The sequence below is a fragment of the Sorex araneus genome, chromosome 1, assembly GCF_027595985.1.
Source record: "Sorex araneus isolate mSorAra2 chromosome 1, mSorAra2.pri, whole genome shotgun sequence".
Classification (NCBI taxonomy): domain Eukaryota; kingdom Metazoa; phylum Chordata; class Mammalia; order Eulipotyphla; family Soricidae; genus Sorex; species Sorex araneus.
The window spans coordinates 247,691,776-247,763,864 of NC_073302.1; the positions used below are offsets into that span (position 1 = coordinate 247,691,776).

General features: G+C 37.8%; 2 protein-coding genes across 5 annotated transcripts; one reads left to right on the forward strand and one right to left on the reverse strand.

The window, feature by feature from the left end:
• Positions 1-4,463: 4,463 nt before the first annotated feature.
• Positions 4,464-18,123, reverse strand: LACC1 (laccase domain containing 1). Of its 4 annotated transcripts, XM_055123665.1 has the most exons (7): positions 17,982-18,123; positions 16,369-16,967; positions 15,565-15,743; positions 13,983-14,148; positions 11,192-11,417; positions 9,062-9,222; positions 4,464-7,900 (listed from the first exon to the last, which is right to left on the reverse strand). In XM_055123665.1, exons 2-6 carry the CDS (start codon positions 16,931-16,933, stop codon positions 9,063-9,065), a joined length of 1,296 nt encoding a protein of 431 aa, XP_054979640.1. In that variant the 5' UTR covers positions 16,934-16,967; positions 17,982-18,123; the 3' UTR covers positions 4,464-7,900; position 9,062. The 4 variants fall into 4 exon arrangements, with proteins under 4 accessions (XP_054979640.1, XP_054979641.1, XP_054979642.1 ...); XM_055123666.1 differs by lacking the exon at positions 17,982-18,123 and adding an exon at positions 17,655-17,719 and having other exon boundaries at positions 4,464-9,222; XM_055123667.1 differs by lacking the exon at positions 17,982-18,123 and having other exon boundaries at positions 4,464-9,222; positions 16,619-16,723.
• Positions 17,982-57,554, forward strand: CCDC122 (coiled-coil domain containing 122). The gene is made up of 6 exons (XM_004604668.2): positions 17,982-18,048; positions 35,386-35,473; positions 35,966-36,081; positions 38,229-38,627; positions 39,399-39,515; positions 57,146-57,554. The coding sequence occupies exons 2-6, from the start codon at positions 35,428-35,430 to the stop codon at positions 57,287-57,289; spliced, it is 822 nt and encodes a 273-aa protein (XP_004604725.1). The 5' UTR covers positions 17,982-18,048; positions 35,386-35,427; the 3' UTR covers positions 57,290-57,554.
• Positions 57,555-72,089: the final 14,535 nt, after the last annotated feature.

Sequence of the window (72,089 nt, forward strand, 5' to 3'; positions counted from 1 at the left end):
CCATCACATTAGATACCATAGCCTCATTAATGAGAATTAAACATATGTTCATTAATACAAAAAAAAAGCCACAGACAATTTAAAACAGATTAAGGGTTGTCAGGGTGGAGATTGGAGATTTGTATCTTGACTTTACAGTGTGCAAAGAACTTTGACATAAAACCAGAATGAATTACATTTTGGTGGCATAATAATTTTGAATTCCCTTTCATCTTAAAGGAAACACAGATTTATTAGATTTGTTAGACAATGGATCAAAGTTGGGGCATTTAAATATGTGTTTAAATATGTGTTTAAAACTAGTTTAGAATTATTTACTTCCAAGTTTTTGCAGTATCCTCATAAAAGGGCACCCCACTAACTAATGTACTTAAACTTTACTGGGTTGGGACTTTTCTAACCCTACTTATAAAGCAGCCTATCACTGTTTTATGGCTGTTGGAAGAAGACATCAGAGACTGGAAACTTTACTATTCAGGTTAGCAAGCAGGAAAAAATATCATGGTTTGGTTCATTTCACTTGCCTCAACCCAACTGCCTAGTTCCATGCAGGCACACTAGTTTAATATGAATCAAACTGATCATACCTGAAGTGTCATTAAAATATAATAAAACAACTTCTTGGTATTATTTGACATCCAATCAATAGTTGAATTCCCCCAATAGTCTCAAAAACATGTTGTTTAGAAGTTGGAGAGATAGTAGAGTGATGATAATCATCATCATCATTATCATCCCATTGATCATTGAATTTCTCGAGTGATCTCAGTAAAGTCTCCATTCATCCTAGCCCTGAGATTTTAGAAGCCTCTCTTTACTCGTCCTTTCCAATGGTGCCACATTAGAGGCTCTTTCAGGGTCAGGGGAATGAGACCCATCATTGTTACTGGTTTTGGCATATGAATACGCCATGGGGAGTTTGGCGGGCTCTCCCATGTGGGCAGGAAACTCTCTGTAGGCTATAAGATGTCACTTCCGGGAGCTTGGCTTTATAGTCTCTGGATGTTGGCCGTTGGTTGGATTACATGGCGCAGGGGGGCAGTTTCTGGGTATGACTGCCTAGCTACTGGAACATGGGGGATCTTGCGGAAGAGGCCCAGTCCTGATCTGAGCAGGCTTGGAGATCTCGGCCCTGGGTCCCACACACCTGGGTTCCTCTGCCGGTTCCCTCATGCTTGGGGCTCCTCTGAACGTGTGGAGAGTAGCCTTGAGCATGGCTGTAGCTAGGTTCTGGAAGTCTTCGGCATGTGTCTGATATTTCTGGTACCCTGTATGGTCCCCTGAATTGTGCCAGGAGTGTTCCCTGAGTGCAGAGCCAGGAGTATAAGTCTTAAGCAAGTTGGGTGTGCCCTGCCAAAACAAACAAAACACACCTTGCTTACAGTAACTTCTCATTAGAATCCAAACTATCCACAGAGTATATAATTTTGCTGTGTCTCAAATCTATTTTAATCTAAAGTTCTACTATCTTTTAAAAGTTTTTTACCAGTTGCAAAAAAATAGCTTTTTAAAAACCATTCTAAGTATATGTTTGACCTTAATTCTCTACCTCCTATGTTTCCCATAAGTTGGTAGTCCAAGGGCTGATTAGATTCACACTCTACACTTCTGAAAGCAGTATTTCATGGTGATTCTGTGCATTTCCCATGTAAGGACACAAGGAAGCAACATTGTCCACAGCTGTTTAAACCAGGCTGGCTTTATCTTTAATAAGGAATTGACTCATATTGAGGTTTAGTTTCTCTCTCCTTCCTTCCTTCCTTCCTTCCTTCCTTCCTTCCTTCCTTCCTTCCTTCCTTCCTTCCTTCCTTCCTTCCTTCCTTCCTTCCTTCCTTCCTTCCTTCCTTCCTTCCTTCCTTCCTTCCTTCCTTCCTTCCATCTTCCTCTTCACCCTCCTTTCCTTTTTATTGTCTTTTGGTGCCAAGTGATACTCAGGGCTTACTCATGGCTCTGCTCAGGGATCACGCCAGGCAGTACTTGGAGGACTATATGCAGTACTGGGTTTAAACTATCATAGACAGTGTACAAGGCAAGTGCCTTAACCCCTGTGCTATCTCTCCAGCCTTCCCCCTTTGTCAAGAATAAGGTTGGATGCCTTTCAGACATCTATAAAAACAATCACAAGATTTTTTTCTTATAATAACACAACTAATTTATGACTTATACCAGTAGAGTTTTCTTTATGAACTGAACGTCTGTGTCTATTCCTGACACAGGAATAGATGGTTAATATGCCCATTGGTATTGTGATCAGGACAGTATTGGAGGAAAGGAAGACCTTCAGAGATCATTTTAGGTGTTTGAATGGGCAAATGAGTGGATATTAATTTCATTCTCTAAAATAGAACACAAGAAGGGAGCAAGTTTTGGAGAGAAAATAGTAAGCTAAGTTGGGAGGAAATTGTATTTGAGGGGCCCCAAGTGCACAATAAGCAATTCATGTAACCAAGAATGAATAGGTATCTGAAAATAGAAGAACATGAAAATTGAAGTAACATGTGATGAAACTAAGAAAATGGAGGACAGTGAAAACTCTAAACTGAGTTGTTATCAAAAAACACGTCTGTGTTCCACAGAAGTTTCTCATGAAATGCGAGTACTTGATTGTTTTGTTGCTGTTGTTGTTGTTGTTAAAAAGAAATGTTATTTTTAGCTTTAGTGACTCCTGGAAATTTTGATAGTTTAATAAAATACAGTAACTGGACTCCCCAATCTTCTGAAAAAGAAAAAAAAGTCTGTTCTAGACACAGAAAAATGAGTTTGCCTCAGGCATCTAGAATCAGGAACAGAGGGCATGTGATGTAGGTATTTTTCTCAACCAAGAAAAGGCATCTGAGAATGAAAAGTTTGTCTCTACCAAATGACATGTGGTTATCATGAGTCCAAACCAAAAATGTTAATCTGGAAAGAACAGTATTGACAGATTTCATTTACCCTCATTAAGCAATGTCTGAGTACCAAACAATGCATTAGTTACAGCAGCTGCCTCATCTTTGAAACCACAAATTTCAAAATCATCCATGGTGGAAATGTATGTGCTAGTCCCTCTCAACATATACAGTAAGAGATTTAACTATGCTTCCCATTCTTTATTGCACAACTTAAAAAGTAATTAAAAATTTGGGAGAAAAAGCCACAATTTCCCTGCATCTAATTGTGGTTTCTTTTTTATTATAGTTCAGAAAATTACAATAGTGTTCAAGTTTATGGTATCATTAAACAAAATGACACGACCCTGCCACCACCAACATGCCTACAACCCTTGTCTGGTCTCTTCTACCCCCACCCACCCTCCAAGCCAGACTCCCCCTCACCTCCAAACTGTTTAATCATTTTATTTATTTATTTATTTATTTATTTATGTTTAATCATTTTAACCATGTGAGTGTACCTAAGTAGGAGAGAAAAGCTAGATATGATATATAATACTTAACATTAGCAATTTGGACACACAAATAAATATACAAACACAAAGATATATTCCTTTACTTACTTTCAACACTCAGTTCCTGTCCAAAGTGATCATTTCTAATTATTATCCAACTATTATTATGATAACCTTTCAGTATTGCAAACCATAATGCCCGAGAGAGAGAGACAGATACAGAAACAGATACAGAGAGACAGAGACAGAGAGAGACAGAGAGAGAGAGAGAGAAAGTGCATGCCATAGAGTTGAAGAATGGGTAGCGAAGAGAAACTTGGGAAATGTACACTGGTAAAGGGATGGGTGTTAGAACATTGTATGACTAAAACCTAATCATGAACTTTGAATTGTGCATCTTACTGTGATTCAATTAAAAATTAAACATAAATAAAATAAACACAAAGATAGTGGAATAGTGCTTTCTCTAAACTACTGGATTTCTTTAGTCTAGTGAAATTCTGAGTTCACATAAAAAGTAAAATGTGTCCATTGCAGATGTAACTTTTGCACAAATAAAAAAGAAATGAATTCTACTTTGAGCTACAAAGTGATGTGATTCATATGTCACTCTCCCTCTCTCTCTCAGCTTCTGAATCCATAGCTACTGATTCTATAATATAACACTGAATTTCCTTTACTCTCTCCCTCCAAAAAACATCTACTTACAGAAAAGTAGTTACTAGAGATTCCCTAGAAATGTGATCCATGTGGATGGGGGTACCTAAATGCATCTTTTCTACCAGAAGTAGATTGTGTGTAAAGAACAGCAAATTCATTAACTTAATTATCCCCCCCCATTTCTTACACAATACAGAAATCAAGACTGGGTTAACTTTCTACCAAGAAACACAGAATTAAAAAATACTGCTTCCTAGTGGAAAGATCATTTTAAATTTTATTTTATACAACAATAAAGGATCACATAGTTAATCATTATTTTAGAGTATAATTTGATCAATTTTAGTTTTAGTATCTTAAAAATCTTACTAATTCCCAAATGAACTCTTAGTTGAGTTAAAAAAAAAATTAATTCCTTTCTTTTATGAGGAGGGCACACCTGGCCCAAGGCTTACTCCTGGCTCTGGCTCAGGAATCATTCTGTGATTAGGGGACCTTATAGCATGCTGGGATCAACTCAGGTTGACTACATGCAGGGCAAGTGCTCTACCTGTCATACTGTATGTCCAGCCTCCTTAATTCCTTTCTTAATAAATTTCAAATATTTCATCATTGTGGTTACACCCCCAATTTTAAAAAGACCTATATAAAACAACGCTCGAGAAACCGACATTGTGGAGATAATAATACATGATTATTAAACAATGCACTCATTCTGTTTCAAAGTCATTACCTCAATTCTTTTCTCAGTAAAACAGCAAGAAACAACATTTTGTTACATATTCTGGAACAAATAGTCTAAAATCAGATAATCAAATGTAGTTTTTATTTGATTTTGAGGTATTATGATACATAAAGTGAAAAGTGGCTTCTTAGTACACTGGAAATTTATAAACATGAACAGACTACACAGTAAAAAGATGGGAATTTATCAACTTTCCACTGAGTAAAATCATTCCATGATTTTTGTAGAAATCATTAAATAAGAGTGTATGTATTTGAAATTGCTATAAGCTATACATTAAAGCTTTTCCTAAACTGAAAGAAATGAGGTATTTTATTAAAAATTTACATTGTTACATGCTGAATGGAAACTGGATAAGGTATCAAGATATTACAACATTGCAAAACCTATCACAATATTGATACTGCTAGTTTACAGATTAATGCCTCTCATTGGACATTAAGCTTGAGTCCGCTGAAAAATAAAAATCATTTGCCCACACCTGCAAGTGTTTGGAGGATCATACATAGTGCTGCAGACAGAATCATGGTCAGTTACTTGCAAGGTGGGTGCCCTACCTGTTCTATATCTCTGGTCCCATCTATTTTCTCTAATCTTAACACATAATTAACAAAATGTATAAATAACTGCTACTAAGAAAAAGTTTAAAAACAAGTCTATTTATGTTTGGCTAACTGCAAAATCTGAAATGAGAGTTGGATCCACAAGATATAAGTTCAAAACCTACTTGACCATTGTAGGTCAAGTAGTCACAAAGCGATGTGAATTTTAACCTCCACCTGGGTTTCACAAATTTTTCATCTGAATGAAAGGACTTAACACCTAATCTATACATTTCAGAGTAGCAGTAAAGTAAAGTGAGTTAACTGACACGAAGGTCCTTTGTAAATAACAAATATAATTTTGTATTTTTGTACTTACAATCATGTAGGACAAACGTATCTGAATAAATCTTTTAAAGATTCCATAGAAATAAGAAAAATAGCTCAACTCCTCAATTCAGCCTACAAGTAAATTTAAGACTAGTCATTCAAAACAAAACTCTATTCTTTTAAAGATATGGTCCCTGTACTTTAAAGTCTATGCCTTTGATTCATCTTTCTCGATGCACTAAAATCTGATTTCCACCCACAAGGTTTCACTATACTAGATCCTTCAGTTTCTTCTTCTTTGTTTTTTTTTTTTCTTTTTGGGATCATACCTAGCGATGCTCAGGGGTTACTCCTGGCTTTTCACTCAGAAATTGCTCCTGGTGAGCTTGGGTGACCGTATGGGATACTGAAGATCAAACCCGAGTTGGCCACGTGCAAGGCAAATGCCCTGCCCGCTGTACTATGGCTCCAGTCCCTAAAGTTTCTTCTTAACCTTCTTTCTATTCTCAAAGCTCTCCTTTGGTACCTCTCACATGTATACTGGCTTCTTTCTTCAAAATAATTATACTTTATTTTAACCTCTATGATTAGTCATTTTATTGATTCAACTTCTTATTCAAGTGCAGGCACTATATAAGGTTGTGTCATTGGAGATCCACTTTTCTAACCTCGGGTTTCTGCCTAGATGATGCAGTCTACTCCGGGAGATGTGGCATTCCTTTTACATAGCCAACTTCTAACTCTTCTGTGTTTCTTGGAGCCAGAAAGATAGTACAGTGAGTAGGGCCCTTGTCTTACATGAGGCTGAACTGGGTTTGTTTCCTGGCATGCCATATTGTCCCAAAAGCACTGCCAGTAGTAATTCCTGGCAGATAGTCAGGAGTAACTCCTTAGCCCTGAGCATCACCGGCTGTAAACCCAAAACATAAGAAAAAAATGAAATTTAGTATCTTTTTACTGGCTTTCTCCAAGGTCCATGTTTTGAATTCTTGATCAAAGCTTGTTATCAACAAGGTCTGTAGTTAAATCATAGAGCTTTCTCCCTTGTCCCCAACCCTTCTTCCCTTTGTTGCAACTCAGTGGTCAGCCAAGCAGGATTCTTGCCATCACTGATGATTTCTCCATTTTTGTCACTTCTCATCTCTAATGTGAATGAAATCTATTGATTCCATCTCTATAAATGTCTATCTGCTCTCCAGTTGAACTTCTTTTTTTTTCCCTTTACCCAGGTAATTTACTTTAAAAAACTTAATTTGATGATTTCTTAACTCACATTTCTACTTTGGTCTCACACAATTTCAACTCATCCTGTTAAATATTATGCCACGAAAATAAAAACACTCCCCTGCTTTCATGCCTACTTTGCCTGGCAAATAAATCCAAAGTACCGGACATGGCATTTGAGATCCTTACTTACTCTGTTTCAAGTCTGTATTTGCATTAACTCCAGCTCACACCCTTCTCTTTTTAGAGGAGTATTTCCCAAAATGGGAGATTACCCCACCCTCAGGGAGAATTCTAGAATAATGGGATGGGGCAGTGGCTGGTAACAGTAGTTGCTGCTGGTGCGATCAGGGCGCACTTTGCTTCTTTTAAAGAAGGTAGATTTCCAGAAGTGTGCTGACTGATCTTTCTAATCTGCAAAGTTTTAAAAAGGGAACCTCTAGCACATGCCATACACTTTCAGTTTCCCACTTTATACTTACTGGTTTTCTTGCTTCCTCTTCATCGTCAAAGTCTTAGTAGCCTTTGACATTATAAAATTATTTTTTCTGTAAGTGATAAATATTAACTTATCTATCTTGACTTCCAGACTGATTTAATCTTTTCTTCTTTTTCACTTTTATTGCTATTAAAGTGTTAAAAGTGTTGGCACTGCATCAGGCTCAAGACAAAATGCCTTATTTATTTTGATATCACCTAGCTTCACACAATGTCTGTAGTAACTGAACAGATCTATTCCCCATGTATGTCACAAACAGAAAAATATCTTTAAGAACCATCTGCACCTCTATAACAAATAAGCTATATAATACTGAAGTTCATGTTATTTTTTGTTTTGTTTTTGAGAATAAAATGACAATCATTTGGTCTTGGATGATAATTAAAATATTCCCTAGCCACAGATTATTCCACTGTAATCTCTATGATATTCAAAGCAAATCAGACAGCTACATTGCTCTCTTTTGGCCAGTTTGGAAGGAGATAATAAAGTTACGCAAAAGCTCAGTGGAGTATCTGTAAAAAAAATGCACATAAATCAAATATGAAAACTTTGCTGGCAGAAAATTAAAGTAAGGATCATAAGATTTCAGAGTAAAAAACTTTGTGAAGGTTTAAAATAGTATTAATTCAGCTAAAAGCAACCTGAAGGAAAAATATATGTATGATAACAGGTCAATGCTAAATAATTGGCATAAAATATATTTGTAAAGTAAAATAAAATATAATAAAAAGTAATCTAATAAAATTATATTCAACCTTGCTGTATAACTATAGAACATATGTTGGCAAACTATATGTACTTGTGGGCTAACTCTGTCTACCTCCCTATATTTTTCTAAATAAAGTTTTTATTGAAAGTCATATTTTCATTCATTTCTATAGTATTCCTATTTGCTTATTCTCTAAAATAGAAGTGGTAAATCTATTGAGTCTGTATGCCCCTCAAAGACTAAGTATTTATTATCTGGCACCTTAAGGAAACTGACCAACTCCTATGTCAATCTAGTTAAAAACAAATCAATTTATATGAGGAGTTATTATGCAAAAAAGAATTCTCAAAAATCACAAGATTTAAATGAGGATGTTAAATATGAAAAGTATGGCTGTTAAATATATAGGTGGTTAAATTGCGTATAGAGGGTGGTTTAAAAGAAAAGATTATTATTTTTTATTTTGTTTCTAAGTATTTGCTTGGCGCTCGGATCCCCCCGCGGCCACGGCCTGGGTCCCCGGAGACCCCAGACCCCGTCTGTCTCGCGCCTCTCAGTCTCCCTGCGGTGGGCCTGACCCCTCCCATCTCTACCAGGTTGTAAGGGGCGTGTCCACATGTAAGGGGGAGTGGCCTCAAAGGGGGGCGTGGCCTCCTTCTGGAGCAGCGGCCGAAGAGGCCGAAGATATTTTTCTAAGTATTTGCTTGTTTCTAAGTATTTTTGTCTGTAACTTGTTTGTAATTTGTTTCTAAGTATTTGCTGATAACTAAGAAAAAGGATAGATACTCCACTCTTTATACTAGAATCTCACTATTAACTTGACTCTCACTATAGTTTCACTATAAAGCATAATTTTTATAGGTTTCAAGGAGACTACTTAATATAATTATATTTTGAATGTCAGAAGGAGGATGAAAAGAGGAAAAAGGGATGAAGGAAATAGGGCAGTGTAGAGAGAACCCACCTCATTCTCTAATTGATATGAAACCAACTTGTGTACCAAAATTAAGGCCATCTCGAACATGGGAGAAAAACTTGTCAGGATGGCAGGATGTACAGAGGCTGAGATCTTGGTACCGGTCTTGAATATTCTGTGGAAGAATTCCTCCCTGTTCTAGAAGAATCCTTGGGATAAAGAGTTAAAAAAAAAAAACAAAGACATGGATTTATTTTATCAATTGCCAAAGATATATGAAATAAAGAAGTTACTTATGCAAAAGATGCAAGAAAAGACCTTTTTGGAACAATACAAAATGCTATTCTGTTATAAAACAAGGAATTATCATTATTTGTCACCTAAGTTCATAAATGGGATATACATAACCACGTATACAGACTTTTATAACCAAAATAATCAAGTACTTGTGAAGAAACTTCTAAGCTTACCAGAACATTTACAGATAAACTTCATGCAATTCAGACTGGGTTTGCTTTTAAGCATCTGGCCGTCCTCTATCTTTTCTTTTTACTAATAAGGTTTTTCACAGACAGTGTGCTTTGCATAAACCTTTATAATCTGAACTATAACTATAAATAATTTTTATTCCAAAAGTCACATCTAGGAGTCAATTTCAATACTTGAGTAATAAATAAGGCAAAAGGTCTCACAAATGTAATGATCATAGGGGCTGGAGCATTCATTTTTCCTTTGTATAAGTTACAAATAATTTTAATAGATAATAGCACTACTTCACAAATTAAAAAATGCAAGGTAGCACAGAAACTTAAAAGGAACTTAGATTATCTGATTTTGTAGGGTTGTTTTAAATGGTACTCAGGGGGTTCAGAGACCACTCTTGCTAACTAGCCAACTGGGCAGATGATACAGTGCTGGGTGAGTGCTGGGGGCCAAAGATGTGGTGCTGCTCAGGCCCTGCAGTGCTTATAGTCACCGGGGTCACCCACTGGTGCTCAGGGGCCTTTAGGGCAACCGTAATCCCTGTATTTCCTCTCTCACCTGCATTATTTAATATTGTCACTGTCACTGTCATCCCTTTGCTCATCGATTTGTTCGAGCAGGCACCAGTAATGTCTCTCATTGTGAGACTTATTGTTACTCTTTTGGGCATATCAATATGCCATGGGTAGCTTGCCAGGCTCTGCCGTGTGGGCGGGATCACTGTCACTGTCATCTCATTGCTCATCGATTTTCTCAAGCTGGCACCAGTAGCGTCTCTCATTGTGAGACTTATTGTTACTGTTTTTGGCATATCCAATATGCATGGGTAGCTTGCCAGGCTCTGCCTCTCGGGCTCGATACTCTCCATAGCTTGCCGGGCTCTCCGAGAGGGGCTGAGGAATCGACCTCGGGTCGGCCCGCGTGAAAGGCGAACTCTCAACCGCTGTGCTATTGCTCCAGCCCCATGGGTGGGATACTCTCGGTAACTTGCCAGGCTCTCCGAGAGGGGCAGAGGAATCGAACACAGGTCAGCCGAGTGAAAGGCAAACACCCTACCGCTGTGCTATCGCTCCAGCCTGTTTAATATTAATTTTTCTAAAAATATATATGGGGGCTAGATCGATAGCACAGCGGGTAGGGCATTTGCCTTGCATGTGGCCAACCTGGGTTCGATTCCCAGCATCCCATATAGTCCCCCAAGTACTGCCAGGAGTAATTCCTGAGTGCATGAGCCAGGAGTAATCCCTGTTCAATGCTGGGTGTGACCCAAAAAGAAAAAAAAATAAAATAGATAAGTAAGTAAAAATATATATGCCTCTAGTAAACTACTGAAAAAAAAATTTCAAAATACCACTTTCCTGATAGTTTACTACATACAGGAGAAATTAGCTGAGGAATGGTTCTGAAGTGAAATATGTGCCAACTCTTCTAAGTGAAGCTCTTAAACTGAATGTTAATTCCTTCTTCTTTCACCTTTCAATCAGTAGGTACCTGACTGGAAATTTTCTGTTATTCAAGCTTAATGATTATATATTTCAAATTTTAAATGAGCTCCTGTCTACATGCCTCTAAGCTATTTCAATATCTGCCACCTAAATTTTCCCTGAAGTTACTAATTGTTTGCCTAAATAACTTTCATTTTAGAATAAGTAAGCAATAACTGAAGGTGCACTTTGAGAAGGAAATCAAACATACCTGGTTGCTTTACGAATATCTACATATGGATTTGGTGAGTCAAGTAAGCGTACACATTCAGGATGAAGATTATGAAATTCCTCTGCTGATTCCCTTGGGAGAGTAAAACAGCATGGTCCTATTGAAGGTCCCAGGACTACAATAATGTCTTCTAAACTACAGTCATATTCTGTTATCAGAGCATTCACTGTGGCCATAGCAACACCTAACAAAGTACCTTTCCAACCTGGTAAGTAGGAAAAAAAGAAGAGATAAATTAAACTTACCATTTCTTTTGTCTTTAGTTTGTATCTACAGTAAAAATGAGCATAGTAGTGTATTTTATTCAGAAATAGCAAATTAATCAATGAAATTAAGTTCAATAACTAAATTGAAATACCGAGTTTTGAATGAGGTCTGTAATAACAACACCTATGCCAGAATATTTAATGAGAGGTCTCTTTTACTATCTTTGTGAAATGTTCTATACTTTGTTTCCATTACAACTACTCCTTGATCTTCTTTCTCTCAATTTCCTTTTATAGTTAACAGAATTTGCTGAATCATTGTCCCTCTGTAGGTATGAGCAGAACATGCTTGACTTTGGGCCATCTTTCCTCCCTCTCACAGAGATTATGTTAATTGCATTGCCTATCACCCTGCAACCACTGTTACCGCCCAATACATTGCTCCAGAGGCACCTCCCTATTCCCCAGGGGCACTCCCAATTCCCCATGGTGCTTAAATTTAACTTCTCCTTTGTGCCTTTCCCTGTCTGTTAATTATTTATTGCATTGTTTCCCATTTGGTCCCTGCTCGCCCCCCTGCACATAGCAACGTAGCAGTTTCTCTTTCCCTATTTTTCACTGTTTGACTTCAATAAAATCAATAAAATCAATAAAATCAGCTCAATTACCTGTTCTTCCATCCTTCAGCTGGGAGGGAACAACTTTTAGTCCCAAATGCACCAGGGGACACAGCCACCATGTGACATTGACAATATTCTATTTATATATTTTCACTTGTGCTTTCGGTGTCAAATTAAGGAAAATAATGCCTAATCCAAGATCATAATGCATGACAATTGAGTTTTCTTGAATGAATCTTACAGCTTTTAAACATTAAGTCCTTTATCCATTTTAGTTAATTTTTATATATGATGTAAACCAAGGATTCAGAATCTTTTTCATGTGAATATCTAGTTTTCCTAATACACAGTGAAATAGTTCTTTCACTATGCTAATTACCTTGTCATAAATTATTACACCATAAAATGCAAGAACAAATTTCTGCGATCTCTATTTTCTCCTATTGGGTTAAAATATGTCTTTATGACAGTAGTACTGCTTTGATTATTTAGTTTTATAAGAAGCTTTTTTTTAAATCAGTATAAAACCTACTTTCTTATTTTTCAAGACAACTTTATTTTCACATTACCTTTTATATTTTATCTTTGATACTTTAAAGCTAATTTCAAAAGCTAAAAGTGACAAATGTTACATTTTGATATTCAGTAGTAAGATTCAAATTTTAAATACTGTAAAAAACATCAACCAGTATACACAACTTCTAGTCAACCATATCTAGTTTATCTAGGCTCAAGAGCAAAAGTCCCTTTCTTATTTACTGATGAACTAAAAAACAAAGTCAGATATTCAGATACAGAAAGAAACCCAAAAAATCCTCCCTTATTTCACAGGCAAAATAATGACTGGATAAAATAAATACAGTTTTAAAACAATTTCAGAGAACAAAGTTTCATAATTTTAACACATATAGCATCTAATGCTCTACTTACTTCTTATTTTTATAAGGAAACTAAATCTGTTTAAAACAGATTTTTAAATCTGCTTACCAGAAAAACTTGTTTGTCATCTGAGTCTTTTGTTTGTTTGCATGGGGCCACACACAGTGCGTCCTTGCTGGGGAGGGGTGGGTTCAGTACTTCGGGGCCTCAGTGCTCAAGGGCCTGGTCCCAGAAATCCAACTCAGGACTCACACATTCAAAGCCAAGTGTCCTACCCCTGAGCCACATCCCCATAACTGGTTTAGACAAGTAAGGATGCTGTGGCATTCAGAATTTCAAAAGCCAAGCAGCTTTGAACTGCAATATTAGATTATCTTGTCTGAAACATTAATACCACCCCTCCTAAGAAATACTGGCACCTAATCATAGTCTACCAATTCTATAGTACTCAGCGTAAGTATTGCTTACTTCTGTGAATTCTACTCTGATTCATATAATATGACTAAGTGCTCCTTCTATCTATCTGCACTTGTAACAAGGGTCTGGCAGCCCCATCTATTCTCTTTACATTCATTAGCCTGAAAGCAATTGTTTCCCATGTCAACTAGAAAGAAATTATAGGTTTTTATTGTACTACAACAATGTTGTTGTAGTACAGTAAGTACTAAAAATTTGAATAAAAAATAATAAAAATTCACTGTATCATTGTCATCCCATTGCTCATTGATTTGCTCGAGTGGGCACCAGTAACATCTCCATTGTGAGACTTGTTACCGTTTTTGGCATATCGAATACACCTTGGGTAGCTTGCCAGGCTCTGCGGTGTGGGCGAGATACTCTTGGTAGCTTGCCGGGCTCTCTGAGAGGGGCGGAGGAATCAAACCTGAGTCACTGCATGCAAGGCGAACACCCTACCCACTGCACTATATCTCCAGTCCAATAAAAATTAAAATTTTAAATCAATTTTTTAAATTAAATAAAAATTTAAGTTAAAATTAAATTTAAAAGTTAAACTAAAAAATAAAAAGGATTTATACAATCCTAAATGCTTATAAGAGTACTTACCAGAGTGAGCAACTCCACATGCTTTTTTGACAGAATCTGCAAAAACTATTGGTATGCAGTCAGCACCAAGAGCCGCTATTGTGACTCCTCTCTGATTGGTGATGATTCCATCATAAGAGTCAGGCTCTTTTTTTCCCATAACCCAGATGTCACTGGCATGATCAGTCTTCTCAGCAAAAATACGAGACAAAATGATATGAAAACAGGAATCCTCCATGCCATAATTTTTTTAAGCATTCATTTCATATAAAACTATATATCCAATTTACAATCATCTATTATATACTTATTAAATATATCAATTGCACATATATAAATATAAAACATTTACTTCTGGCTTTTTTTGGGTTTGGTTTTGATTTCTTGAGACTTCCCTGGCAGTGCTCAGGGTTACTCTTGGCTTAGCGCTCAGGAATCATTCCTAGCAGGGTTTAGGGGACCATGTGGGGTTCCAGGGATAGAATCCTGATTTGCTATGTATGTGCAAGGGAAGTACCTTACCCAATATACTCTCTCTCCAGACAACTTCTGGCATTATACCCTGAATATTTTCTTTATAGGAAGTCAGAACTAAATATTTAAAAATTCAATACATCACGAACTCTTTCTACTGGAGATGGAGCACTTACCACAAAATACTTGCAGCACTTACCACAAAATACCACTTTACTGAAGAAGTTAAATTAATTACTAAATCAGTAATACTTTTTCTAGACTCACATAAAAACAAAATTATATATGAAATAAGAAATGATTTATCAATTGTGACCCCAGTTCTTCCTAACGTTGATTTGGAAGATAATTGCTTTTCTCTCCCACAACTTAGAAACAATTCTACATTAAAAGGAAAGTGACTCTAGCTTTCTGAAAATTAATGATACTTTTTGATATAAAGAACTTCAAGTGAAATACAATAGTATAGATTTAATCCTAAATACAATAGTATAGATTTAATCCATAGCTAAGTAAATGACCACAAACATTGTCTTAAATTATTTTTATCTTAAATATTGAGATAAAAATTTAAAATGATTTAAAAATTGAATGGTTTAGTGGGCCAGAGAGTATAGGGGTTAAGGTGCATGCCCTTGCATGCAGCTGACTCCAATTTGATTCCCAGCATCACATGGTATCCCAAGCATCATTGGATGTAGGCCTAGAAACCCTTGAGTGCTACCAGATGGTCTGGATAATCCCTGGCACTTCAGCTTCTGAGCAGTACCACATTCAGGGCTCTTGCACTGAACAGTGGGGTAGCTAGCTGAGAATCCCAGAAAGGGGTCCTAGGTCTCTTAAACATCACATAGGAGGTGCCTCCCACAACAATTTAAATGGCTTAAAGTCAGTATAGTCATAGTCATACTGTCGCATTGTTATCCCGTTGTTCATGGATTTGCTGGAGCGGGCACCAGTAACGTCTCCATTGTGAGACTTGTTACAGTTTTGGGCATATCGAATATGCCATGGGTAGCTTGCCAGGCTCTGCCGTGCGGGCGGGATACTCTCATAGTAGAATCAACATATTTGAGAACTTTCAAAATCTGAATACTTTAGAACTTCCATAATATAAAACAAACTTTACCTTGATTCGGTAAAAATTCTCTGCATTAAATCCTGCAGCATTCCCCAACCTACGCAGGTTTTCTTGCACAACTGCCTTGGGATCTCTCCGCTTGGAACTACTGAAGAGATTGCAGGAGCTGAGTGTTGGTATGTAAGATATCCCACCTGTTCTTGTAGTAAATCCATGTATGAAAATATCTGTTGAAGATGGGAAAGATTTAAAAATGTTCCACAAAAGATTAGAAAAACCCAGTCTCTCAGGAAGACTTTCCCTTATCACTTTACCTGTGTTTGCTTATTGGGCCTTTAATTTCTACAGCACTTGGTACCTCCCAGTCATCTTATTACATACTGCTTTGTATGTTTTACCCCCCCATATGGAGATTATTGCTCTTGAAAAGGTATCTATGCCCCACCTGTCTGTTATATTCCATAGCATATAGCCCTCTGTAAATATCATTTAACCAAAAAAGTCAAGACTGACTGTTTAAAATTTCACTCTTCTGTGACAATGCCAAAATAAGGCCTCAGAATTTCTAAGGAGGAGATGCTTAGGACCATAATCTAATTCTAAAGAGAGGTTGGGGACTTGTCATAAGCCTAGTTTGCATAAAGCATTTATTTATGTCTTGGAAGGGACAATTCTATGAGACTTCTGATGTTATATGGTCATCCATGATACTGCTATGTTTCAACTGATGCTAATAAGTACATGAACCCACAATTGTCCATAAAAGAAATAGGAAGAAAAACAGATGAGCTACCTCTGAAGAAAGAGCTTTTTTCAAATATGCAGTAAAACAGAACACAGCATTCAATCTACCTGAGATCAAAGGAGATTTAATAATGGTTAATTCTCCTTTCAGCGCAGGCAGACTTCTCAAATATGTTTGTATTTCATTCTGGATTGCTTCTAGTTCTTGAGGTGTGATCAGGGTTTTTTCAGTGGAATCTTTCAAAAGATCTCCACTCAAAGTCATCTGTAAATCTTCAAACTCAAAACTATAAACATCAGTGAAGAGATGGTCAATAAAGGCCTTCATTAACATTTTCCGGTGGATGGGCACAATTACCTTAATGCTGCTCAGATTTTTTTCATCGATTTTTTGTTTGATGGTATATAAAGAGGCAGCCATGCTGGGATTGATAACTGTCTCAAATTCTCGCAAGAGAGTTGATGATCCATGGCTTGTGTCTAATTGACAATTGTCAGCACAGCCATCCCTTTCATAGGTGATGCTGTTACCACAACACATAATGCAAAAGAATTTGGCTTTGGTATCATGGTGGTGTCTGAGGGCATTCAAGATCTTCATTAAAATCTGCTGGTTGTTTTCCTGAGAGCTCACTTTCAAACCAAAGAGATCAACCAGCACTGCTTCTGCCATCCTTCAAAGAGGGCTTTTGTGCCCAGTACAACACCTGCACAGAAAAATTAGTAAAAGTGAATTCAAAGTTCAAACAATCTTGTTATAGTTCTAAGAGAAACCTGTAGCTGGATAGAAAAAAAAATGATTTTAAAATGTAATCAAAACAGTAAACATAGTCCCTTTCTCAGAAAAGCCAGTCTACTATTTGCCACAAGAGAAGGCTGACAATTCGAGCAAAGAGAATTTTATTATTATGATTAGTATTTTATTATTATTTCGCAAGCGATTTCTTAGATCGTCTTGTGAATTTATCTGAGACCTCCGGATTGTCTCTTTCACCTAGAGAATTCTTTAAGAAGGGAATTACTGGTTGTCTTAGCCAAGGTCCGGTTTCTTAATTGCTGGATGTTTGTTGTGTTAATTCGTGGGTGGGACCCTCACCCTCACGGCGAGTCACGTGTTCATAGGAAATCCTTGGAACACCTGTGGGTTCAGGTAGGGGGGAAGGACCTGCCCTCCCCGAAGGCGTTTAAGGAGCCAAGAGTCAGTCCGGACACCCGCTGCTGTTCCGTGTGCAAGGCAAACGTCCTACCCACTGCACTATCGCCCCAGCCCCCTCTGAACACAGCTGCATATGCCAAAAAGTAAACACAAAATGCAAAATCCACGAAATCTGGGACTCTGCCCACTTCACCCTCCTATCAGTTCCCCTCTCACCACTATTTTGACACACACTGACTCTGTTTTGGGGTCCCACCCGGCGATGCTCGGAGGTTGTCCTCCTGGCCCCTGCACTCAGGAATAGCTCCTGACAGTGCTCAGGTCACCCTACGGGATGCCGCGGGCTGACTCCCGGCCGGGGGTATTGTCGCGGTCCTCTAGCCCGGACGGGGACTCGAGGCTCTGCTCGACTTCCTCCGCGCACTTTCTCCCGGTGGCCGGGCGCCCGCGGCCGCCCAGTGCCGGCCCGGCAACTCCCCTCCCGCCCCCCGCTCCCCGGGCTGGCCAGCCGGCCTCGCCTCCGTGACCCCCGTGCCCCGGAAGGGCTTCCCGCCCCACTCCGAACCTGCGCCCGGCGCCGCGCGAGCCACTCCCGCCGACGTCCGGGCGGCCTCGAAGCTCCCTGAAGCGAGGTGAGGGCGGGTGGTCGCCACCTTCCGCCGAGTCGCTGCAGCCGCCGCCGCCGCCGCCGCTCTTGAAGTCGGGGGCCCAGCCAGGCAGCCCCGGGGCCGCCCCACCCTCTGCGCTGCGCGCCCCACCCCGCCCCCTCAGCCTATGGGAAAGCGGGGCGCCGCGGGTGTCGCCCCTGCAGGGAAAAACCCGCCCCGCCCGCCCGAGGCCGAAGAGGAACTGGGCCCCGCGGGTCAGCGGCCGCGCGAGGACACCCCGCCGCCACACCCCCTCCCTGCGCGCGGCCAGCCGCTGCCCAGGGGGCGGCCCGGCCCGCCAGGGTGCTGGGAAGTCAGAGGGGATTTGGTTTCGTTTGGGGGATCCACAGCCAGTGGTGTTCAGGGGTCGCCACACAACCCCCCCTCCCCCCATGGGCTCCGGGCACCGTATGTGGTGCCGGGGGTGGAACCCGGCGTGGCCACGTGCGGGGCAAGCGCCGCACACGCTGCCCAGCTGTTAGCGCGCCGGCCCTGCAGGGTTGGCCCAATCACAACTCCCGGGGCCTGAGCCCACGGACAGTGTTTTTACTTTTATTTTTGAGGCTGCAGTAGCAGTCATCGTTTACAGGACCGTGACTGTTTCTGTGTTTTAGGGGCACGGGGTTGGCACAAGATGCCCACCAACAAAGTGTCAATATCCGCCCCCCCCACCCCCAACGTCCCCTCTAGCGCTTGTCTGTAAGGGACCCTACCCGGAACTTCAGCTCTGTCGTCTTGGGCTTCGTTTTCATTTTTTTGCTTTGTTTCTTTATATACTGCATTGGAGTGTGATTGTCTGTCTGTTCCTCCTGACTTACTTTTCAGAGCCTGACTCCCTCTCCCGCCCCTTCCCCCCTTCCGTTTCATCTGTGCTGAAACTAAAGGGTACATTTCATCATTCCTCAGCGCTGAGTAGCAGTTCATGGTATGTGCATCCACTGTTCTATCCACTCCTGCTTCTGGACTCGGGTTGTTTTCAGAGTCTGGCTCCTGCACACCGTGTTGCAATAAACACAGGTGTGCACATATGTTAATGAATTGATGTTTCAGTGTTCTTGGGCTAGATGTCAAGGATGGAATCTCTGGATCAAGTGAAAGTTCTATTTAAAAAATTTTAAGGCATCTCCATACTGTTTTCCATAGAGGCTGACCTGGTTTTTAAGCCCATCAACAGTGACTCAAAGGTTCTTTTTTTCCCCACTGGTTTCTGGCCAACACTGTTCCTGGGGTTTTTGTTACAGGCCTTTCTTACTGGTGTGAGGGGCTATCTCAGTGCCTTTTGGATTTGTAATTACCTAATAATCAGGGTAGGGAACACTTTCTCATGTTCCTGTTGCCTATCCGCAGATGTGTTTTGGGAAGTGTCTGGTCATTTCTTCCCAGTTTTTAATAGAGTAGAACTTAACAGTTTGTTCCATTCAAGATTCAGAAAGGGTGTCTGGGAACAGGTGGGGACAGGGTAGGTACTGTTAAGGGTTCTGCTGGTTTGTTTTCAGAAACAAGGCAGTTGACATCTGTGCCTTTTTTCTCATTCTGACTTTCTTGCTGATTGGATCATTACTCTTATCACTCCTTTTTTATTTGTACTGATAAATAGCTCTCCTCTTTCCCCTTTAAAAAACATGTGCCCCTACTAGTAAGTTAGAAGTCCCTAATCTATAGAATTATAATAAGAATGCAGATTATTGTCCTTCATTCTTCTGCAGAGATTAAATTTAACATCTATTTAAGATTATTGACCAACTACTATATGGAAGGCAGATGCTGTGGTAAAGACAAAATATATCTGAGTGGGAGAAATAATGCTCCCCGTGGAACTCGTTATAATGGATGAAGAGGTCCTGTTGAATGTAGTATTGCTTAGATGATAAATGTTGAAGACCTTTTGCTAAAATGACAAAGAATCTCACATCTGAAAGTGTAGATAAGATCTTGGAGATGACCAAGTGCTATATTTGCAGTGTTTTGCAAAGTGGGTGATACCATGGGAGGGGGTTAGGGGCAGGGGGCAATGGAACAATTGGGAAGGGGGTGGTATGGGCCCAGTGCTCTGCCTGAGCTTGTTATATCTTTAATATTTTTAACTTAAGCAAAATTGAGGCTTTTTAGTTATAAAGCCTGTTTAAAAATTATCATTGGTTTTGTAGACAATAATATCACTGTCACAGTCATCTCGTTGCTCATCGATTTGCTCGAGTGGGCACCAGTAACATCTTCATTGTAAGACGTTGTTACTGTTTTTGGCATATTAAATACAGCACGGGTAGCTTGCCAGGCTCTGCCATGTGGGCGAGATACTCTCTGAAAGGGACGGGAATTGAACCCGGGTCGGCCGCGTGTAAGGCAAACACCCTACTTGCTGTGCTATCACTGCAGCCCAGACAATAGTAGACAAACAAAAAAAAACTGTTTTCTTTCATGAACAGTTAAAACTGTTAACAGTTAACAGTCAGTTAAAAATGTATTAAGAGGGCTGGAGCTATAGTACAGCGGGTAGGGCATTGGCCTTGCACATGGCCAACCTGGGTTTGATCCCCAGTATCCCATATGATCCCCTGAGCACTGCCAGGAATAATTCCTGAGTGCAGAGCCAGGAGTAACCCCAAGTACCACTGGATGTGACCCCAAAAACAAAAACAAAATATTTCAAGACAAGGGAACTGCTGGGGAGGAGAGTGTCAGTGTATTGTGTTTACATTCTGTTTCCTTTTACTATCTGACCCTAAAGGACCCAGCTTCATCTCCTGACACTTTAGTGGTACCTAACTCTGCATGCACAGCAGAACTTAAAAAATGTAAGGTACCCTATTCCAGATATGCATTTGAATCAGAATCTAGGAGTTAGGTCTGGGCATGTTTTACTTTACTGTGTGTTTCTTTCTGATTAAATCTCTTCAGATGACTCAGATGCTTAATTAGGTTTGAAAAAAACAACTACCTTTTTCTTGTCAGTCAAACTAAAGGCTGTTCTTAGAAGGGCCATATGATTTTATCCTTTACATATGCAATTCTTTCTGCTCCATCTACCTTCTCTTCATATGCTTATTTGACTGCTACTGCTTCAAGACCCCTTAAGCTCAAAAATAATCTTCTTGAATTCCCATCCCTTCAACAAGCTTCTTTAGCATTTTTGATCATAGAGAAGAAGCCCTTTCCTGAATGTAGTTCATACCCATACCCAAGGAATAAGTCAAAGAAGTTGATTAAGTATTGTACCTTTTGTAAGAATGAACTTGATGTCATATAAAGAATTGCTAAATAAAGCTGTTTTTGTAAAAACTTAAACCGAGGTCATGAGAAAGTTCAACGTAAGTACAGTAAACATTTGTGGTAACCTAAAACTTGATCTCATTTCCCAACTTGAGAAAGTTCAAGCAATTTCTTTCCAAATGGTCTGCTGACTAGACTACTTCTTCATTGTATCTCTTGCACAATTACCTCTAAGATTTTCCAAGATTGTCTTTTGTCAAGAGTAAAATAAGGGGAAATATGAAGACTTCTTTGTAGTTTTATATAACTGTCACGCATTGTCAGACAACTCAGCTGTATTGGAGTTTTCCAATATATTAAACAGATTGCAAAGAAAAAACTTTATCCCCATGTAATTTCACTGGTTTTCCTAATATTTAGTTATGAAAGCACAATAACATGTATATAACTGGCATAAACAATTTTGGGAACAAGCATAAGCAACTCATTGTCAGACCATACAATTCGGTCAGTAGGCCCTAAAAAGTAGCCTCCTAATATTGAGAATTCAACATGAGCATTCATCAGCAGGATAGTGGAACTGATAATCTATTATTTATAAAGGAAATAATGGGTTAATTGGTTGGAGGATAATGTAGATGGATTAAATGAGCAGCTACTCTATAATCCATATTTTAATTATTTGACCATTTCTCCACTATAGAAACTTAAAGCACTTTGAGGGTGGAAATTCCTGGTTGTTAAGAGGGGGGAAAGCCCCAGATTTTCTTATGTCCCCTTTAAATCTTTTTTATTTTTTTTTGGTACGGGGTACTAGTCCCAGGAGTGCTTAGTGCTTAACTTGACTATGCTTAAGGATCGCTCTTGGCAGGGTTTGGGAGATGGGTGCTGAGGAATGAATCCAATCATCCACATGCAAGGCAAGTACCCTATGCTCTGTACTATCACTCTGGCCCTCTTATTTTATTTTATTTATTTATTTTTTAATTAGTGAGTCACAGTGAGGGTACAGTTACAGACTCACATATTTTCGTTCTTGTTTTTCCCTCATGCCGTGTTTAAGAGCCCATCCCTTCACCAGTGTCCATTCTCCACCACCCATGAACCCAGTATCCCTCCCACCTCCCCCAGTCCCATCCCCCCCACCCCATCCCGCCTCTGTAGCGGGGCATTCCAATTTGATATCTCTCTTTCTTTGGGGGTGTTGTGGTTCCAAATAAGGGTATTGAGTGGTCATCCTGTTCAGTCTTTAGTCTACTTTCAGCACGTATCTCCCTTCCCGAGCAGGATCTCCAATCACATATTACTTGGTGTTCCCCTCTCTATCTGGGATGACTTTCCCCCAGCATGTGAGGCCAGCTTCCAAGCTATGGAGCCAACCTCCTGGTATTAGGCCCTCTTATTTTTGTAAGTGGAATCTTAAGAACTGTGAACAGTATTAAAAGCCACTTGTAATAAGATTTCTGACTCATTATAGCAAAGTAGATGGTTACTGGTTTAGGTTAGCAATATTTCACAACCCCTTTCCAACTGGCCCCCTTCTGAGAGCTAACATTCACCATTCACGAATAAAGCACCCAACAATGCTCAAAAACACAAAAACAGTAACTCCATTAAAAAATGGGTGGAGGGTGGGGGGCCTGGAGTGATAGCACAGCGGGTAGGGCTGTGGCCGACCAAGGTTCAATTCCCAGCATCCCATATGGTCCCCTGAGCACCACCAAGAGTAATTCCTGAGTGCAGAGCTCAGGAGGGAGCTCTGTGTATCGCTGGGTGTGACCCAAAAAGCTAAAAAAAAAAATAGAGGATATGAACCAACACTTTTTCAAAGAGGGCCTATGGATGGCAGTGATGATTAACATTTTTATCTGTATCCCATTTGTGCTTTCAGTGAGAATACTAATCTGTAAATTCATATTTTCAGTGGTTTAGCAAACATAACAAATTACCAGTAGATGGCAGTATATTTTCATTTTGTTTGTGATAGAGATCTGGGTAAGAAAAACTAAAACTTGAAAGAATGGTTGGATTTTTGTTTTTAGTTTGGGGGGGTCACAACTGTGATGCTCAGGGTTTACTCCTGGCTTTGCACTCAGGAATTATTCTTGTCAGTGCTTGGGAGACCATATGAGATATCAGGGATTGAACCTAGGATGGGCGCATGCAAAGGAATTGTACAACTCACTATATCTGCACTATATCTCCATCCTCACACCCAAGAGTTCATCAATTTATGTTGCTTTAGAAATAGAAAACCAAAGAGTGTTGGTTATTTAATTTGTTTACTATATAAATTTAAGTTGCTTTCATTTTTTCAATGTTTCTAAAGATAAATCAAGTACTTTAGAAAATGAAAAAATGAGTAAAATACTGTTTTACTGTAGTTGATAGTCTAGTATGAAAATATAGAACAAAATAATGGAAAGAATAAGGATAAAAACTTGATTGGCAGGCACTTTTTTATAATTTTATTTATAAAATTTTTTACATGAATAAGTTCAGTCCTCATAATAATCTTAATAAGTAACTAGTATTGTTTTCTTTGCTATTGTTAAGGACTATGAGACCTTGGCTGGAAGAATTAACTTAATAAACTTAGAGTCTGAAGTTGGTTGTGGGAGTGGACGGTGAGGGATATGAAGACAAAGCAGCAGTGAAATCATCATCCATCTGTAAAATTTGGTGACTCAGAGGTCCACTTGACATTACATAGTCTTGAATTTAAAGTGTGAGACAACAGCACAGCTGTATGTGCTTTTCTTTATGACTATTTGTGATATGAGAGTAAGAAAAGTAACTGGTTGAAACTTTTCCAGAGAAAGGGCTATAATAAGAGAAGTGAGGATGTATGCAAAGGAATCTAAACTGGATGGGGAGGGGAACTAAACTTAAAGCTGTAGGATCATAAATGGTAGAAGAGTTTTGGTGTGATTAAACATTTCATACTATCAAAGTGCAAGGATGAATGAGCTGACATAATGGTTCTGAGATTGTGGAAAGGTGTATATATGCATATATATACGTACATATATATTTATAATCTCTGGGAGACTGGGGAAAGTAATAATAGAAGACATCAAGGACTTGACAGATCAGGATATTAGAAGTACTATTTGTGTGTATTATAAATATATGTTGATATACATATACAGATATGTATATATCTGTATATCAGAAGGTTTTTATAGAAATTAGAAAAGTTTTAATAGAGACACAAGAAATCATATGCTAAAAACTGTGAGCCAAGAGTAGATAATTAGATGACTAAATGATAAGGAAGAAGACTACAGCTTAAACAGTCTGATGGCATGAGCTTTAAATAAATTAGATGGTTTTAAAGAGAAGAAAGGAAAATAGTGAGACTGATAATAGATAATGGAAAAATGTCTCATTTACCAATTTAGGTAGCTTGAGAATGAAGAAGCAGTACATTTGGAGGATTTTAATTAAGCAAAGAAGGCGAAGGAAAATTTTCAAGGAGATAAAGGAGATAGGATTTTACTGAAGATAAATTAGGAGTTCAAAACATCACAATAGAAGGATATAAAAGAGTTGGGAAGTAACATGAAAAATTAGGGGACTTAGCTTAGAGGAATCAAGTAGATGTCTTAGACTTCTGGCAACAGGTTAACTGGGATGTTGGATATAAAGTGAATAGTGCCATCCAGCATTTTAGGAAGATTGTAGAGATATCAATGTGCATTTTGATTTGGGAAAGAGAGCACGTGGGTTGACGGGGAGGAATCTCAGGAAAGAGTTTACAGGAGTGTGAATGACCCTGTCTTCTTCAGTGATGCAAATTGTGGTGTTCTGGCCCCTGAAGATCTGTTGGAGCCACAGAAGCTCTATCCTAGACTTAATAGTTCCTAGGAGAAGAAACATAGATGATAGTGGAAATGAAAAAAAAATTGGGATAGATTAATGTGATCCTTTAGCAATGCAGGAATATAAAAATCACTGGATATGGAAGTGGTAAAGGCATGACTTTTCCTGAAAAAGTTTGTCTTAAAGTCTAACATTCTAATTTAGAACATGAGCCTTCAAGCCAGACTACCTGAATTCCAGTAAAATATCTGACATTAATTGCTGTCTGACATTGCATAAGTGTCTTGGTTTTTCTGGGATTGTGTATTTACCTGTAAAATGATAATTATAACAATAACGCTTACCTCATAGAGTTAAAAGAGTCAACACTAAATTTTTAGAATACCAGATGGCACAAAATAAAATCTATGCAATGAGTTTCTTTTTTTAAAAATTTTTATTAGTAAATCACCATGAGGTACAGTTACAAACTTACAAACTTTCATGTTTGTATTTGGTTTATATCCCTCCACCAGTGCCCGTTCTCCTTCACCAATGTTCCCAGTATCCCTCCCACCACCCCCACCCCAACACCCACCACCCCACCCTGCCTCTGTGGCAGGGCATTCCCTTTTGTTCTCTCTCCTTTTGGATGTTGTAGTTTGCAATAGAGGTATTGAGACCAAATATGATGCCATGATTTCCTTATGATTTTTATCTTAAAGTGCTTAAAACAGTGTCTGCACAAAGTTAGCACTAAATAATAGTACAGAGGTAAAGGGGCTTGCTTTGCACACGGTCAACCCTGATTTGATTCCCTAGCACCATAAGGTTCCAGGCACTTCTAGAAGTAATCCGTAATAAGCACAGAACCAGAGTAAGCCTTAAGAAAAACTAGATGTGGCCCAAACCTCTTCCCCTTCCTACCCAGAATGTTACCACTTGTATCACTTGTCATCCTGTTGCTCATCAGTTTGCTGGAGCATGTGCCAGTAATGTCTCCATTCATCCCTGTCTCGTGCTAGCGTAGCCCAATGGCATCTGCTTGCTCCAGGAACACGAAGAGCCTCAAACTGTTCGTTCAGGATCTTGATGAAGTAGTCTGACCATCTCGTAGGTGGGCAGCCACATATTCTTTTGATGTCCCATGGAATCCAGTCGGTAATAGCTCTAGTCTAGCAGTGATCTCCAAATCGCATTACGTTTCTGGCCCATCTGATTTTCGATGCCTTGGCAAACGAGACAGCGTCCCTGATTCCCGATTGTTGATGGAGGTGGGAAATCTGGATTCCTTCTCTCACTTGAGTGAAATGTGATATTCCAAGCATAGCTCTTTCGATTTCTCTTTTGGAGACCTGAATAGCATTCTCATCCTGTTTTCGTAGGGCTCAGGTCTCTGAGACTTATGTTAGTGCAGCAAGAATGGTGGAGTCGAAAAGATGTGCCTGGAGCTGGAGTTTCTTCGTCCTCTTAACAACTTCTTCAACGCTCTTGAAGGCATTCCACGCTGCTCCCTTCCTCCTGCGCACTTCAGGTGCCAGGTTGTTCATCATGTTGAGTTCTCAACCTAGGTATACATAACTGCTGAACTCAGATGTTCATTCCATTGAAAGCAAATGGAACATCAGGAACTAGTCCGTTTCTCATGAACATTGTCTTTTGCTATAGAGGTATTAAGTAGGCGTTATGTTCAGTCTGTAGTCTATTTTCAGTCCATATCTCCCAACCGTAGTGGACCCAATTAGCACCCATTGCTTGGTGGTCCCTTCTCTATCTGAGCTGCTTTTTCCCCCAGCATGTGAGATCGGCTTCCAAGCTGTGGAGCAATCCTCCTGGTACTTACCTCTACTATTCTTAGATATTAGTCTTCCATTCTGTTACTTTATAATCCACAAATGAATGCAATCTTTCTATGTGTGTCCCTCTCTTTCTGACTCATTTCACTTAACATGATACTTTCCATTTTGCTCCACCTATATGCAAATTTCATGACTTCATCTTTTCTAACAGCTGCATAGTATTCCATTGTGTAGCTGTACCAAAGTTTCTTTAACCAGTCATCTGTTCTCAGGCACTTGGGTTTTATCAGATTCTGGCTATTGTAAATAGTGCTGCAATGAACATATAGGTGCAGATGTCACTTTTACTATACTTTTTTGCATCTCCAGGGTATATTCCCAGAAGAAGTATTGCTGGTCAAATGGGAGCTCAATTTCTAATTTTTTGAGAAGTGTCCATACTGTTTTCCAAAAAAGGCTGAACCAGTCAGCATTCCCACCAGCAGTGAAGGAGAGTTCCTTTCTTCCCACATCCATGCCAACACCCGTTGCTTTTGTTCTTTTGGATGTGGGCTAGTCTCTGTGGTGTGAGATGGTATCTCATTGTTGTTTTGATCTGCATCTCCCTGATGATTAATGATGAGGAACATTTTCTCATGTGTCTTTTAGCCATTCAGATTTCTTCCTTGAGAAAGTTTCTGTTCATTTCATCACCCCATTTTCTGATAGGGTTGAATGTTTTCTTCTTGTGGAGTTCAACCAGTGCCTTGTAAATCCTTCATATCAACCCCTTATCAGATGGGTATTGGGTGAATATCCTTTCCAATTGTGTAGACTGTCTTTGTATTCTGGTCACTGTATCTTTTGAGGTTCAGAAGCTTCTCAGTTTAAGGTAGTTCCATTTGTTTATCTCTGTTTCCACTTGCCTCTGTCCTGTTGTTCATCTATTTGCTTGAGTAGGCAGCAGTAACGGCTCCATTGTGAGACTTGTTGTTACTGTTTTTGGTATATCGAATACACCATTGGTAGCTTGCCAGGCTCTGCCATGTGGGCAGGATACTCTCAGTAGCTTGCCATGCTCTCTGAGAGGGACGGAGGAATTGAACCCGGGTTGGCCACATGCAAGGCAAACACCCTACCTGCTGTGCTATGGCTCCAGTCCAAGATGGGTAGGTAGAATTAATTAAGCAATCATTCTGTACATAAGACAAACGTAAAATAACAAGAAAACCAGACTTGGTAACGTTAGCATTAATCTGACACAGTCATACTATATTATGCAAAAACACCTGAACTTTGTAGTTGTTTTAGTATCAGGAAAAACATAATTGAGAAGGCAAGATTGAAACAGGGTTTGAGGGAAGCTTAAAAATTACACAAAGAGAAAGGACATAACCAAAAATTTTCAGTGACCACAACAAACTGCTGAGTTATAAGCTTTCAGGATTTCTTTAACTTGATTTTCTAGATAGAAATGAGTCCCCTGACTTAAGAAATTTGACTTTGCTGTCTTTGTCAGCTTTTAATTCTTCATTAAATTTTATTGTAAATCCTTCGAGGCAGATGGAAAGTACCATTATATCACTGTCATCCCGTTGCTCATCGATTTTCTAGAGCGGGCACCAATGACGTCTCCATTGTGAGACTTGTTGTTACTGTTTTTGGCATATTGACTATGCCACAGGGAGCTTGCTAGGCTCTGCCGTGTGGGTGAGATACTCTCGGTAGCTTGCTGGGCTCTCCAAGAGGGGTGGAGGAATCGAACCTGGGTCAGTCTCGTGCAAGCAAATGCCCTACCAACTTTGCTATCTCTCCAGCCCAACAGATGGAAAGTAGTATGAATAGTCCTCAAAATATTAAGAATAGAAATCACATGTGATCTAATTATCTCATTTTTGGCTATTTACCTAACAATGATGAAAACACTAATTAAAATATATTTAATTTTCATATTAATTATAGCATTATTTATAATGTGGGCAGGTGGACGTTGCTATCATGAATAATCTTTTCCATTGCCCTTCTGGAAGATGTGATAGACCCATCTGGATGTTGGAGGGCAGTCATCTTGGTCTTATAGTTAGCGAAGGACAGGCGGGTGTTGCAAATACTTTTCCCAGCTTCTGCTGCATCGGCCAACACTGCTGCTCTTCTCTCTTTAAGGTCTTCCTTTATTGCTTCACTGCACAGATTTGCGAGCTCAGACATTAGCTTATGATTGCCTGAGGCTCACGCCAGACCACGTTGGCAAATGAGCTCGAGAGTTTCCGAAGACAGGCTACTTTTTAAAAAAAATTATTTATTTTTTAATTAGTGAGTCACAGTGAGGGTAAAGTTACAGATTTATACATTTTCGTGCTCATGTTTCCCTCATACAAAGTTCGAGAACCCATCCCTTCACCAGTGCCTATTCTCCACCAGAAATAAACCTAGCATCCCTCCCACCCCCCCATCAGATCTCCCCCCACCCCACCCTGCCACTGTGGCAGGGTATTCCCTTTTGTTCTCTTTCTCTGATTAGGTGTTGTGGTTTGCAATAAAGGTGTTGAGTGGCCATTGTGTTCAGTCTCTAGTCTACATTCAGCACACATCACCCTTCCCCCACGTGGCCTCCAACCACATTTTACTTGGTGTTCCCTTCTCTCTCTGAGTTGCCCTCTCCCCAGAATGTGAGGCCAGCTTCCAAGCCATGGAATCAACCTCCTGGTACTTATTTCTACTATTCTTGGGTGTTAGTCTCCTACTTTGTTATTCTATATTCCACAGATGAATGCAATCTTTCTATGTTTGTCTCTCTCTTTCTGACTCATTTCACTTAGCATGATACTTTCCATGTTGATCGACTTATATGCAAAGTTCATGACTTCATTTTTTCTAACAGCTGCATAGTATTCCATTGTATAGATGTAACAAAGTTTCTTCAACCAGTCATCTGTTCTAGGGCACTCAGGTTTTTTCCAGATTCTGGCTATTGTAAATAGTGCTGCAATGAACATATAAGTACAGATGGAAGACAGGCTACTTTTTGTGGCTTGCTCTTTCTCTGCATTCCTCGCACAATCATGGAGTTGCTGAACCAGTCGATAGTATAACTCATCGATGTTGTCAATGATGGCATCTTCCCATATTGCTGCAGTAGTGTCAAAGAGCTCCCAGTTGGTGGTCATTCTGGGAGTTCTCTTCTTAAACTTTGCAGCCCTTTCTCCCCATTCTGTGAAGTAGAATTTTTCACAAAGGAGATGGTGGTCTGATCCCGTTTGGAATTTTGGGACAATAGCAACATCAGTCAGGCAAAACCGTCCATTGAATATGATGTGGTCAATTTCATTGTGGAACTGTCCACCGGGAGACTCCCATGCCCAACGTTAAGATTTGGCCTTCTGGAACTGCGAGTTACCATGGATGGTCTTGGTCAACATGATAAACTCAGTCTCTCACTCTGTTCATTCCATTCTAGGCCATGGGTCCCAATGTGGAGTTTTTCAGGTGACCTTTTACATCCTATCTTGGTGTTAAAATCACCAACAATGACCTTGTAGAAGTTGTGGTCTTCTTTATAGAACTTATCCAGCTCCAGGTAGAACTTATCAATTTCTTCTTTGTCATAGTTGGATGTTGGTGTATAGGTGACAAAGATAGAAACTGCTGGCAACGAGCACATATATTCAAACATAAGCATCTGATTTGGGTTGTTAGGCATTCGAACGAATCAATCAATGTTTATGGCCAAGTTCTTGTTGACAAGGACACCGATACCACTGACACTCCTACTGTCACATGTTCTGAGAAACAGTTCTTTTACAGTGTCAAAAACAGCATGATGTGTTCGATGCCTTCTTGCCCCAGTTAATCCGATGATGTACTTGATCTTCCGCGCTTGCACCATCAGGTCCTCAATGGATGCTTCTGATGCCAATGTATGTGCATTAATAGTGATTTTAGTTCTTCATTTTGGCAGCCTAATTTGGCCCTGAGATTTTATCAGCCTCTCCTTGTTCGTCCTTAATGCTGCCATATTGGGGGTTCTTCCAGTGTCAGGGGAATGAGACCCATTGTGGTTACTGTTTTTGGCATATAGAATACACCACGGGTAGCTTGCCAGGCTCTGCTGTGTGGGAGGGATACTCATAGTAGCTTGCCAGACTCTCCAAGAGGAATGGGGGCTTTTATATTGGCCTCCAATCACAGGTGTTCCGATGGTTCATACCATATTTGAAGCCTATCAAATATGGTGTGGTAATGATAGAAAATGGGTAGGAAGTGTTTATGATGTGTCGGAAAGCGGTCCGGGAGTGGCCTGGAGTGTGGCAGCCTGGAGTGCGGCAGCTCCTCCATAAGCTATATTACGGATTCACCACCAGGATCTCAACAATCATCCACCTGCCACATACCAAATTCCTCGGGATGAATATGTCATTCCCAGCATTCCCCCTTCTGGAATCCAACATGCCATTTTGTCAGTAAAGAAGTGTACAGCATCTGGTCCAGACAAGGTTGAATCTGCTGCCAGAACTCATCATACACTGGCTCAGCACTTCACACATGTCTGAATGCAAGGTTCCATTCCAATTGAAAATTAGTAGGACCATCCTATTGTACAAGAAAGGAGACATCCATGACATTGGCAACCATTGCCCAATCTGCCTGTTGTCCATTGTCTACAAGTTATTCACTTGAGTCATCCTGAATAGGATTGGTAGAACACAAGATGAAGGACAACCATGTGAGCAAGCCGGGTTCCAAAAAGGATTCAGCACGATCAACCATATCCACACGGTGACCAAGCTCATTGTGGTTTCGCAAGTGTTCAAGATGCCGCTCTGTCTAAAGTTCATTGATTTAAAGAAGGCCTTCAAATCTGTTGAGACTGAAGTAATTATCGAAGCCCTAGCCAAACAGGGTGTTCAAACTCAATACATCAGGATCTCCTTGAGCTGTATTATGGATTCACCACCAGGATCTCACCACTAAGGAAGTGATCATTGATGTAAAGAGAGGGGTTCGGCAGGGTGATACCATTTCACCGAAACTCTTCAGTGCCACCTTCGAGAACATCATGTGACGACTGGAATGGGAAGGAATGGGAGTGAAGATAGACGGTTGGCAACTACGCCACCTCTGCTTTGCTGATGACATCATTCTCATAACAGCAAATATCAGCCAAGCAGCAAGAAAGCTGGCTGAATACGACTGTGAATGTGGAAAGGTCGGACTGCAGCTGAATCTCACAAAGACAATGTTCATGAGAAATGAACTAGTTCCCAACGTTCCATTTTCCCTCAACAGAACGAACATCTCAAACATCTCCGAATGCAGCAGTTATGTGTACCTAGGCTGAGAACTCAACATGACAAACAAACTGCCACCTGAAATGTGCAGGAGGAAGAGAGCAGCATGGAACGCCTTCAGAAGCATCGATGAAGAACCTTGGCTCCAGGCACATCTTTTTGACTCCAACATTCTTCCTGCACTAACATACACCTTAGAGACCTGGGCCCTATGAAAACAGGATGAGAACGCTATTTGAGTATCCCAAAGAGAAATCAAAAGAGCTGTGCTTGGAACATCACATTTCACTCAAGTGAGAGAAGAAATCTGGAGTTCTGACCTCTGTCGATGATCAAGAATCAGGGCATTGTCTCATTTGCCAAGGTATCGAAAATCAGATGGGCCAGACATGTAATGTGATTTAAAGACAACCCTTGGATTAGAGCTGTTACCAACTGGATTCCGTGGGACGTCAAAAGATCACATGGCTGCCCACCTGCCAGATGGTCAGAATTCTTTGTCAAGACTCTGAATGAACAGTTTGAGGCTCTTCATGTTCCTGGAGCAAGCAGATGCCATTGGACTACACTAGCACGTGACAGGGACGAATGGAGACATTACTGGTGCCCGCTTGAACAAATTAATGAACAATGGGATGACAGGTGATACAGTGGTTATTTATAATGGCTAGCAACAATGATAAATGATAAAATGCAAGTATGCATATGTATATACATATAGATAGATATACACAAGCAATGGAATGTTGTATATATTGGAATGCTATATAGCATTATAGTTTATGAATTTTTAATATGTTGCACTGTTTATCACTCTAAAAATGTGAAATATTAAATATAATTTGTCACAATATAGATAGGCCTAGAGTTTATTCACTGTAGCACTGTCATACATCGATTTGCTTGAGCCAGCACAGTAACATCTCCATTTGTCCTAGCCTTGAGATTTTAGCAGCCTCTGTTTACTTGTCCTTCCCAATGATCCCGCATTGGAGGCTCTTTCAGTGTCAGGGGAATGAGTTCCATCATTGCTACTGTTTTTGGCATATCAAATACACCATGGGAGCTTGCCTGGTTCTGCTGTGCAGGCAGGATACTCTCGGTAGCTTGCCAAGTTCTCTGAGAGAGAGAGAACAAGACTATAGGAGCTCAGAGCTTTGTTTTATAGTCTCTGGATCTTGGCTGTTGATGGGATTACACAGATCCAGGGGAAGTTTGTGGGTGTGACAGCCTAGCTACTGGAAATGGGTGATCTAGATGGAGGAGGCCCAGTCCCTATCTGAGCAGGCTTGGAGATCTCACTCTGGGTCCCATACACCTGATTCCTCTGCTGGTTATTATAAGGAGTGAAATTAGAGAAATGCAGATACCATATGATTCACTTGCATGTGGTTTATAGATAAAACAAGGAATTAAGTAAAAGTTTGTACTTTCAGAACAATTAGACTTATAGTCTTATGCTTCCTGAAGGGTATCATGAAATAAGCCAGAAGTAGAAGAATGAAGACGGGATGTAATATGTAGTACTTATAGGTAATATGTATAATTGAAACATGGGAAGGGTTGGGGGTGGAGAGATAGTACAGGGTTAAGGTGCTTACCTTGATTATGGCTAACCACAGTTTGGTCCCTGACATCGCTTATGGTCACCTAGCACTGCAAGGAGTGATCCCTGACACAGAATCAGGAATAGCTGCTGGGTGTAGCCCCAATAAATGTAGCTGGGTGTAGTTCCCACCCCCGAGTAAGCAATCATAAAAAACATGGAAATGGATAGCATTGAATGATGAAAAAACCTTTACTTTGATCTTAGAACTGAGATAATCAGGGGGATGGAAGGGAAATGATGAGGTGGACTAGAAATAATCTTCAGTCTTGGGCATTTTGGTGGTGTTTAGATGTGGTAACTGCACATCAAGATCATTAATAGTAATACTATTGTCAGTATGTTACCAAAGTATAAAAACGGAAAGCAATTTAAAATCAGATAGTGACTTTATAAATTTTACTGTTTTGTTTTGTTTTGTTTTTTGCTATTTGGGTCACACCCACGATGCACAGAGGTTACTCCTGGCTCTGCACTCAGAAATTACTCCTGGTGGTGCTCAGGGGACCATATGGGATGCTAGGAATTGAACCTGGGTTGGCTGCGTGCAAGGCAAATGCCCTACCTGCTGTACTATTGCTCCAGCCTCCATAAATTTTACTGTTGAACTTTTCTTACATGTGTCTTACTATTATAATAGTTCTCTTTATTAAGTTTAACATGTGTCTTACTATTATAATAGTTCTTCTCAGTAGGTTTATAAATATCATTGTGGCTCTACTATGATCTGGAAAAATCTACAGCTTCCATAAAAATCAACTTAGATTTTTTTAAAGGATAATTCATCTAAATAATTCATATGAATAAATGACAAGAATAGTTAAAAATTACCAACTTTGAATGCATTTAGGAGAATTGATTTAAGTTTATTAATCATACATACAATTTTATCTATCTAGAATGAACATGTAAATGCAGACACCTTCTTCCTAAAGTTGGTAATGAAATTTTAATTCTGTCAACACAGCATCCATTTGCTATATTGGTAGAGAAAGTAATTCCCATCATGTCCCAAGGGAGAAAAGTTTCTACACCTGCATCTTATTAGATACTCAGCAAATTTTTTAAATGAAATATGATTTTAAACCAGTTTATCAGAATGCAGTCAGAATAGCACTGGACAGGAATGTCATATTTCTTATGTCAGATACCTTTGGAGGAGATTGATAATCCATCTGATCATTGTTTCTCACAGATTTTTCTTATAACATCAGAATTGATTTCATCATAGTACTGGAGGGACAAAGCTACTGATCCATAATAAATAAATTACTACATAGGTCATGTACTATGCTGGACATGTAATATACATATAGATATATATGTAATTATTACAATAGGATTTTTCAGAGAGGGATATATACAAAGAAATTAAGAAACTGCTCAAGGTTGTAACAACTCAAAAGATGAAGAATTAAGATTCAAATACATTTCCACTTTCTTCCAAAAGGATCTCAATAATTGCATTGAGGTAGTTTTGGTACTATGATGAAATATTATGATTGAGATACTCTTGGTACTATGATGAAATACTGTCATCCCTATGAAATAGTTGAAAATTAATTTACTTTTAAGACCACTAATATTTGACAGGAAAAATTAAATTGAAATATTATTAACATTGACTGTTTTATAGGAGGAAAAAAAGGTGAGCCAAAAGGGGCTGAGAAAGTAAAGAATGTCAGGCAAAAAAGAAAATAAAAGTCAAGAAGTTATTGAAGAAGGTAACTAAACCTTAATAAATGAGTAAAAGATAAGCCGCAACAAAAAAGCACTTCATAATAATTCTGTTAAAATAGCAAGTTAGAATAGAGGAAAATATAACTTTTATTAGAAAAAAGCATATACACTATGTATAACAGGCATAAATATAATGTTGGTCTATAATAAAATTCAATTATAATTGCTATATAGTTGTTACAGCAGAAAAAATAATTATAGTATATGTTCAGTGCACTGGATAAAAAAATTAGCACAGTCAGGATATTTATATTGTTCGATAAAGGCAAAGCTATAAATTGCATTAGGTAATTTTTAATTATCTTTTACTATTATTACCTTTGATTGTGTCTTTGTTTATAGTCAGAGTAAAGATTACCATTTCTGCATCCAGTTTATTTATGAGGAAACATCTGCTTTTTCATGATTTTGCATAAAGAACTATAATTTAAATTCTGCATTAAAATTTTTATTATGTTCTTTATTCTTCTGCCTAGCTACAGCTAAACAAGATACATCTTCATTAATAGATGTTGTAGAACAAGTTGCCAAGCAACAACAATCACAAATCTCGGAAATAGAGAAAAGCAAAAAAGTTCTGTTTCATTTGCAGGTAATATATTTCAGGTAGCCTTTTAAATGAGTCCTTTCTTCAATTTTATGTTTAATATAAATTTTATATTAATTTAATTATATCTAATTAGTAATGAAGTTTTTTTTCTTTTTTGGTCACACCCAGTGATGCTTAGGGGTTACTCCTGGCTTTGCACTCAGCAATTACTCTTGGCAGTGCTTGGGGGACCATATGGGATGCCGGGGATCGTGCAAGGCAAACGCCCTACCCGCTGTGCTATCGCACCGGCCCCCTAATTAGTAATGAAGTTGTTAAGGATATTTAGTTTTGGAGGTAATATCCATATTTTAAATATTTAATTCTTAATTATTCTGATTCCCTATATATGGGCATTAAAGTTTATGAAGCATTTTGCATACCTAATATACAAAGATTCGACAACATCATTATTTTTATAAGTATATGAAATCTAATATGACAAGTAGAGTTATTTTAAAATCACTTCCAGTTGACAGCTTTTTTCAAAATGCTGCGTTAAAGAAAGGTTAAGTTCTAAAGCCAGTATTTTTCAAGTTACAACTTTGAGTACTAGTTGTAAATTAACATTTCAAGTAGATGAGGAGAATTTCCATATTCCTTATATTTCCATAATACATTCATAATTCCACTACAGTGAATACATGGAAGCCATGCTTATTTTTGCCTTCATATTATGTACAGTTATACTCTTACTATAAATAACTAAAGAGACTTAAAGGATACAGGATCTTTTACTGTATGCTTGTAAAGATTTTTATTATTAAGTGTATCACAAGAATAAAAAGAATAGGTTTTAGAACTTATCTACTAAGTTTTTATTGTTCTTGTTTATCTTGTTTTGGGCCACATACTGGAGTGCTCACGTCTTACTCATGGCTCTGTGCTCATGGATCAATTCTAACTGGGCACAGGCAATTAAAACCAGATGGGTTGTGTGCAAGGCAAATGCCAACCCACTGTACTATCACTTTTGCCCTAATCTGCTAGTTTTAAAGACAAGATTTGCTACTTCTGGCTCTGTAGTTTAATTTCCCAGTGCTTTTGTCATTTGTAAATAAGAAATAATATAAAAATATATTGGTACTTCCTTATGAGGTTTTCATGAGGATTAAATAAAATAATACATGTAAATATATAAAAGTCATCATGATAGGAACCCTGAAGAATAGTCTAAGGCTGAATTTTGACCTTGGCTTGAGTTATTAATGTACCCACAGAGATAAGATTATGTTAATTATACTATCATGGTGTATGTGTATTTCTTAAAAATATTTTCATTGCATCAATTACCTTTAGCAAAGAATACATGTTGGTTATGATCTAATCTCTTTCCTGGACTGCTGTAGTAAACAGTTAACTGTTTTCACTGGCTTTAGTCATTTTCTCTTTCAGTCCATTTCTATCCTTTCATGAGAATTATATTTCTTTTTGTGTTACTATTCTCTTTGTCCTTCCTCTACCACACTCCTCATAGATATGTGACTACTATTAAACCATGGTTTGATGTTGGTTAAAGATGCCAAATGTCCCAGAGAGGTAAGATAGCTATCTAATGAGGAAAGTGAGGCTTGAATAGGGTAACAAAGTTTATTATTTATGATAAACCAATTACAAATAGAAGAATGCTAGAACATGGATCTTCTGATTTTTTTACTCATCTGCCATTTTTATCATATTGTCTACTCACTATATATTCAGGTACCAGTATATGTATTATTTTTTGTTTATATTTTTCATTTATGATAATGCTTAGGGCTTACTCCTGACTGCACTCAGGATCATTCCTGATGGACTCAGGTGACCATATGGGGTATTGATGATTGACCCTCAGTCAGCCTCATGTAAGGCAAGCACCTTATTTATGGTACTATTTCTCTGATCCCTCATAAATATATTATTATTGTGAATTTTTTTACGTATAAAATTTTAAATTTCAGACTGATAGTGAAATTTTAATATTTAGATTATGCTTACATAACAATGTATAACTGGGATATCTATGATATAAAATCTTTTATTATTTTATTATGTTTCCTATTATTATGCATCATTTTTCATATTGTCTTTTTCCTATGTTATGGATAAAAACAATTTTTCTTACATTGAATATTATAAATTAATAATAATAATATTGAAATGTATTACAGAATGAATTTCATGAGCTTGAAAAACAAATAGCTTCTGTCTCAGCAGAAATTCAAGAAACAGAACATAAAATTTATCAGCAAGATTCTGCCATAGAGAATACCAAACTTCATTGTGAAAACTTGGGAACTCAACTCAAATCCTTACATACAGAAAATGTAAAGCTTAACTTTGACATAGAAGCAGCCCAAGAAGATTTTGAGGAACATGTGGCAAAATATAATGAGTATTATGCAAAAATAAAACTACATAAAGAGAATTTGAGGGAAGTAGAAAGCAAATGGCCGTTCATGATTGAACTCCATGAAAAACAAGATCTTGTTAAAAAACTAAAGACAATGAAGGAGGAACTTATGCAAGATCTCCAAAATCCAGAAGGAAAACGCATGAAACAAGAACAGGTTTGAAATATCACACACCAAATTTTTTTCTATTGCTTCATTTTTGCAAGTGCATTTACAAACAAGTAGACTTATAAAAGTTAAAATAAAATAAAAGTTAAAAAATAAGTTAAAATTTAACTTAAAATTTATAGCCATAGCTGCTATAATTTCCAAACCATTTTAACAGCTTTAAAAATGTTATATATAAGTATATGAGTTCTACAATAACTGTGTCAATTGTGCAAGCATAAACTTAGTCTCTAAATCTCCCTGTGGATTAAGAGAAATGTTTAGTCAGCAAAATAACTGTGAACAATTGATCCAGTTGTTATAGAGAAGATGAGTCACAAAAAAAATGTTGAATCTGTGGTTTCTAAACTAGTGGATCCAGAGCAATTCAAATCAATTTAATATGCCTAATGCTGTTATCAAACAATATGAGTTAATAATTGTACCTTAATCATCTTTTTATTTTACTGTTCTTTGAAGACAGTGGGATATAATACTTAAAATATCTATTTTTTTTGCTAGAGAATAAAAAAATATCCTTTTCAGTCTTGATAGGCAATTGCCACCTTTCTTCCTTTTCATTTGATTTTCAGTTCCAGTTTTTCAAATGTAAGATTTATTTTAATTGCTAGCTGTTCTTTATTTTTTATACCAAGTAGAAGTAATTTTCCAAAATTAAATGTGATGACTAATTTTCTTAAATTATAGAAACACTGAAAATTCTGAATTTAGATTGATCATTGTTTGATGTGGCATTTAAATTTTTTTTTAAACATACAGGAAGACATTGCAAAGATAAAGGATGAAATTACAGCTATAAAAGAATCTATCGTTGGAAAAACCTGCTTTCTTGAAGAAGAAAAACAGACACACGAAAAATTAAGAAAAGAAATAGAAGTAAGTCTGAATTTCAGTGTTTTGTGAGATCATTTTTTATTATACTAAATTCATAATTTCCATAGTTAACTCAATTCTCAAAATAGCCATGAAACAGAAAGAATTATAATAGGTGGTAGATAATTCCAAATCATTAATAGATAATTAGAGAAAACATTGTCATTTGAAGTTGCTCAAATATTAATATATTCAGATAAAGAAAGTATTCACTTCTTTTTAAGTCTAGCCTGCGATTCTTCTAATTCTCACTCTGCCAACATCTTGTAACCAACTAATGACTTGGGACAAATGCTATGAATTCAGAGACTAACCGTCCCTATAGAAATAACAGACTACTTGAAGTTGTATAAAGGTAGCAGAAAACTGGTATTCTAAAGCTCTCTGACTTCATACTTGTAATGATCAAGAGCATTTACAAAAGTTTTGGTTTTGGGGCCACATCTGAGTGCTCAGGGCTTATTCTTGGCTCTGCACTCAGGAATCACCCCTGGCAGTACTTAGGGAACCATACAGGATGCTGGTGATTGAACCTGGATCTGCCTTGTGCAAGGCAATGCTTTACTTGCTGTACTATCACTCTGGCTCCCGCTATTGTAGTTTTAAATAGTGGCTGTGGAGCTAGAGTGATGCTCATTTCGTACCACAGGCCTCTGAACATTGCTGGTTGCAACTCTTGAGGTCCCGGAGCACTGCCTGTGTGGCCATTGGTTGGTGGTTGGCAGAATAACAGGGTCTGAGCAGTAGCAGTAGCATAAAATGACCAAGTTGGAGGAGAATTGCCAGAAGTGGCCCTGGGTCCCTTGAGCACCACTTGCAAGCATCCTTCCCCCACCTAATTAAGTTGAATTAAATTTAGCTACGTTGAGGTATCATACACATATCATCCAATTTACCCATTTAAAAGTTTGTAAGTCAGTGGATTTTAGTATTATCACAAATATTCCTTTTTTAAAACTTGTTCACAATAATTTATTACATTCAGTATTACAACGCCAATCTAATTCCACCACCATTACACCTTTCTACCACCACTATTTTGAATTTTCCCACCACCACCCAAACCTGTCCCCAAAGCAGGTCCTAAGTAATTTCTTTTGTATTGCATGTTATAAATAATCCACTAAAAATGATCCAAAAAAGTCTTCTTAGAGGAAAGTGTATGAAGATTGTTGTATCTCACCCTAAGAGATTACTAACATGTTACAGGTAAAGCCTAGAGTGCTGATATTTTTATTTTGATCAATAATTTTTTCCACAGATTTTCTATAACTATAATTACAATCTTAGACATTTTTATCATCTTCATTTGTATTTTTCAACTGTATTTTCTTCCTTCTTGATGTTCTAAGATTACTTATTCCATCACTGAAAAATATTCTTTCTGTCCTTCTTTCTGTCCTTTATGATTTCTGATATAAAATTCACTGTCATTCAAATTGTTTTACTCTCTGTAAAGTGTTTAGTATTTTTTCAAGATTTTTTTCTGTCTTACGTTTTCATAATTTTTCTCTCAAGTGTTATTTTTTTTTGCTTTGAATTTCTTTGGATTTATCCTCTATTTTTTTTTGGCAATGATTTTTTTTTATTTGACAACAGAAACAAAGGTAAAAAAGGAAAGATAGATAAATGGATTGCATCAAATTAAAAAACTTTTTTTTATTTTTAAGAATTTTATTTTATTGAATCACCATGTGGAAAAATTACAATGCTTTCAGGCTTAAGTCTCAGTTATACAATGCTGAAACAACCATCCCTTCACCAGTGCCCATATCCCACCCCCCCAAAAAAAAAAAAACCACAGTACACCTCCCATCCCCCCCGCACCCCCCCACCTGGTAACTGATAAATTTTACTTTACTTTCTATTTACTTTGGTTACATTCAATATTTCAACACAAACCTCATTATTATTGTTAGGAGTACCCCACTGGAGTCAGACCTGTTGTGAAGAGATATGAGGTCACGCGGTTTTGGATTTCTGTACTTTAGCAACTAAGTCCGGTGAGATTTCTTCCAGATATTGGATCATTACAAGCTTGTAAACCCCATCTGTGGTCGTCATAATATGGCAGTCACCACGCCCTTCACCCCCAGCAAGGAAGAGGGAGAGGGAGAGGGAGAGAGCGAGAGAGAGCGAGAGAGAGCGAGAGAGAGCGAGAGAGAGCGAGAGAGAGAGAGAGAGAGAGAGAGAGAGAGAGAGAGAGAGAGAGAGAGAGAGAGAGAGAGAGAGAGAGAAAAAGAAAGAAAGAAAGAAAGAAAAAGAAATACCTTTCCCCTCCTGGGCGTGCCGCTGCTTAATTCTCAGTCTGGAGACATTCTGTGAGGAGCTGCCCAAGCTGAAAAATTTAGCTGGCGTCTGGAGTCACACTCATGCAGCTGCAGAGAGGCCGCATACACGTGTGGCCCCCGGCATCACATCTTGGCGGCAGGCTGGATTTATCCTCTTTAGAAGACTCTTGGCTCCCTTAAGTTTATATCATTTGCTAAATTTAGGAACATTGTAGCTCATATTTGAATACTTTTTTCATTTTTTCTTTCTTATTTCCAGACTTTGATAACACACTTGGTAGGTCATATGTGTTAAAGTCTCACTGGTCCCTTGAAATCTTTTTATTTTTCATTGAGTTATTTTTCTCTCTTGTTCAGACCGAGTAATTTCTAGTCTTCTATCTTCCACTCACTGATTCTTTTCTCTATTACCTCTATTCTCCTATTGAACCTATCCATTGAAGTTTTTATTTCAGTGATTGCCTCTTTTCCATTTGGTGCTTTATCTTTTACTTCTTTGTTGAGAAGTTATCTTTTATTTGTTTAGGAAATGTTCATAACCTCCATTGAAGTCTCTTCATGCAGGTGGCTGTAATTTTTTTTTAGTTTTTGGAACACACCCAGCAATGTTCAGGGGTTACGCCTAGCTCTGTACTCAGAAATTACTCCTGGCAGTGTTCAGGGGACTATATGGGATGCTGGAGATTGAACCCAGGTCATGTGCGAGGCAAATGCCCTACCTGCTGTACTATCTCTCTGGCTCGTGATGGTTTTAAAATTTTTGTTAGATAATTTTAACTTGGGTTATCTTGTTTTTGCCACTTGTTCATTTTCTTTTTCTATGTGAGATAGTCCTTGTTCTATTGAAATCTGGACACCACATTGGGTATTAGCTTTTAAGACTTTTTTTCTTGTTACTTTTCAGTGATAGAGGAATTTTCTTTAGTCAGTTGCTGCTGACACTCAGGGTAGGGGGAAAGGTCCATTGTCACTTCTGTCTGATGATAATGCCCTGACTGGGAGGGGTAGAGACACTTCATTACTGCTCTCTCCGTGACCTCCTTACTATTCAGTGTTGGTGAAAGTCCTTGATCTCCACTCTGATATTTCCCAGTAAGAGAAAAGTGGATGTCTTGTTACCACTAGATGGGGGTAGAAGTTTAGTCTGTACTTCTAACAGAACATAAAAGTTTGTTACTGCTCAGCTACCATGGAAAAAACTGAGTTCTGGATTGCACTTCTCTGACACATTAGCAGCAGCAGAATTAGGGCAAGATTGTGGTAGCCTAGCAATACCTGAAGTTTATGCTTTCTACTCAACCTTTCCTGGTAGGGTGGTGGTGGTAAAGGACAGGTGACATAGATGTTTTATGTGGTATTTGACTTTTATAGAGTAGTTACTATATAAAATGTTTTCCTTGGGTAGGTTGGGACATAAATAGCTCAGTGACTTCAAGCATCTGCCTTGCAAGTGTAAGGTTGGATTTTAATATCTGGTTTTGTTGCCCCACAAAATGTGATTCCAACAGCCATGCTGTTTGTGCCTAGCAGCTGTGCTGTCACAAATGCCTACCACAGCTAAAAGAGTTGTTTCCCAGCCAGCACGGCTGTCAGGGTTGAAGCCACTGCATTCTGATATGCAGCATCCTGTGAGCACAAGGATCAGATGTTTGTGCACCACACCAAAGACTTACATAAGTCCTGGTCATCACAACACCAACAGAAGGAAGGGAATAGGAAGAATCAGTAAAAGTTTCCTATCTTGCTAGAATTCCCTTGTCTTAGATTATTTTTGTTTTGTTTTGTTTTTCTTTTTGGTTCACACCTGTCGATGCACAGGGTTACTCCTGGCTCTGCACTCAGGAACCACTCCTGGTGGTGCTCAGAGGACCATATGGAATGCTGGGAATTGAAGCCAGTCAGCTGCGTGCAAGGCAAACGCCCGACCCTCTGTACTACCGCTTCAGCGCCCCCTTGTCTTAGTTTTTGACTGGAAAGAATAGACTACTCTTGCAGCCAATTTTGGCTGCTCCCACTGCTGTTTCCTGGCTCCGGTCTTTTTCAGTATTCACCTCGAGATTGATGAGGCAGAACTAAAACACAGAGTATGCAGCATCATAGCGTCCCTTGGCTTACCAGATCCCTAGTTAGTTTGGTTTCTTCTCTCCAGCTTCCAGATGCTTTTTTGTTTGTTTTATATAAATGTTAAGGACTTTTACTTGCACTTAATATTTATGTCATATTAACAGAAGTAGAAGTGTAAGTGAGTATTTTTAACAGTAAAAGAGAACTGATATGTGACTATTAATGTTAAATTTATATGGAATTTCAGAGAGCTTGGGACTTCATTTTTGAAGTTTCAACATTAAAATTTCATCATTAAAATTTTATCATTAAACTTCTTGTCTTGAAGTTTATTTATTTATTTGTCCTTTTTTTGAGGTAGGCAGTTGGCTGGACCCCCCTTTTTTTTTTAAATAAAAATTTTATTTTATTAACTCACCGTGTGGAAGATTACAATGCTTTCAGGCTTAGGTCTCAGTTATACAATGCTGAAACAACCATCCCTTCACCAGTGCCCATATATCACCACCAAAAAAAAACCAAAAACCCCCACACAGTACACCTCCCATCCCGCCCCCCGACCCCCTACCTTGTATTTGATAAGTTTCATTTTACATTCTGTTTACTTTGGTTGCATTCAATATTTCAACACAAACCTTACTATTGTTGCTAGGAGTACCCCACTAGATTCAGACCTACTGTGAAGACAAATAAGGTTTTGAATTTCCATACTTTAACACTAAGTCCAGGGAGATTTCTTCCAGATATTGGATCATTGCAGGCTTGAAAACCCAATCTGTGGTTGTCTTAATATGGCAGACACCGCACCCTTCATCCCCAGAGAGAAAGAGGAGAGAGAGAGAGAGAAATACCTTTCCCCTCCTGGGCGGGCATGGGGCCGAGGTTTAGTTCTCAGGCTGGGGACATTCTGCGAGGAGTGGCCCGTGCCAAAAGAGGTTTTGCTGGGTCTGGATTCACGCTTGTGCAGCTGCGGAGAGGCCGTACACGAGTGCGGCCCCGGGATCACATCTCAGCGGTGGGAGGGGCCGGTGCCTCCCACCTTCCCAAGAGCACCCTCATGTCCTTTTGCTGCATTTTTTGTTGTAAATCCCATCTGTGGTCGTCTTAATATGGCAGACACCACGCCCTTCATCCCCCTTATTTGTCCTTTTGGGTTCCACCCAGTGATGCTCAGGCCTTACTCTTGGCTCTGCACTCAGGAATTACTCCTGGTGGTGTTGAAGGGACCATATGGGTTGTCAGGGATCGAACCCAAGTTGACCACATGCAGGGCAAATGCCCTACCCGCTGTACTATCACTCTGATCCTTTGCCTCGAAATTTAATACATTTAAAATTTTTGATAGTACAGGTATCTGTGTTAGAATTCTGTGGGCTGGGGCCTTATTTTTAATTTTTTGCTTTATTAAACCTAATACAATTAAATGTAATCCTCAATTCTATCACAATATTGTGGTTGAAAAAAATTAAAATGTAAGAAACTAGAATAAATTATAAAACTAAAGGTCAAATATTATTGTTTTAAAAATTCCATTTCCTTTTTTTGGTTCTCGGGTCACACTTCAAAGTTTTCAGGGTTTACTCCTGGTTCTGTAGTTATTGGTTATTTCTGGAAGGGCTCAAGGAACTTTATTTGGTTTTGAGAATCAAACCCAAATTGGCCGTGTGTAAGGGGCTATATCCCCTACCTGCTATACTATCTCTCTGGCCCTATTTTTTCCCATATTTTAAAAAATTGAATCACCATGAGGTATACAGTTACAAAGTTCTTTATGATTGGATTTCTGTTATATAATGTTCCAACACTTGTCCCTTCACCAGTGTGCATTTTCTACCATCAGTGTCCCCAGTTTTCCTCCCACCACCATTTCCAACCTGACTCAGGTATCTTTCATCTCTCTCTCTCTATGTCTTGCAATACAGGTACTGGGAGGTTATCCCTTTCCCCATTTTCAGCACTCAGTGCTTGTCCAGAATGATCATTTCCAACTATCATTGTCATATAATATACCTTCTCTCTCTCTCCTCTACTTCCATTTGTGGCAAGCTTCCAACCATCAACCACTTATCCTGACCTTTGTTTCTACTATCTTTGGGTATTAGTCTTATACTATGTTTTTTATATCCCACAAATAATTGTAATAATTCTATGCCTGGCCTTCTTCTTACTCATTTCACTAAACATGATTCTCTCTGTGTCCATCACTTATTGAAAATTTCATGACTTTATTTTTCCTAGTAGCTGCATAGTGTTTCATTGTTTAAATGTACCCTAGTTTCTTTATCCAGTCATCTGTTTTCAGATACTCAGGTTGTTTCCAGATTCTGGCTATTGTGAATAGTACTACAATGACTATAAAAGTGCATATGGCTTTTGGGACCCTAGGTATCAGCCCTTTAAAGGAAACTTTAATCTTTTTTTAAAAAAATATTCAATATTTTTAAACTTTAATGTTTTTATCTATAGTGTCAGGTATCAATTCCAGTGCTTTACAATATATCCTACCAGCAAGATATTTCTCTGGCCCAGTAATTACATTTCTTTTACTGTTATTGATCATTTATATGAAATTTTTTGATAAGAAATCCTTACTTATATTTCCCTTGAGTCTTTTTCTCCTACTTCTTCTGAATGGCTTTATCTGTGGCCTTATGGCATTGGAGTATAGCTTATTGTATCTTCTGCCTTTATTACAGCATTTTTTTTCTCTAATGTTTTCACACATTTTGTGATTTGCATGTTTCATTTTTATATTGTTGTTAATGTTACATCTTTTTAGTTCATTCAAAATTCTAAATGTGTTTTGAATTTGACATGGTTTCTCTTTTGCCGAAGGCTTTTGTTGTTTTTAGAATATTTCTAGGTAAAAAAAATCCAAATATGTATTTTCAAATGCCTTTCCCTTTATTTTCTATCTTTTATGTGCTTTGGAGGAAAGGAACTAAATATAAGAGAGGAGAATAAAGATAAGGTATGAGTCATTAATGTAAAAATTTGAGAAGCAAAATACAAAATATGCAAGCACAAAATATACAAACATAAAAGCTTCAAATACAAAGCATTAAGCAATAATCAGTTTTTGTAGTTCAAGGTTTAATTAAAAATTGTTTGTTAAGTCTGAAAGTTTTCCGGGATGGAATTTTGTGATAATAGCTATTATGTAAAATATTTTGAGATTCACTAATGGCAATTATTCCTGCCTAAATTTTCTACAGTCATGGCTCCAAATTTAAAAGGTTTGGAATATTTCAAGGTCTTTCAAAGCTACTAGGATTCAGAAGCAAAATATGTCTAACTTGGTACAATAGAGCATACAAATTACAAAACTGACTGGAACATTAATTTATTGAGGTCAGTTGCAAAAATGATCGCACAATTGGAAAGCAAATCCTATCAGAAAAACCTAGAAAGTGAAAAGATGATCTAACAGCAAGGTAAGAATCTGAGTAGATCAATCTTTGACAAAGGAGCAAAGAATATGAAGTGGAGCATGGAGAGCCAATTTAATAAATGATATTGGGAAAACTGACTTAGTTGCCTCTAAAAAATGAACTCAAAGCCCTTTCTCATACCATGCACAAAAATCAACTCAAAATGAATTAAAGACTCCAATATCAGCCCTGGATCCATAAAATATATTGAAAAAAACACAGGCAGAATACTTGATGAAATTTAACTAGAGGTGCCTTAAGCAAATTGAAGGAAAGATTAACAAATGGAACTACATCAAACTAAGAAACTGCACTGCAACAGAAACAATAACCATAATATACAAAGACATTCTGCAGAGTGGGAGAAAATATTTTCTTACCACTCATCTAACAAATGGTTAACATCCAAGATACACAAAACACTTAGAAAATTAGACAAGAGTAAAACAGTCTACCCTATCAAAAAATTAAGAAGAAGAAATAAACAAAGTTTTTCAACGAGGACAAACAGTTGGTCAATAAGTCTATGAAAAATGCTCTGTATCACTATCATCAGGGAAATGCAAATTAAATAACAATGAGATATCACTTCACACCAGGGAGACTTGCACACACCAAAAAGAAAAAAGAACAACCAGTATTGGAGGGGATATGGGGAAAAAGGAATCCTAATCCACTGTTGGCGCGAATGTTGACTGGTTCTACCCCTTTGGAAAACAATATGGATATTTTTCCAAAAACTAAGAATTGAATTTCCATATGACCCAGCAATTCTACTTGATATCTACCCCAAGGGCCCAAAAATTACCCAGAAAAGACATCTGCATTCCTACATTTATTGCATCACTTCTCACAATAGCCCAAATCTGGAAATAATTCAAGTGTCTGAGAGACATTATTGAATAAAAAAACTATTCATTTATAAGAAAGGACAAAATTATGGGTCCAGAATGATAGTACAGTGGGTAGGATACTTGCTTTCCATATTGCTGACTTGAGTTTAATCCGTGACACCCTATATGGTCCCTGATCCTCTCCAGGAGTGATTCCTGAGCAGAGAGCCAGGAGTAATCCCTCAGCATTGTTGGATGTGGCCCAGAAACTGACATGCCACACACGTGCACACACACACACACACACACACACACACGCATGCACGCACACGCACAAAGAGAAAAGAGAGAGAGAGAATACAAAATCGTGCAATGTGGATGGAACTGGAGAGTATCATGCTGAATCAAGTTATCTAGAAGAAGAATGATCTGTCAATGTTTGATATAAAGGGAGATAGCAATGAAATAACTAAAGCTCTAAGGCAAAAGAACTGAGAGCTGGTCTACAGAACTGAGCTTAGGTGGGACAGAAGTTTGGAAGGGAAGAGGGACCATGTGGGGGAGAAAAGTGAAACTCTGATGCAGAATGTGGATTCAAGGTTCAATGTTGGAACGTTGAACCTATGAAACCCTACCGGTAATAGTATTGTAAACCATGAAGCTTTAAACAAAAAATTTAAAAAAGAGTTATTCAGATAGTTATTCAGATGAATAGTTATTCAGTTATTTTACATATCATGGTAAAATATTTTCTAAAGAGTACGAAAGGAATATCCAGGACTATTAAATACATTGTAATGAATTAAAGACCTGATATTTTCTAGGAGTTTACATCAGGTTTCACATTTAAATTCTCATGTGTTCAGAATTTAACAAAAATTTAAACAATTTATACAAGGTTACGTAGATAATGGCAAGTGAGAAGAGTAGGATGTGGATCATATTTGTGGTATTCTGCTCTTTCTGATCGTTCAAATGTATGGTTATTACTTCTGTGGGAGAACATTCTTGAAAAGATGAAAATATTATAGAGAAGGTAGTATTTCCTTCCAATACCTTCTATTGCATTGCTCACTCTCACACTTATTTTTAACTAAAGATGTCATTGTTTATAATATTTTATGTAAATGAAATAAACTTGGAAACTTAAATGAACGGATAAATTCCATGAACACCTTTAAAAGGAGAAATTATTTGGGGCTAGAGAGCATAAAGGTTAAGGTGCTTGCCTAGCATTCGGCTGCATCTGTTGTAAGTCTGGTTTTTATCTTGGACCTACATATGGTCCTCTAAGCATTGCCAGGAATGATCCCTGAACACAAAACCAGGTGTAGGCCCAGAGTACCACCAAGTATGGAAAAAAAATTACCTTTATGTTCAGCTCTATTATATATATATCAAATAAGTCTTTATGATTATTAAGATAGAAATTAGTGAAATTCAATTCATAATTAAACTTTTTTCCATAAAAAATTTACATTGACATGGCATCACTAGTGGAGTTTCTTATTTAAGAAGTAATACCTAAAAAAATAGCTTTTAGAAAATGAAAGGAAAACTATTCTCAACTCATTTTAGAAGGCTAGCATAACCTTGATATTTGAGTCAGGAATATTATCGTTGCCTGAATAGGAATATTACCAGAAAAGTCATGGAATACTGTCCTTCATTAAAAGGTACTAAATGACTTAGCAGAATATTTTCTAATTGAATTCTGCTACATACAAAAATGTTAATACTTCATGACCAAGCAGAGTGGTGCCAGGAAAGCATGGGTTGATCCAATTGTCTAAAGCAAATAATGTAATTAGCCATATTAACATGATCTAAATAGAAAAACATGTAGTTTACTTAATAGTTACAGAAGAGCATAACATAAATACCACAGTATTATTCATAATAACAATAGCATATTTTAGAGCCAAGGAACTTTTCTCAGCCTTATAAAGAAATCTAGCAAAAAATTCCTGACACCTTATATTGGTGAAATGTTTAATGCTGCCCTCTTAGATTGAGAACAAGGTGAAGATAACTGATTGCAGCTTCTCTTACATTACATTACGGTGTATTAAGATAGTATTCTCAAAAATTAAAAAAAATTACTACAAATGATTTTAAAAAAGATAGTATTCCCCTTGGTGCTCTTGAGTAGAAGAAGTAATATAAGCCACAAAAATAGTAGAGAAGTAAAACTTTATTCACAGAACAGTTGCTTATGTAGAAAATGTTAAGAAACTTACAGTAATAAACTATGTAAATTTAGCAGATTCACAGGATTAGAGGTAAAATATAAAAATAGATTGTTTTTCCTATTTCTTCCATCAGTTCCACATTTTTTTTTATTATTGTTGTAGTGACCAAAACCCACCAGAAGCATGTCATGGCGTATATGCACTTGGTTATACATGCCAGGAATAGAACATCTGGTTGCCTTTTGGGGTTACTCTTCAGGGGTCTTTCCAGTTATGATTCTCACAAAGCTGATTGTTAGGGCTCACATGCCTGACCATGTTTCTTAAACATTTTTTAGCTGTTGTACTCACCAGAGTTTATGCACTTTAGTCGTGGTGCTAGAAAAACATTAGTGCAATGCCCTAGAGAGTACACACTTTCCATGGATCCCAAAGACTAGAACCACTGGGGCCAACTTTGCCACCTGTAGGTGGCACCAGGCAACAAACTAATAGCCTCATAATTTCAGGGCACAGTTTTGTAACCCTGGCCCATCAAATTGAATTTCTTTATTTGTTTAATTTTGTTTTGAGGCCACATCTGGCTGTGCGCAGAATTTATTTCTGGCTCTGTGCTCAGTGACCACTGCTGGTGGGCTCAGGAGACCTTATGGCATGCCAAAGATTAAACCTGGGCCAACCACCGTACTATTTCTCCATCTTTAAATTTGAATTTCTAAGTTGTGTGTATATAGAAATAATAAATAATCAGAAAATGAGATAAATGAAACAAAAGTTTTGTTAAAACCAAAGAACAATCCTGCAAACCAGAGCCGTGTTAGTAGAAGCTCAGTGTCCCTGGGGCTCCATCTGGAGAAGGCGTGCTGGCTGTACCTTCTCCCTCTGGCACCCCAGTGTTGTGGGCCCGGTCTGGGTTCCGGAGCAATCTCCAGCTGGTGGTGTCTGCCGAGTGGCTCGAATTCTTCACTGCTGGTTGTGGCAAGATGGCACCGAGGGTGGGTCGAGGGTGTGACTTCCGGAGGCCAGGGTGAATTGGAAACTGGGCTGGCGCCACCCCATTCCAATGCCGCCCCCCCTCCAGGTTTGGACCTTTCTTAATATACAAAATATATGCTTAGGAATGGCTCCACCACCGCTGAGCGTCCATTATCCCAGAGGCACAGAAACCAATCTCAGAGCACAGCGGCTGCTCGCAGTTATACTCCTGGACTCTGAACTAAGATAAGGCCCTATGCAACCCCGGGAGGGGAAGGGTTTCTGTCCCTTGGCCTTTTCCCCCCTGGACAGCATGGAGACCTCCCCTCCACCATTCAGAACTAATTGGACAGAGAGGTAGGAGTTTGCAGTGATGGGATGGGATGCATGGGGAATCGTGCGAGGGGGGAGGCAGAACTGGCCCTGCTTCCTGCCCAAATAAGACCCCGAGCAGTTGCCCATGTACAGCTCCTCCGCTCCTGAACAGCCATGATCCCAGCGCCACAGAAACCAATCTCAGAATGCAGCAGCTGCTAGCAGAAATACCTCTGGACTTAATACCAGAATTCCAAATCTGGGCAGCCGCTTTCTCTTTTTTTTTTTTTTTTTGCATTTTTTTCCTTTTTTTTTTTTTTATTCTTTCTCGACTGCTTTCTCGACCGTGCAACATCATATGCTCTTTGTTACCAACAATAGAAAATGTACAATCTAATGATGCTATTCCTACAGGTCTGACTGTTGGGGGAAAAACTCCAAATAATGATAGTGAGTTTCCTGTCTAAAATTGAATGTAATCAAAATAAGGAAAGAGTAAAGTGAAAATCTTCTGCCACACAGGCAGAGGGGGAATAGGAGGGGGGCCTATGTGGGGGTTATTGGTGGTGGAACATGTGCACTGGTGAAGGGATGGGTGTTTGAACATAGTATGACTGAGACTCGATCCTAAAAGCCCTGTAAATGTTCTCACGGTGACTCAATTAAAAAATAAAAAATAAATAAATAAATAAAAATAAAACCAAAGAACAAAATACTTGCTAATACATTTTCTGGAATAGTAATTTCTAATTAAAGATTCAAATTTTATAGAAATATTACAGAATTTATGTTTTACAGAAGTATGAATTATAAAACTAATTGATTTACAGTAAAAATTCTGGAGAAAACCATCTGGTTTATTTCAGTTATATACATGCTGCTTTTCTCTAACAGAAGTTCTTTATCACAAGGTTGGTTCATCAACATGGAAATCAAGCTAGGCATCTGAGTTTGAGCATCCTTCATCTCTGAGCCAATCTCTTTTTACAGGGCAATATTTGTTATTGCCCTGTAAATATTTCTCACCAAGGACCTGGGTGAGAAATTCTTTCACTTGTGTAATTTTAAGATATTCTTCACAAATCCCTTCTGATACGATTTTCTTCCTTTAGATGTATGAATGTCTTCTGTGATATCTAGATGTGACTGGAGATATAGAGTCCCACTAATGGAACTTTACATGCCTTTGATTTTGTAAAAAGTTACTTTAATAGCTTAACTGTTGAATAATTTTGAACTTAGCAAACATGCAACTGACTGAATATATTGATTAAAACCAAAATTTGTTCTAGTTGTGTTTTTATTACACTACTAGCATGACTCTAAGTGTAGGCACATCAAATGACTATATTTTTCATATGACTATTCTGCAGTATAAGTAAATACATAAATAACTTGTTATATTAAATATGTAGGGCTGGAGTGATAGCACAGTGGGTAGGGCTTTTGCTTTGCATGCAGCCAACCCGGGTTTGATTCCTCCGTCCCTCTCAGAGAGCCCAGCAAGCAACCGAGAGTATCTCGCCCTTATGGTAGAGCCTGGCAAGCTACCCGTGGTGTATTCGATATGCCAAAAACAGTAACAACAAGTCTCACAATGGAGACGTTACTGGTGCCTGCTCAAGCAAATCGATGAACAATGGAATTACAGTGATACAGTGATACAGTGATTACACATGTAAGTATATTATACAAATGACATTACATATGCATCAATGAATACATCTCTTTGAATTCATTGTATTCTTCTAAATATAAATTTTACTATCTAATTTTTTAGTTTATGGTCATTTATTTCTAATTTTAATGTCATTTTACATTTCTCCAACATATCAATAGACCTAGTTCACCAATTTGAATAAACTATCTGAATTTGTACAATTAAGAGAAACTGGATGTTTTAAAAGATATTAAAAATTTATAGCAGCTTCTGTGAAGTATTAATGGCAAGTTCCCACTTTGTTTTCATAGAAGTGTTTTTGGAATGCTTAGAGTGTCTCTGCCCCAGTTTCCCTGCTGCTGTTGCAGTACTGTGTTTCAATTTAATTGGGTTTCCTTTGTAGTCCCGTGTGTCTTATTTTATTCACTAAAATATTATTCTAAGAAGGAGCCCGTAGTGTTCACAATGCTATCAAAAGAAACCATTTTGTAATAAAGATTTAAAAGGCACAGAGTAACAGAAATGTTAGGAAAGAGAGAACCTTTGCTGATGAAAAGTCAGAGATAATATTCAGTGCACAGCACAATCTGGTTCCCAGTGAGTAGAAAAACAGGGGTGGAGAAAAAGAGAAATAGGTCAGGGACAGAATATTAAGGGCCCAGAAACCCAGAAACTTGTTTGCCAACAGCCTAAATAGGTTATAAACTTGTATCTGGTGAACAGACTATTTGTTAAAATTGGAGTTTTGACAAATTGATCTTTCTTTAAATTGACCTATAGCTATCTTCCTGTCCTGCTAAAGCACTTCCTCAAATCAGTAAACAAAGAGGTAATTTATATAGCTCCTTATTCTTGAAGTGGATGTTTCGGGACAGAGATGTGGCTCAGTGCTAGTGTCCTGCAGCACAGGCCCTGGGTTCAGTCCTTGGAACTGCCCCCCCCAAAAAAAATCATCTTAACAAAAGATAAAAGTGAGTTTTTACTATGGTGAAGAAAAGAGAAAGTTACAAGTGCTTTCCACTGTGCAAAGAAATTAGACCCTTTCATACACTGCAGGTGGGAATAGAAAAAAATTTTTTTAAATAAAGTATGGGGGTTTCCCCAAAAAAACAGAATTATCATATGATGCAAGATTCTACTTCTGATTATATAAAATAGGATAATTGAAATAAAAGTCTAAACATGGATATTTGTTAATATGGATGTTTGTATATTCATGTTTATAAGTAGCATTAGTCACAATAACCAAAAAAAAGTAAGAGCAATACTAATGGATGAATGGATAAACAACATGTAATATTTCACACAGTAAATATCATTCATATTAAAAGAGGAAGGAAATTTTTACGTGGTACGACATGGATGTACTTTAAAAACATTATGTTAAATGAGATAAGTTAGCCACTGGAGGATAATACTCTGTGGTTCTACTGATGGAATTACGGTAACCTGACATAGTCAATTCATATACATAGAAAGAAGAATGATGATTGGTAGGGTTTAGGGCACTGACTGTAAAGAATTAGAACTTTTTGTTTAATGGAAATAAAATTTTGGTTTAGCAAAATGAAAGGAGTTCTACAATTGGGAGGTGGTTTTGTTTGATTAACATAAATATCTTTAATCTACTTGATCTTATACTTAAAACTGGTTAAAATGGTAAGTTTTGGTAAAACTGTGCTTTCTACAAACACTTTAACTAAAAATACTTCTTTTTGTTCTTTTTAGTTTTTTGTTTTAATTTTTTAGTAGAGAATCACTGTGATGTACAGTTACAAACTTCTGGACTTTTGTATTTGCATTTCACTCATACAGTGATCATTTACCCATTCCTCCACCAGTGCCCGTTCACCTCCACCAATGATCCCAGCATCCCTCTCACCCCCCACCCCATCCCCCACCACTCCACCCTGCCTCTGCAGCAGGGCATTCCCTTTTGTTCTCTCTCCTTTTGGGTGTTGTAGTTTGCAATAGAGGTATTGAGTGGCCTTCATGTTCGGTCTATAGTCTACTTTTAGTTCGCATCTTCCAACCCGAATGGGTCCTCCCAACATCCTCTACTTGGTGTTCCCTTCTCTATCTGAGCTGCCTACTAAAAATAAAGTTTAAAAAGACTTTTACAAAATGATAGGGTCATGTCTCTCAAGTGTGAAACCCTGGATTAAATCTCTGGCACTCTAGAAATAAATAGGTAATTTTCCCAGTCATGTCCTTTTCTTTTCTTTTTTTTTTTGTCATTTGTTGAAAACAAAACCTTACATTACAACAGGATGTGTTATGATAAAAATAAAGATAACAGCAAATATTTTTGTTCTTTCTCTTTTAATGACGGGGGAGCACACCTGGTGATTAAGGATATAAAGGGGGAGCACACCTGGTCTAAGGCTTACTTCAGCTTTGTGCTCAGGGATCACTCCTGGCAGTGCTCAGGAGACTTTCTGGGGTGGCTGGGATTGAATCCAGGTTGTCCACATACAAGGCAAGCACCCTACCCATTGTACTATTACTGCAACCCAAAGATATGAAAAAATTGTAATCTTTACACATTGATCTTGGAATGTATAAAAGGCATGAAACATTTCAAAACTTTTAAAACAGTCTGAAAGTTACTTAAATGGTTAAACATAGAGATATTATATCACCCATTAATTCCACTCCAGGGTACATTCCCCAGGGAAGAGAAAACATCTACACACACACACATACACACACGTCATGAATGTTCATAGCAGTACTATAATTGCTAAAAAGTGAAGGTAACTCAAACATCCATCAAATGGTGAAATGCGTAAGTAAAAAATGGCATGTTATACAATAACAGGGATACTGTTCTCAACATAATGTGAGCAAGTATTTAATTATAGGTACAAATTTTATTTGGCATAGTATACAATGGAATTTTATTTGGCAACAAAAAGGATAAAAGAACTGATATATACTGAAACATGGATGACCCTTACAGACATGATAGATACTAAGTGTAATAATCCATCCCCCAAAACCACTTATTGTATGATTCCACTTGTATGAAACAGAAAGAGACAACAGATTAGTGGTTCCTTAGTGCTAAAAATAATTATGACAGATATCAATTATTGGTAATGGGTGCTGTTTTCAAGGAGATGGGGTGGTATCAAATTGATGTGGTAATAGACAGCTGAGCATATTAATACCATGAAGTTTTAATAATACAATATTTAAAGATGGATTTAAATATTAAAAGGGTTGATTGGCATTTGATTTCTGTTTTAAATATATTTATTAAAGAGCCAGACTTACAAAGTTGAATTCTTTTTTTAGAAAAACTTTTAAAATGTGTGTCTTTTGTAGAATCAACACTAAAATGAAAAAATTTTTATGTTTCTACTTCCTCATGGGCCTGACACCAAAGCCCTTGCACTTTCCTTGTCTGTTTCATTGACTTATAATAGCATTGTATGTCTTCCTGTAAATACTGTCTGCTTAGTGGCAGGGGAGTGAGCTATGTGATCTAGATTTTTTTAGATCAATATATCTGTAATTGCAGTGAACATCTGAATATGGAAAATTAAACTGTTTTCTTTACTATTTTGATAAGTAAATCTTTGATATTTTACATGTTTATACAAAAATGGGATATTGTTCTCCACATAAGTGGGCAAGAATTTAACTATATGTACAAATTATATGTACAAAGTCCTCAGCACACTATATAACATGTAATAAGTGCTAGATAGTTATAATTACCATCTGTTTTTATTAACAGTTTTTTTTATAGTGAATAATTTCTAGTCAATTGTTCTCTTTAGGGTAGGTAGAATATTTTTTACCTTTATGGCTACTTTCTATTTATTCTTCTCAAGCCCAGTTGACATGTACATTTCTTTTAATAGGTACAACATAAGAGATACAGTGCAATACTTAAGCGTTTGCATTGCCAGGTAAACAAGCTTCAGTCAAATAGAAGACAGTGGCACTGGAACATTCAACAACTGGAAAAAACTGCAGCTGAATTAAGAAAACGCATTCAAGCATAGGCGAATATAGAGTACAGACAACTATGCCCTCAAAAAACTCCTTTGGATTCTTAAGAGTATTATTGTCAGAAGTCTTTCTGAATGACCAACACAGTTTTTTTTTAAATTAATAATTTATTAAAGTGCCTTCCAGCCGTATCCTTGGTAGCAAAAGAAAGACAGCAGGAATACTTAGACAAGAATAGTGTTAGGCTCCATATGAATACTTTGAATGTATAATATACACTGTACTCGCTACTGCTCCTTTTATAAATATGTTGTCTTCATTCTCATAATTAATAAAAAATTATAAAGAAAAACACTTGAATTTACTATGATTTAAATTACGATATTTAAACTTTTGTCTATTTTGTGAGTTGGGGTGGGTTGGGGGGCACACCCACAGTGCTCAGTAGTTACTCCTGGTTCTACACTCAGGGATCACCTCTGGTGATGCTCAGGGAACCATATGGGATGCCCATGATTAAACCCAGGTTGTCTGCGTGCAATGCAAGTACCCTACATGCTGTCCTATCTCTCTGGCCCCCTATTTCATGATTTTTATTAGAACTTGTCCTTTACCACATTTCACACAGTAGTTCATAAATATTAAGATCTATTACATTTTATATGCTCAATATGCTTCAAACATTAAAATGTATTTTAATACTCAAGTTTGCTTTTATTCCTAATTATGTTGGCGTGGATGTGGGGAGAAAGAGACCCTCCTATACTGCTGGTGGGAATGCTGACTGCTTCAGCCGTTTTGGAAAACAGTATGGTCACTTCTCAGAAAATTAGAAATTGAGCTCCCATTTGACCCAGAAATACCACTTCTGGGAATATATTCCGGAGAGGCAAAAAAGTACAGTCGAAATGACATCTGCACTCGAATGTTCATTGCAGCACTGTTTACAATAGCCAGAATCTGGAAAAAACCCAAGTTCTCGAGAACAGATAACTGGTTAAAGAAACTTTGGTACCTCTACACAATGGAATACTATGCTGCTGTTAGAAAAGATGAGGTCATTACCTTTGCATATAAGTGGATCAACATGGAAAGTATCATGCTAAGTGAAATGAGTCAGAAAGAGACAGACATAGGAAGATTGCACTCATCTGTGGAATATAAAATAAGAGAATAGGAGACTAACACCCAAGAATAATAGAGATAAGTACCAGGAGGTTGGCTCCAAGGCTTGGAAGCTGGCCCCACACGCTGGAGGAAGGGGCAGCTCGCATAGAGAAGGGAACACCAGGTAAAGTGTGGTTTGAGGACCCACACGGGATGGGAGATGCGTGCTGAAAATAGAATATAGACCAAACACGATGGCCACGCAGTGCCTCTGTTGCAAACTACAACACCCAAAAGGAGAGAGAGAACAAAAGAGAATGCCCTGCCACAGAGGTGGGGTGGGGTGGGGTGGGGGGATGGGGTGCGAGCATGGGATCGATACTGGGAACACTGGGGGAGGGGACTGGGCACTGGCGGAGGGATATAAACAAAATGCAAACATGAAAGTTCATAAGTTTCTAACTGTAACTCATGGTGATTCACTAATAAAAAAATTAAACAATTTAAACTATAGCACTATTGAGAAAATTATACAGTCTCTTTAAAATATATTTGTAATTGAAGGTCGAATGTCATGACCACTATACCAAATCAAAACTCAGTGAGTAGATAGACACAGAAGATTAGAGTCATTTGTGGGATATAGAAAAAACATAATATGAGACTAATACCCAAGACTAGTAGAAACCAGGGCCACAGTTGGAAATGTCTGCCTCAAGTGCTGGGGGAGAAGGCAGCTGGGATAGAGAAGGGCCCACTGTGATCATGATAGTTGGAAATGATCACTTTGGATAAGAACTTTATGCTGAAAGTAGGTAAAGAAACACGCATGATAACCTCTCAGTAGGTTAAACTATTTCGAACCATATAACAAACCATATAGCAAACCATAACGCCCAAAAGGAGAGAGAGAGAGAGAGAGAGAGAGAGAGAGAGAGAGAGAGAGAGAGAGAGAGAGAGAGAGAGAGAGAGAGAGAGAGAGAGGTGGGAGGGAGGGAGGGACTGAGGGGAGAGGGTGGGAGCAAAATCTGGGACATTGTTGGGAACTGTGCACTGGTGGAGGATAGGTGTTGTAACTCTATATCACTGAAACCTGACCGTGAAGAGCTTTGTATCTCACAGTGATTCAATTAAAAACAAAACAGAAAACAAAACAAAACACCTCGGTGTGTCTTTTTTTTCAGCTTAAAAGTGTTCCTTACCATGAGTTGAGTCAGTTTTTCAGAAGTGACAAATAGAGACAGGATTTTTAAATATTTACTTTTAGGACTTAATACTATCAGAACATCAAAAAGGCATCTCACTTTCATTTTCTCACCTTTCTATGCACCTGAAAATCAGTAAGCGGATAATGAAATAAAATATGTTATTAATTAATGTTATGTTTATTAGCAAGTCTTAATGCAAATTAGCATAACTTATTATGACTCATGTTTCATATAACTTGTTCTGTAACAGTCAGCTTTGGTTCAGACTCAGAAATACAACAGTGAATAAAAGTAAATATTCATATTATAAGAGAACCCACTATCCTCAGCTAACAATAAGGCATCACCAAATGCTGATTACTAAAGATAAAACATGTATTTTGCATATAAGAATCTATGGTTATAGTTTATACTTTGTTATTTAATTTATATAAGTGAAAAGTTATCGTTTTAAAAATGATTCTGTATATTATAGGTTTCAAAATATGGGACAGGAGAGATAGGACATGGGTTAAGTCTCTTGCCTTACAGTAACCAACCTGTTTTTGTCCCTGGCATCGCCAGTGAGTGACCTCCTGAACACAGAATCATGACCAGCTCACTACTGACTGTAGTCCATCCCTACCTCTCCCCACCATAAAAATATGCTGCATTTTCAAAATACTAACATCTTGGGCTATATTTTTGAAAGTTTAATTTTTAATTATATAAAAATGAAATAGATTTTTATCTATTTTTAAAAATGCGTTTATTGAGAAAGTAATTTTTAATGTTTTATAATAATACATGTTTTATTTTAAATTTTCTAACAGGTAAATTATTAAAAGAGAATTCTTTTTCCTTCCTTGATCTTTCTATAAAGTAACCAGTTGATAGAGGCTTTTATACCATGAACACTTAAGACTTGAGGTATTCACAAGCTCAATATGTAGTTAGTAGATAAGATATTTCAACATTGTCATAAAATTTAAAGTTAGGAAATTTAAATATTTTGAATTATAACTGGCTATAGCTTAAATGTGAGCTCTTCTCTTTGTAACTATACTATCTCAACTTAAAGAGAAACAACTAGTGTTATGTAACAGAGGGAAAAATATCACAGTTAACATATCAAAGCAATACTGAATGTGCAACCTATGGGAAAAAGTTGGCCAATCAATGGAAATGATACATAATTTTAAGCCATATCTTAACTAGGGGCTGGAGTGATAGCACATTGGGTTGGGCGTTTGCCTTGCATGCAGCCGACCCATGTTTGATCCCTCTCAGAGAGCCCAGCAAGCTACCAAGAGTATCCCACCAGCATGGCAGAGCCTGGCAAGCTACCCGTGGCATATTCAACATGCCATAAACAGTAACAACAAGTCTCACAATGGAGATGTTAGTGGTGCCTGCTCAAGCAAATCGATGAGCAATGGGATGACAGTAATACAGTGATTTTAACCATAGATGGAACCAGCCAGTACACATTAATGTCTGTCAAGAAAAATATCATTAACATGGTCATGGCCATTGTAAATGATCTATGTGCTATTTTTTAGACTATGTTGTTTCAATCAATTAATTACTCTGTTTTACAACATACTGTCACTATCATTGTCACTGTCATCCCATTGCTTATCAATTTGCTTGAGCAGGCACCAGATACCAGATTCCAAGATAAAATAATGACACTAATAAAGAAGTAATACAATGAGCAACTATGATGTCATCTTCTTGGCAATTTATATACATATCTATATGTGTGTTATGTATATTATTTCACTTGATTCTTGTAATGGTTTTATATGATGGTTTTATATATATAGTAATATCCCTGATTGTCATAGGTGGAAACTGATGCTTATACAGGTTAAGTAATATAGCATAGCTTGTCAAAAATAGAACTGAAATATAAAGTTCTTTGCCTTTAACTGCATCACTTTGCACTACCCAGTTTCAAAGGTAACTCAATTTTATCACCGATAATTCTTCTATATTTAATAAATATATTAAATAAATATTTAAATAACTTTGTAAACCAGGAAATTAACCAAGAACAAAATTACGGCTAGTGAAACAAGTTTGATAGGTAAGGACCTTAAAAGTTCTATCAACCAGTAAAAACTAAAAGGCAGGATGGTCTTACTTTCTGGGGAAAAAGGCAGCTCAGATAGAGAAGGGAACACCAAGTAAAATGTGGTTGTAGATCCCGCTCGGGAAGGGAGATGTGTGCTGAAAGTAGACTAGAGACTGAACACAATGGCCACTCAATGCCCCTATTGCAAACCACAATACCCAATTGGAGAGTGAGAGAGGTCAAAAGGGAATACCCTGCCACAGAGGCAGGGTGGGGTGGGGGGGAGATGGGACTGGGGGCGGGGGAAGGATATTGGGTTTATTGGTGGTGGAGAATGGGCACTGGTGGAGGGATGTGTTTGTGAACATTGTATGAGGGAAAAACAAGTTCTAAAATGTGTGAATCTGTATCTGTACTCTCATGGTGATTCACTAATTAAAGAATAAAATAAAAAATTTTAAAAAATGCAGGAGCACCAATGACTCTTTGCACACAGTAAAAACTGCTGACCCTATATTAGACAGATGCATGAATATAAGAAGTCACCACTGAGTGAACATATTCATAAGTTGAAACCACCATGGAAATCAGTGCCAGACTAATACCTAAATTCATTATAATGAACTACAATGAATTTTGGAAATTCAGGATGAACAACTCAATATTAAAAATTCTAAAGGAAACCAGTCATAGGGACTGGGAGGTGCAATTTTTGTATGCAAATTACATATTATCAGAAATTATGCAAGATTAGAGTGAAGTAAAATATAAAGTATTGAGAGATAAAGTCCACCAACCTACAGTTTTATATCCTGTAATATCCCTTCCCCCCCCCCTATAATATCCTTCAAAAGTGAAGCAGAGCCTGCTCTAGAGAGCCAAAGCCCATCTCCCATTCTTTTTCACTAACTTCCTGGTTACCATGCCCTTTATAGGGGCCTGGGGAATGGTAGGCTTTTATCATGTCATAGTGTTAGATCTGGGAGAAAGTGTCATAGTGTTAGATCTGGGAGAGGCCTTTATCATGTGTACATTTTCTGAAGAGACTGATACCAGACACATGGTTGCCACCATAATTTAAAATAGAAAAGAAAAAAGGCAGTTATGCCTAAGTTTCTTACTTTGTAATAAAAAATCATATTTTTTTGAAATGCAGTATGTGAATACATTGCAATCCCAAAGATTGCCGAAAACTCTACTTTTTGAGTCATCATTATCTTCCCCACTTCAGAGAGCCATCCATGTATGTGACATGTATATTTTCAAATATTTTGAGATTTTCTCTGTCTAGGTTGTTTCATGTGTGTCATCTACTGGTTCTGGGATAAAGCCTGTCATAGTCTTGCATTTTGAGTATAGGGAAAGCCTGGTGTTACCTATCCCAGTACTTAAAGAAATCCCAGAACTAAGTTGTTGGGGAGTACTGTCTGTCAGAAGGAAAGCTCTTCATAAGCAGCTGGAAACTTGGCTATTAGTTCCAACATATGGAATTGCTAAAGGTGCTGCTTAAGTCCAGAACCTTCCCTCTGCGATGGCTTCAATTCCAGAATGTGCCTTAGTGGACACATTAGAGTCATGAACTGAATCGTGATTAAAGCAATTTGAATGATCAGCTGAATCATGAACTGAATATCCAAGCAGAAAAATTTAGTACTGCAGCCCTCTCACCATCCCAAATGTTGACTACCCATTAGGTGGAGAGAAAGCATGTAGCATCAATCAGATACTCAATTTTGGAAATTCCTTTTGGACAAGATAATGAAAAGAAATCAATTGCTACCTTGATATTGGGTTCCCAGTAGATACTAGGGAGCAACAAGCAGAGGATTTGTGGGCTGTTGGTGACACGTCTGTGTTGTTAGAATTTCTCCACAAGTTACTTGCAGCAATAAGGTACTTGTACAGATGAAAAGTATACATATATGTGTTCATGTTGTTGAAGATTGAGTATGAATTGGTATATTTTCTGCTCTATATCCCCAAATCTTTTGTTAATGTCTAGTCATTCTGATTATCATTTCTGAGTACTTTAGCTTTTGTCACATGCTTTATAAATGAAAATACTAATACTGGATGGAATTTATTCCTGACATTAAGCATGAGAAATAATCTATTTTTGTATTTGTGTTTTGTGTATGACATAATTCTTGCTCTATTATGATATATAAAATAGAATAGATACAAAAGAATTTATAGGAAAAATTTCTTTCCTAACCAAGCTTAGCCAATACTAGTGAGATTATTCACTCAGCGGGGGCCAAAGCGATAGCACAGCTGGTAGGGCATTTGCCTTGCACGCGGCCGACCCGGGTTCGATCCCCGGCATCCCATATGGTCCCCCAAGCACCGCCAGGAGTAATTCCTGAGTGCAAAGCCACGAGTAACCCCTGAGCATTGCTGGGTGTGACCCAAAAAGAAAAAAAAAAGAGATCATTCACTCAGCATGTAAGATGCCAATGACCTATGATAGCTCACATATGTGCCGTCTCACATAAGATTCCTTAAGATTTAGTCTTTTCCAGTGTGTCTCCTCCTGGAATTGTATTTGATTTTATTATTAAATTTCATCCTTTCTAAGGGTGAATGGCATAGTTCTGATTTTGTTTCTTGGCAAGAAATTGTTTGACTGTGAAAGTTAAGTTTTGTGGGAAGATACGATAAAGAGCAGACTCAGTTGCACAGAAGATGAGGAGAAATGGAGAGAAAGTGATTTCTTAATATTGGATCACCACTCTGACCCTGCAATAGGATTGCCAGGAATAGATATGCTATTGTGGATTTACTGTCTTATACATCATATATATTTTTTTGCTGTAAAAGTTTTTAAAAATTTTATTTTTTAAAATTTATTCTTTTATTGAATCACCAAGTTTTAAAAAATTTTAAGTGAAGGAGAAATAAGCACTCCACATAACTTGAAAGACTTTGTTTTCAGTAGTTCTGCCATCAGTGTTAAAACAAGTGATTTGGAAGAAGGAAAATAATGTATATCAGAAATTTGAAGCTGCGCAAAGAAACATCATAAAAGAAGGAATATGTGAAGGTAAGATCTTTCTTGTTAATTGTTCCAATAGAGAATAATAATAAGATAGTAGTAATAATCTATGTGTATGTTTATGTAAATGTCTCTTGGCTTTTTGTTTGTTTGGGGGCCATACCCAGTGATGATCAAAGATTACTTCTGATTCTGCACTCAGAAATTACTCTTTGCAGTGTTCAGGGGATCATTTGGGGTGTAGGGATCAAATCCGGGTCAGCCACAAGCAAGACAAGTGCCTTAATCACTGTACTATTTCTCCAGCCCCTGTACATGTCTAATATGCACATGTGCTTTATATATTGTATATGTTTATCTGAAGACTGACAGTAGTGATACAGAGGATAGGAAAAAGTAATTAGGGCTATTTTGTTATTATAAATTACAGTTCTAATAAAATGGTATAATGTCATCTGAAAGTAAGCTTTGGGTAGTTACAATTTTATATTACAAATTCTATAGCCACTTTCCCATTTCTCCGCGCCCGCACCCCCAGAATGACTGACGAAGAGGATGGAGCTGCTTGGGACACCGGCAGCCCACCAGCAACCTGCAGTATGTGACTTGAGAGTTTCCGCCAGGTCCCCCGTGCGGAAATCTCTCTCTCTCTCTCCTTCAACTTTTTCCCTGGACTTTAGACAGAAACCCAAAACCGCGCGGCCGCGGCAGCGGCCGCGCGACCTAATGTCATCTTAGTATCAGCAGTATGTAATGGTTCCTTCTTAATGGGTCGGACTTTTGTGGGTGATCCTAACAAGAATAGTAAGTATTTTGTTGAAATATTGAAGGCAATCAAAATGGTAGCCATCTCTCTAGACTGAACTAAGCTATATCCCCACGCTGGCTGAGAAGAAATATCCTTCTTTCTCGGGAAGAAACGTGGCGTGGTGTCAAACATAGTGTGATGTCCATTAAGCAAACAGACCTGGTGGCGTGGGAATGGGAAATAAGGGGAAAAATTAGGTACATGGACCAGCGGGACGCTGGTGGTATCTCGAGCCGGAGCCGATATCAGCGCAAGACCTTTGGTTCCAGAAACTGCTTCCAGACACTCTACTAGACTATCAACTAAGCCAGAGCCCCACGCCGGCTGATGACAGGAAATAACCATCCTCTTCGGTTTTTTTTCCCTTTGTCAGACAGCGTGGCGATTACTAAACAGGCGTGAACTCGGTGGCGCGGGGCAAGGGGGAAAAAGAAAAGTTATGTAACAAACAGCAGGACTTAATATCTCTATATGCTTAGTAATGGAGAATTATCAAATGCCTCATTGGCAATAGGACTGTCTTTTTCTTTTTGGGGGGAAACCCCAGCAACGGTAGTGAGTTGTGTGTTGAAACATGGAATGTAATCGAGATAAGCGCAAATGAAGTGAAACTTATCACGTATAAGGGTGGGGACTAGGGAGGTAGGAGGGGGCGGCAGATAGACTGGGGGGGTTGGGGATGGAAGATGGGCACTGGTGAAGGGAGGGGTGTTTGAATATTGTATAACTGACATAATCCTGAGAACTTTGTAACCCTCCACTTGGTGATTCAATAAAAAAAAAAAAGAAAAGGAAAAAAAAAAACAAATTCTATAGCCACTAAAATTTTAAAAGAGGTATTATCACCATACTCCAAGATTCAAAATTAACCATATAAAATATTTGTTAATGCCCCAAGGGCAAAAAAGGAGAATAGAATACATACAAAAATAAAACCAAAGTACAAAAGCAACACATAGAAAATAGTAACAAATATTAGAGACATTAATTCAACTCTATCATAATAACTTTGAACGCCAATTGTCTGATATAGAGATTGAAAGTCAGAAATCTGCCAGTGTATCAAAGACCACAAAATTTCATATTGTATAAAAAGGTCCACTTTAAATATAAATGTACATGGACCATAATAGTAAATGAATAGAGGAAAATAAACCATGTTAACTATTAAGCAAAAGACAGCAAGAATAGCTATAGCAGGAGCTGGAGAGATAGTACAGTACTTAGGGTGCTTGCCTTTCCTGAAGTTGACCCAAATTTGATCCCATATTGTCCTCTGAACACATCAGGAATGATTCCTGAATGCAGAGCCAGGAGTAACCCTTGACCACCGCTGAGTGTGGAACAAAAGAAAAAAAAGAATATCTATATTAATATCAGACAGAAGAATCAAAAGTGAGGCACTTTCAAAGTGAGCAATAAGGAACATAATATAATCATATGGGGTCACTTTACAAAAAAAATATAACAATCTTCAATAGATTTTTATATATCTCCCTAGCATAAAGAATTCATCTATTTGAAGCAAACACTGATAGAAATTCCAAATTTAAATAAATGAGTTAATTATTATAGTTACAGATTTCATCACCCCTTTATCATAAACGGACAGACACAGCAGTCAGAAAATAAGGAAGAACACAGTTGAAAGAAAAAATACTAATCAGCAGGATATGATTGATATCCAATTGCAGAAAGCACACTATTTTCTTAAGTTTCCATGGGGCATTCACCAAAATATTCTGGGACATAAATGATACCTAAACATATTTAAATACTGGAAATCATTAAATGTTTGCTTTTATACCACAATGGAATTAAGATACAAATAGTATAAAGTAAATGGGATATCACATAATAGAGGTTAAGTAACACCCTTCTAATAATCGAGGGACCAAAGAGAAAATCTCAAGAGAAACAGAGAGAAGTGTTTTAAACTGAATGAGAATAAAAACAGAACTTATTTAAACTTGTAGGATGTGATAAAAAAACAATGCTGAGGGAAATTTATAGCACTGAATGAACGTAATAGAAAAAAGATCTAAAACCATTCACCTAAGTTATCACATTGGGAAACTGGAAAATGAACAGCAGATAAAATTCAAAGTAAGTGTGGGGAGAAAAGCAATAAGACCTAGATCATAAATCAATAAAATCAAAACCGAAATCAAGAAAGAAAGTCAAGGAAACCAAAAGCTTATTTAAATTTTTAAAACATTTCCTATCTTTCCCCTTACCTTGCCTTTTGTTGCTCCTACTGCGGTGACCAGCAGTCATTCACTATTTTTGAATAGTTGTGCTTACCAGGGTTTACACACAGTTCTTTGTGGTGCCAGGGATCACAGGCAGCAGTGTCACTAAAACCACATTTGACAGTATGAGACATCCACACACAAAAGAGAAGAGTGTGGGGAAAATATTTCAGAGTTGTCAGCTCCTCATATGACCTGCAGATTTATTGTAACACTGTCAAAGTCCCAGAAAATCATTTTATGAATACTGACAAACCAATTCTCAAATTTATATTGAGAGATAAAATGCCAGAATAACATAATTTGGAAGGAAACTGGAGAACTAAAGAGACTTGATTTCAAAAGTTCCTTCAAAAGCTACTAAAATCAAGGCAATATGATACAGAATTAATATGCCAGTTAAACAGAATAGAGGGACCAGAAATAGATCCACATCAATTTAGTTGCCTAACATTTAGTAAAAGACCAAAGACAATAAAACAGAACTAACTTTGTTTATATTAAAACAATGTTAAGGGAGGTTGAGGGAGATAGCTCAAAAGTCAGAGTATGAGAGCCTAGTTTAATTCCTGTCATGACTTGGCCTCCCAGGCACTGCTGGGCGTAACCATCGTGGGTCCCTCTACTCTGGTGCAACCAAACACTGAGCTAGCAGGCTCTGATGACTGAGTATTGCCCTCCAGTATCTTCTGCATTGTTCGAGAGTCCCCAACCCCTTGAAAACGATGCAGGAGCAACTAAATACCCACATGCAAAACAGATACACACAATCAGTGAATACATAGACCCTTTACAATATTAAGACTAAACTGACAACAATCCAAAATGTAAAATGCACAAGTATAAGATTCCTAGAAGATACCATAGATAAAAACTTAGTGTTGGCTATGGCAAATTTTTAGATGCAACACCAGAAGTGTGAAACCTGAAAGAAATGCTACTGGACCTCATTAAAATTCAAAACTTTGTAAAGACATTGTCAAGAGAATGTTAAGACACATCACAGACTGGGAGAAAACATTTGCAAGGGACACATCTGATAAAGGACTGTTTTTCAAAATGACAAAGAACTCATAAAATTCAACAGAGTAATAAGAAAGCAAGATTAAAAGCTGGTCTGAAGACCAAACAGACACATAACTAAAGAGATACATCAGTGGCAAATAAGAATATGTAAGGCTACTCTGTCATATGTCATCAATGAGAAAATTAAAGCCATAATGAGATAGCATGACATACCTCTTAGAATAATAAAAATCCAGAAAACTGACAGCACCAAATGTTGTTGCGAAATGAAGCAAAAGAAACCTGCATTCATTACACAGAATCCCGCAGATCTTATATTTATTTATACCCTTTTGAAAATCTTTACTCACAACGGGGGTATGCTTGTATATTCAATAGCTTTTACCTTGGGCCTGTCTGGGGAAGGTTTGCTCTAAGATCTTTGCCTGCCATGAACCTTGCTTGGATTCTTTGCCCACACCATTCTTGCTTCCCTTAGTAATTTTTCCTAGAAGAATTTCACTTATAAATTACTTGAGCAGAGTCTGCATCTGGGAATAACAAACTTAATCATCTTACAAAAATATTCGCCCACTGCAATGTCTATTTTCTTCTCTCTCTGTCAGTGTCTGTCTCTCTGTCTCTGACTCTGTCTTTGTCTCTGTCTCTGTCTCTGTCTCTGTCTCTCTCTTTCCCTCTCTCTCTTTTTGATGGGTGGGGAGACAGCAGAGAAGAGCACATACCTGGTGGTCACTTACAAAGGACCACACCATGCTGAGATCAGTGGTAAGGTTGGTGCCATGAAAGGTAAGCGTCTTAATCCCCTTACCATCTCTCTAGCCCCGGAAGTTATGATTTTCAAGAGCTGACCCCACTCCCAATCCTCTCTCCAGATTAACTTCACTCCAATTGCAAAAGCAGTAATATGAGGAAATTAAAAAAAATTATCACCTTTGAAATTTAATCACTGGGGACTAGAGAGATAACTCAAAGGGTCAATTTAGTTTTGCATGAAGGAGGCCTGCATTTGATCCCTACATGGCATGGTCCTCCTCGCCTTCTGAATGTGGCCCCAAATATAGACCAAAAAGAACAAAACTAAGGAAATCTAATCATGTTTCTATTTAGTGTAAATTTGATATTAGATATTTATTTTTAATAAGACAAAACAATTTGTGATTTTAGTACAATAAAAGTTTGTAAAAACTGGACAGCCATAATTGGTGAAGCTAGATCACTAGCTCACCTAGAATACAGACAAATATAGTTTAAATGAATTAAAGATGTAAATATGAAATATGGGCTCCAAAATTAAATACAAAGGCTATTGTTTTTTTGTTGCATTGCTAATGTTTTCATGAATTTGATTGTAATACCAAAGGACTGAAGGGATATCACAGTGGGTAGAGCATTTGTCTTGCATGCGGCTGACCCGAGTTCCATTCCTCTGTCCCTCTTGTTGGGAGAGCCCAACAAGCTACAGCAGAGCCTGGCAAGCTACCAGTGGCGATTCGATATGCCAAAAACAGTATCAAGTCTCACAAGAGACATTACTGGTGCCCGCTCAAGCACATTGACGAACAATGGGATGACAGTGCTACAGTGCTACCAAAAAGAGAAATGCAAAATCAAGCAAAGGAACTTAATCACACTAAGTGACTTCAAAAAACTCACCAAAATGAAAAGACAACCTACTAAATGGAATAAGATAATTCAACAGGATACATTTGACAAGGGATTAATTTTTAAAATATATTAAAAACTCATACAAATCAATAGCAAAAATAATTAGTCAAGATTTTAAAACCTGAATAGACATACCTCCAAAGAAGACATATAGAGTCTCTGACGCCAAAGGAAGTGAAGAGTAGAAAAAGCTTATAGATATTACAAATGAGGCCCATAATAGTTGTGAATATTTTCTCTTTACTAATACAATCATTTAAAGCTCTCTTAGTAAATTTTTTTTGCAAAAAAGTCCACAAAATGTCCCCAACAAACTTAGAACATTATAAAAATAATATAATGTTCTAAGTCCTCAAAATTACTGTTAATATATGAATATAATTCACTTATATCATGAGCTCCAGAAAGTAGAGTAAATCTTGAATAACAACTTTCATTTTTTTTATATTATATTAACAAACTGTTATAGTCTAATATGTTAATCTAATATAGTACATTAATATGTGTTAGAGTCCAACACAGTGAAATGAACACAAATCTTCATGTTTTACCATCTCTGTGTATTATGCCAAGAGTATGGCATGACATTTTTTCATCTAGGAAATCAGTTTAATTGGCACAAATAAAAAATGCATGCTGGGCTCAAATACAATGTAAAACATTCTATAATAGAACCAAACACCAAGAACTGTGTAAATAAAATGAGCTTCTGAGAAGATATGACATTTGAGGTATGTTCACAATTGCAAATTCTCAGGGTTGCTTCCTATAATCAGACTTTGAAATTTTCTGTTATGTTTTATTTTCTATTTGTCTTTTTCCCTTTGGTCTCCACAAGCTAACAGGTAACTAACATGAATATTAGGCATTCCTATGTACACTGAATTGATTGGTAGGTATGGTAATTAAATATCATCATTCTTATCAGTATCTTTTATCATTCTTATGTTCCATCTCTCTAAATGCTAATCTTATATTTAATATTATTATGCGAGTTATCTGCTTGAAGTGAAAGATAAGGATGTGATGCCTGTTCTACACTTGTATCTCTTGTCATCCCGTTGTCCGTCAATTTGTTCAAGTGGGTGCCAGAAATGACTCCATTCATCCCTATCAAGTGCTAGTGTAGCCCAATGGCATCTGCTTGCTCCAGGAATTCTAAGAGCCTCAAACCACTTGTTCAGGATCTTGATGAAGAAGTCTGACCATCTTGTAGGTGGGCGGCCACGTATTCTTTTGATATCCCATGGAATCCAGTTGGTAACAACTCTAGTCCAGCGCTCATCTACAATAGCATTACATGTCTGGCTTATCTGATTTTTGAGGCCTTGGCAAAGGACACAGCATCCCTGATCTTAGATGGAGGTGGGAACTCTGGATTCCTTCTCTCACTTGAGTGAAACATGATACTCCAAGCATAGCTCTTTCCATTCCTCTTTGGGATACCCTATTCTACAAGGCCTGTTCTACAAGAAAAAAAATCATAGATGCAAAATTCAATTCAGAAAGAGCAGGAATTACCTAGAAATATGTTCTAACCTGTGTATGCAGCTGTAATTTTTCCTGTTCATAACAATAAACCAATACTCCAACAAAAACTAAGCAAATGCTTGCTTTCCACTAATTATTTTGCTAATTATTCTTACTGCCTAAAAGTTCTCTCTCCTGCATTTTGAGGGGTCAAACACAACTCAACCTTCAGAACCAAGTTAATTTGTTATGGTTACTATAAC

Coding starts and splice junctions, on each gene's coding strand:
- LACC1 (XM_055123665.1), bottom strand. CDS start 16,933: ATGGCAGAAGCAGTGCTGGTTGATCTCTTTGGTTTGAAAGTGAGCTCT. Junction 14,149..15,564: donor AGAATTTTTACCGAATCAAG/GTAAAGTTTGTT, acceptor TTTGCTGAGAAG/ACTGATCATGCCAGTGACAT. Junction 9,223..11,191: donor GATATTCGTAAAGCAACCAG/GTATGTTTGATT, acceptor CTTTATCCCAAG/GATTCTTCTAGAACAGGGAG.
- CCDC122 (XM_004604668.2), top strand. CDS start 35,428: ATGTCAGGCAAAAAAGAAAATAAAAGTCAAGAAGTTATTGAAGAAG. Junction 36,082..38,228: donor AAGTTCTGTTTCATTTGCAG/GTAATATATTTC, acceptor AATGTATTACAG/AATGAATTTCATGAGCTTGA. Junction 38,628..39,398: donor AACGCATGAAACAAGAACAG/GTTTGAAATATC, acceptor TTAAACATACAG/GAAGACATTGCAAAGATAAA.